Source organism: Eumetopias jubatus, unplaced genomic scaffold, assembly GCF_037043125.1.
Source record: "Eumetopias jubatus isolate StellerSeaLion01/CBP00866 unplaced genomic scaffold, mEumJub1_p1.0 scaffold_6, whole genome shotgun sequence".
Classification (NCBI taxonomy): domain Eukaryota; kingdom Metazoa; phylum Chordata; class Mammalia; order Carnivora; family Otariidae; genus Eumetopias; species Eumetopias jubatus.
The window spans coordinates 37,458,539-37,530,627 of record NW_028274812.1 but is presented as its reverse complement, the minus strand read 5'-3'; the positions used below and the strand labels follow the sequence as shown (position 1 = coordinate 37,530,627).

Genomic DNA, 72,089 nt, shown 5'->3' with positions numbered 1-72,089 from the left:
GTTGAATAAATGATAGCAAAAATGAAAAGAACAAAAATTACTTTCCATTCCAGGATAGCTGCACTAATTGAATATGAGGAAATATACTTTGAGATGATTACTTAAAGTAAAACAATTCAATATACAACAAAACTTTATATAGACATACATATATAGACACAGGAACACAGATACACCCACAAACACAGATACATATATGCATATATATAAAGTAATGGAGAAAAAGCACTTTAGGTAGCAAGAAACGAATATGCTTAATCCATTTATGTATGTGTTACAATTACTTATTCTAATAATTGTATCTGTTTCTATATTAGCACATTCCAGAAGAGTAAGCAATGTTTCTAGCACTGCTTACTCAGAAAACACATCTGCATGTACTTTAAGAATCCACTGGGTTTCTAGGCTCCCTGTAGTATAATGCTGTTGAGTATAACTTAGGCTGGAAATCTTTCAGGGATAGCATCATAACACATCCCGTGACTTCATGCATTATCTGGCTGGCATTGTTCCCAGTGGGGCAAGAGAGACACACACCAACATGGCTGTCAAAACAAGTTAAGATGAATAATCTGAAAATATTTTAAAGAACAGGATTAGTGAGGACAGCCTACTGATTTTCATGTAAGTGTTTTGTAATATCAGTTGATATTAGACCGTCTGTTCAGGAACATACCACCTGCAAATTCTATTTCTTTATTAAATCCAAAAAGTCTAACTTTGGAGTAGATGACAGAGAGCTAAAAGGAAATGGGGAAAAGTAGAAACTTATAAAAAGAAGTTTTAAATGAGATGACTGAAATTATCCAGAGAATCATTTTTTATCATCAGTAAATATGCTTTTCACCCTTTCCTCTTGATTCACATAAATTTAATAAAGAGAGTAAAAAAACTTGTGCTGGCCTGCATTTTATTATGTCATAACTTTTGCATGGTACCGCTTCTCTGTTTCTCACTTCATCAGAGCTGTTTTTCATTTGGTTGGACCTCCTCAGCTGTGACAGTGTCGGAAAAAAGCATCTGTAGTTGTGCAATCATCTACTGAAAACTATTCTGTTTCCATGTAACTATACGTCTCTTTGAGACCAAATGGGAGATGGTTAATGTTAATAAATAAGCAGTTTCTGCATAAATAAAGACCAGGCCCTGAAATCTACAGACTTGATTAATTATTTTTTTTCTGTGCCAAGCCAAATGGACTCATAAAACAAGCGATAAAGCTGTGAATTGTACACTTAGTTACAAATGCATTCAGATAAATATGGTTTCTATTTGTAAATACAAATATTATAGCGCTACGGGATTCAACCTTAATCCATTACAATAGAGAAAAATACAAATATATGACCCTTGTGCATAAAGCGCATTTGTGCCAAAGTACTGCAGCAATGGATAATATGTTTGTCTTTGTTTTGGATGCCAAAAATGTGCCTCAGAGCCCTGGAAGATGTGACCAACTCACCTCCTTTCTGGCCTCTCACTGTTCCTCAAAACCTTTAATATTTAATCTGATTAAATGGGGACATTACATGGTGATTTTCATACTTGCTGTGTATATTTTCATGCATTTAAGAATATGGTCTTAAAAAAGTAGTGGTACTAATTTTTTAAAAAGAGATTGCTTTATACTTCCATAAGTGTAGAAACTGAGGACTCTAATAGAGGAGGAGTATGTTAGCTTTTATTTTTCTATTGCTATGAGGATAATTTTTACTACTGTCTGAATAATTTGTACAAATACTCTCTTTTGCTGCAATTTTTCTCATTTCCTACAGTGAGACCATAAATTCATGGCTGACCACAATAACAATCGGTTGCCCTAGGTTGGATTTTGATGCCACAAATTCACCATTTCACTTTAGGATCCAATAGCTGGAGAACTCAAGTTTGGAGGAAGGAAAACCCTGTTTAAATATAAATAGCTTTGCCAATCATCTGGGATAGTTAAAAGGATTATGAGAAACACATGAAAGGTAATAGATACTTTTTTTCTTGACAATAGAGTTCAAAGTTTCTTCTGTTCTGAATGTTCTACTTTACAAAGAGAAAATATAAATTAAAAAGATAAATTATCATATTTGATTTGTGGCCTTGTTTCCATTTAACAACAGAACTACTTTGTGATGATAAGATCCTGGTAAACTATTGTCTTCTTTTTAAAAATCAACTACTTTTTTTACTAGCAGGATATTTGGAAAAATTGGCCCTTAAGAATACCCATTTATAATTAACGTAAAAATGTAATTAAAAAAATAAATTATGCCTTAAGGAATATGAAGTCCCCGTTAAGAAGCCCCATGCATTTTCTGAAGTCCTGATAGGCTTCAGTTGGCTCCACTGGCAATTGCCTTCTGCCCAGTCTATATTTAATACCTATTACATTCAACTATCCCCCTCCAATCTGAATCCAGTGTCCATGTCCCACTGTGTAAATATTTGTATATTGATTTCTGAAAAGGAGGATGGTGACCAAAACCACTTCTACACCAGTATATATTTTTCATGCTTAAATTTAGAGTTGAGATGGAATTAAGAAATTGAAGAGAACGTCACAGAACAGGTACAATTTGATTTGAAAATTGAATTCAATTTTCAATTTAGGCATGAAAAATATATACTTACTTACTTCTGTTAATTTGGGCCTAGAACATTTTAAGATTCCACACAATATATACACTTTAAGAAATGAACCATCAAGATCTTATCCATGTTTGGCTAAAAGTGATAGAATTAGCTCTCAAACTGGTTTAAGTTAAAAAGGAGAATCATAAAAAAAAATGCCAGGGTGGACCACTAAAGGAAGGTAACAGGGACTAAGATAGCCCTGGATGTCAAAAACTTTCTGCTTCTAATCAGTGCTTCTTTCTGGGTGTTAGGGACATGGCTGCTGGAAATTCTGTTGTCTTTGAATTTCAGCTTCATGATCAGAAGGAAAGAGATTCTTATCATGTCTAGCAGAAAAATCCTGGGGAAGAACTCTGATTGGCTTACCTGAACACATAGACCCTTCCCTGGACCTATCCATGTAGCCAGAACTAAAGCAAATTATGAGTTATCCAGCCTGGATCTCATGATGACCTCTATGGTGGAGAAATAGGATTTTTTTTTTTTTTTAAGGAGGGTGATGGGGATGCCAGGCCAAAAATGGCAATTGCTGCTACAAAGAGAACCCAATCATTTTTATTTCATTAACCTTTTATGCCTCATCGTGTAATGTCTTTGAGATTACAGAAAAATAGATTTATATTAGGTGCCAAATATTTGTAATGGTGCTATTAATTTAAAGGTGAAAATATTTTGTCTGTACAGCATTTAAATATTTTCTCCTGCTAGGGATTATTGTGAAAAAACAAAATAAAACAACAACACTATTGAGGCCAGATGTTAAAGTGAAATTTTAGTTGAAATATTAGAATGTAATGGGCTATGAAATTCTAAAGTGAGATGCCAGACCAAGAAGAACATTTTCAAAGGAAATGTCTGTAAATGGGCTTTTTGATATTAAAAATCTCTTACTCTCATTGGGAAAATAAATAACAAAGAGCAGAGGGGGAGTGGAGATGAGTGAACAGGATTTTTTTTTAACAAAATTAGGATTCTCTCTTCATTTAAAGTCAAGAGAGGATTTCTAATAGGATTACTCAGAGACTGAGCTATGGCTTGGCAGTTAGGGAGTCACAGAAATGTAGAGATAAGGGAGCAGCTGGCTACCGTGGGAGTGGAATGTAGCTCTCTGTTGGGATTGTCCTGCTATACTTGTGTGGGGAAAAGGATGCCTAAGTGTTTTGCACTCATCATATATGGTTGAGAAGCTTTTCATAGATATTTATTAGATAGTATACAAACAGGTCCACAAGAAGGCAAACAAGCCTCAAAAGAAGGCTAGAGGTGAATCACCAAACTCAATATGGCAGAGAAGGAGGAAGCGACCACAGAAATAGAGTGCATTTGCCCTTGTCAAGAGAACTGCAGATCTGAGACCACCTCAAAAGGGAGGAGGATGGGGGGGCATTCCAGACAAATATAAAAGTTCCCCAGAAGAGAAAGTGTTAGCTTTAAACATCTGCCAGCTCTTGAGAGATAGAAAGCAACTTCAAACAATGGCGGTCAAGTAAGAATTTCCTTGCTCCAGCTCATCTCTTGTACTTCCTCTCAGAGTATCTCCAGGGGGAAGCTTTAATAACCACAGTTAGCAAGAGAGTGGTGTAGGATTGAAGGCCTAAGAAGAGGAAGAGAAAAAAAGATCCAACATGAGCACCCCTCACCACTTTATTGGCTTCTTACAACAGGCTTATAAGCTCCACATCAGGGTCTGGGTGTAGCTCTAATTTTCAATGAAGTTGGATACTTTGACTACTACATGAGATTGGACATTCTAAGTACCAAATCTGAGCTTTGAAACCCAGAGTGATCATAACACTTTTTATTATCTGTGAGAAGAACAATTATGGGGCTACTTGTGTTTTATTCCAGAGTCAAAGTGAAGAGCTCATATCACTGAATAAATTTTGAAAGGAGAGTGGATGGGGGAAGAGAAGTGTATAATCCTTATGTTTTTCTTTCTTGCTTGCTTGCTAGATTTTTCTTTTTCTTTTTTAAGCAGATATAGTCCCTTAGCTGAATTATCAGGTTCTTAGGCTATACCTAACCAAACAATTCTTGTGAAGAGGTAGACCTTTTATTTTATCACATTTGATACATAGAAATTCTGTGTACTGCATTATTTTTGTCTGTGTGTATGTACATTTTGTGTTCTTTATCATTTAATTCATCTGATGTCCCAATACAATATTAATTATAGGAATACCTTTGTTGAACTTAAAAATTATTTGAGAGTCAGATTCATATTATAAAAGCAATAGAGAAAAATCAACCACTAATTAGAGCTTGGAAAATATATTTTTACAGATTAAAATGAAAAACAAAATGCCATTTAAATGTTTTAATTGGTTTCAGTTTTACAACTGCAAACCAGATGGTTTCTTTTCAAGTAGTTTACAATGTCTTTGCCGAATAACTGAATTACCAAACCAGCTGTTATTATTAACATTTACCTAAACAGAAAAACATGTCTGCTATTTGTATGCTAAAAAAGTACCTGCTTTACAAAAGTTTGGCAAACAAATCATGACTCTACTCTGGATAGCATAGTATTTTAATAAAATAGAAAGCAGAGATAAATAGAGGTGCACATATTAACTTATATCCCAAAATGAATGCTAATTTAAAATTTAACTTATTTACCAGGTGTCAGAACCAAGCAATCTCTTGTGGATTCTTCCAATTTTATGATTCTACAATTGTAAAATCCATTTACATTTTTAATGTGAAGAGACTGTTTTGAGACTTGTTTTAAAACCCTGTTAATAATTCTCTTTAACTGCTTGTTAAAATATATTTTGGAAACAACTGGTCCTTGTAGAAATTTGTTTCTGATGTAAGCTGAGGCTTTCTAACTCTAAATTATGAGCAAATGTAAACTTGTAGATACCAATTGTAATTGGAGTGTTGAATGCACAATCAGTTCTCTTTAGAGTCCATTAAGAAAAGACATTTAAGGGAAAGTAGTGGTGAAGAATGCTATTTCTGTTCTTTTATCAAAAAGATAAATTATCAGGGAAAATTCTGATTACAAAAATGACATTGTAAACATTCTATTACAGTCATTTTCCAATCAGAATTTTCCTTGTAATTTATTGCTTTGGTGAAAGAACTGAAAACTAATTTTTGTCTCACAACTCTATGATTGGCTGGGCATTTTTATTGATCTGGGTTTAGCTTAACTGATCTCAGCAGAACTCTCTCAGACTATCTCTAGTCAGTTGGAGGCTCTGAGGGGGCCAGTTGGTGCAGGATGATCAACATAGTGATGACTCAGCTCTCCTCCTGGTATTCCTCACATTTCCCCAACAAACTAGTCCTGGCATGTTCTCATGATTCCTGTAAGGAGCAAGAGATCAAGTCACAGTGCACAAGAATTTTTCTCACCTCTACTTGTGTCATGTTTGATAACATTCCTTTGGCCAATGCAAGTGCTGTAGTTGAGCCCAGAGTCAAAGAGTGGGACAGAATGCCCTGACTTTGATGGGAAGCATAAAGAATTGGAGCCATCAATGCAATCAATCAAATACACATTCATATAGGTTTACACTAGCATTCCTGGGCATGATATACTATAATTTACTTACTTATTTCCCTATTTATTGATATTCAATTGATTCTAACCCTTTTTTTTTGCAATTACAATCAGCGCTGCAATAAAAATCTATGTACATATAGCTTTATGCATAGGTACGAATATTTTTAAAATTTTGAGCATACAAAAATATGTCCTCACCACTGAGATAAAGTAGCTTTTCATATTTTCTCATACTTGTTTCAATATTTGTGAGTATCTTGTTTGTTAGTTTGAAGAAACAGCAACAGCTGAAGCCCCATCGTTTATCCATCCCTCCATTTCCAGAGGTAACAACTACCCTGAAGTTGCTATGTGCAATTCCAATATGTGCTATATATATATATGTCAAACTATACTGCTTGCTTTACATTTGAACATTTTTATATCAGTGTTATCATACTATATGTAAGTTTCTACAGCTATTTTTATCCAACATTATGTTTTTGAGATTTAACCATATTAATGCGTACAGATTTACTTCAATAATTTTTTAACAGTTCTTTGCATCATTCCACTGTATGAGTAAGCCAGTTATTGGGAGGTAGTTGTATTTTTCCAAAGTTTTATTGTTGCAGAGTGCTCACTGACCATCCTTGTATATATTTCTTTGCATATGTATGTGAAAGTTGTCAAGGGCAGAAACCCAGAATAATTTTTGGTTAGTAGGGGCACCTGGGTGGCTCAGTCGGTTAAGCGTCTGCCTTTGGCTCAGGTCATGATCTCGGAGTCCTGGGATTGAGCCCCACGTTGGGCCCCCTGCTCAGCTCCCTGCTCCCTTTCCCTCTGTGCTCTCTTGCTCTCACTTTTGCTCTCTTTCAAGTAAATCATTAAAAAAAATTTGTTTAGTAGAGTATGTGCATATTGTTTTGCCTTTTTACAATCTTACCAGAAATGTATAAATGATTTGCATTTCCTCACATCTCACAAAACTTTGATATTTTCTGACATAATAGCTTATGTCAATCTGATGATTGTATTGTATTGAATTGATGCAATTGTATTTCATCATTACTTAAATTTATATTCCCATGATTTTAAGCATATTTTCATATGTTTATTTTGTATTCAGTTTCTGTCCTGTCCCTTTACTTTTTTTTTTTTAAGGGCTTAAGATCTCCTGGTTTCACATATTCAATTTTATTATTATTTTTTTAAATTTTATTTTATTATGTTATATTAGTCACCCTATAGTACATCATTAGTTTTTTTTTTTTTTCTCTCATTAAACTTTTGTTTTAATGGGTCTCAAAATTCTGTGACAGATTTTTGGTCAAGTTGTTTCCATTAAAAAGTACTGATTTTAAAAACTAATAACTTAAAACTGCCACACACACACAAAAAAAACATGGTCCACAAAACATTCTCCTTTCCTTCTGAAGGTTTTACGATGCATTGTTATCATTAACCAGTCTTTTACTATTAAACTTAAATGGCCAATTGACACAAACAGTTCTGAGACCGTTCTTCTACCACTGATTAAGACTGGGGTGGCAGGTATTGGGGATAATATTCATTTAGCCTTCTGAGCTTTCTGGGCAGACTTGGTGACCTTGCCAGCTCCAGCTGCCTTCTTGTCCACTGCTTTGATGACACCCACAGCAACCGTCTGTCTCATGTCACGAACAGCAAAACGGCCCAGAGGAGGATAGTCAGAGAAGCTCTCAACACACATAGGCTTGCCAGGAACCATATCAACAATGGCAGCATCACCAGATTTCAAGAACTTGGGACCATCTTCCAGCTTTTTTCCAGATCGACGATCTATTTTCTCCTTCAGCTCAGCAAACTTGCAAGCAATGTGAGCCGTGTGACAATCCAGCACAGGTGCATATCCAGCACTGATTTGGCCTGGATGGTTCAGGATAATCACCTGAGCTGTGAAGCCAGTTGCTTCCATTGGTGGGTCATTTTTGCTGTCACCAGCCACATTGCCATGACGAACATCTTTGACAGATACGTTCTTGACATTGAAGCCCACATTGTCCCCAGGAAGAGCCTCACTCAAAGCTTCATGGTGCATTTCAACAGACTTTACTTCAGTTGTAACATTGACTGGAGCAAAGGTGACCACCATCCCAGGTTTAAGAACACCAGTCTCAACTCGGCCCACAGGGACAGTACCAATACCACCAATTTTGTAGACGTCCTGGAGAGGCAGACGCAAGGGCTTGTCAGTTGGACGAGTTGGTGGCAGGATGCAATCCAGAGCTTCAAGCAGTGTGGTTCCACTGGCATTCCCATCTTTACGGGTTACTTTCCATCCCTTGAACCAAGGCATGTTAGCACTTGGCTCCAGCATGTTGTCACCATTCCAACCAGAAATTGGCACAAATGCTACTGTGTCGGGGTTGTAGCCAATTTTCTTAATGTAGGTGCTGACTTCCTTAACGATTTCCTCGTATCTCTTCTGGCTATAGGGTGGCTCAGTGGAATCCATCTTGTTAACACCAACAATTAGTTGTTTTACACCCAGTGTGTAAGCCAGAAGGGCATGCTCACGGGTCTGCCCATTCTTGGAGATACCGGCTTCAAATTCACCAACACCAGCAGCAACAATCAGGACAGCACAGTCAGCCTGAGATGTGCCTGTAATCATGTTTTTGATAAAGTCTCTGTGTCCTGGGGCATCAATGATGGTCACGTAATACTTGCTGGTCTCGAATTTCCACAGGGAGATATCAATGGTGATACCACGTTCATGTTCAGCTTTCAGTTTATCCAAGACCCAGGCATACTTGAAGGAGCCCTTTCCCATCTCAGCAGCCTCCTTCTCAAATTTTTCAATAGTTCTTTTGTCGATCCCACCACATTTGTAGATCAGATGACCAGTAGTGGTATACTTGCCCGAATCTACGTGTCCAATGACGACGATGTTGATGTGAGTCTTTTCCTTTCCCATTTTGGTTTAGGTTGAGCGGTGGTTTTCACGACACTGTGTTCTGGCGGCAAACCCGTTGCGAAAAAGCCATCATTAGTTTTTGATGTAGTGTGTCTCTTCATTTTTTCATATAAATTTTTGGATTTACTTGTTAGTTTCCATAAAAAAAATGCTGTGGATTGAAACTGCATTAATTTTATAGATTAATTTTGGGAGAAACTGTCATATTTTTATTATTCATGATTGTTATTCATAAACATTTTATAGCACTTATTTAAGACTTTTACATGCCTTTGAATAATATTTTACTATATTCTCTAAATGTTGTACCTCATTTATTAGGTTTATTCTCAGCAAACTTAAGGGTTTTGTACCTTTGTAGATGTTATCTTTTAAAAAATATATTTTTCTGTTTGTTGCTCAAGTATATTGACCACTATTGATTTTATATACTGAGCTCATGTCAGAAAAACTTGCTAATGTCTTTTATTCACTGAAATTATCTGCAAATTTTCACAATAATTTTTTTTGTTTTTGTTTTTGACAAATAGGGACAGTTTTCTTCTTTTCCAAATGCTTCTTCTACTTCCTATTTTTTTATAACTCTTTTACCTTATTTAACTGGAAAGATCTTTCAATATAATGCTGACTAGCAATGTTTCTGAATTATAAGAGATTGCTTATCATGTTTTGATTGCTTATCATGTTTCAAAATTGAGTTTGTTATCTGCAGTGGATTTTGATAGATAACATTCATCAGGGAGAGAAGTTTCCTTCTAGTCCTAGTTTGCTAGTAGTTTTATTAAGTTTTACGTGTGTGATGAATTTTATCAAAATTGTTTACATCTGTTGAAATATTCATATGATGTTTTCCCCCTCCTTTAAAGTCACTGTGGTGAATTTACATTCGTAGCTGTAGAGAGCAAGATGGAGTCACTCATGTCCAGCAGGGGCTTGTGTCAAGCAATGACGCCAGCAGTTAAGCCCAGACCAGCACCAGCTGACCATACCCCAGAACTGATAACAAGCAGAAGCAGAGGAGGTCTGCAGGGGCCCAAGACTGATTAAGTCCCTTTAAAAAGAGGATTTTTGCAGCAAACTGTGACTTCTCCTCAGACACTGACCCTTCTATGTCTGACCACTTCAAAAAGGCAGCTGCCGCCAGAGGCTCTGCCCGATTGATCTCTGAACAGAACTGAGATCCTTCACTGCTTGATCATAACAAGCGGTGAGTGCCCAGGGCTGACCTGGACCGGACCGAGGCCTTATCTCAACTGTGCGCCCACCAGACTGACTTCGGGTTTGGCTCATTAACTTCCTCTTCCCTGTGTTATCATGTTTGTTGTGTAACTTGTCTTGTGTTCTGCTTTGTGTGCTGTTGCAAGAAGTCAAGTTAATCACGTGGTGAAATGTCACTCAGTTTGGAATCCTGAACCTCTTTTCTAATTATGTTAACCTTGGTTTATGACTGAATAAAGCCGACACTGTGGAAAGACACAACTCATGTCTATGCCTTCATAGGGTGCTCGTGACAGTAGCTGTTACAAAGTTAATCACCTTACATTCCCGGGTTAAATCGATTTCTTAACATGTTGCTATTTTTTTTTTTTTTTGCTAAGATTTTTATTTAGAATTTTCTATTTACTTCATAAGTAAGAGCCTCTTATATTTTTCTTTCTTTTAGTGTCCTTATCTAGTTTTATGTTAAAATTATACTCTCATCATAAAAAAATTTGAAGAACTTTCCCTTTCATCTTGTTCCTTTTAAGATCTTCCCTATTTCTTGGGTTTTCTGCAATTTCCCTACAGTGCATTTGTTGAATATTAATTCTTTTTTTTCCCTGCTTGTATTTTAGGAATCAGATTTTGTATCTTCTGTCAACTCTGGAAAATTCCAAGCCATTCAAAAAAGTATCGCCTCTCCCTTTATCCTCTCTGTTCCCTTGATCTGGAATCATCTTTCTGTTGGACATTCTCATTCTATCCTCAACACCTCTTAACTTCTCTTTAGGAATTTCTATAATTTTATATCCCTGTTCACATTGTAGATAATTTGTTAGATTGATTTTCCAGCTTAGTAATCCTCTCTTTAGTTTTTATGCATTTAATCACTTTAAGAATACGGATTTTCCTGCAAAGTTTTGTTCTATTATCTCATATACTTGTGGGTAATAATGCTGTTGTTTATACCTTCTGCCTTTGACTAATTCTGTTTTCTTTTGGATTGTTTTTTGGTGGAAGTTATATCTCTATTCTTTTTTTAATCCTTTCATATTTTAATATACATACTTAATAAAATATAAAATTATCCAATATTTCTACTTTCCTTCCCCCAAACAGAAGAGTATCACATTATTTTCATTCTGATTATTCTTCCTCCTACCTCAAATGTTATTGTTGTCTAGGATTTAACTTCCACCAAATTCTCCCAAATTGAATATTATTATTACTCTTTATGATCAATGTTTGTTTAGATTTACTCACTTGTATATTCATTTTTCTTTCTGGTTTTAATTTCCTTCTTCCTGAAAGACATCCTTTAGACATTGTCTCTGTAAAAGCTATTGATGGTAATGATCATTTTTTTATTTGTCTGAAAATGTCTTTTATATTGCCTTCAACTTGGATAGTTTAGTTAGAAAATTCTATGTTGAATCTTATTAGCTGCAGTAGTTTGAAATTATTCCCCTATCTTTTGCCTTCTATCAATACTACAGCAAATTGTATTCTCAGCTTATTTTTCTTCTTTTGAAGGCTGTGGTTAATCTCTAGATGCATTTACCATATTTCCTTTGTTAGTGGTATCCAAAAGTTTTCCTAACATGTTTCTAGGTGTGGATTTTGTTTTATTCGTCCTGCTTGAGATGTATAAGGTTGCTTGAAAGTAGAAATTCAGTTCTGGAAACTCCTAGCCATTATGTTTTGAATATTTCTTTTCTTCCATTCTGTCTACTCTCTCCTCCTGAACTCCCATTTTTTTCTTCCATATTTAAAAAATTCTCTTTCATATTTTCCATCACTTTGTAATTTCCTCAGTTTACAAGTCACTACTTTCCTATTTTGCTGCTCCTAATGCCTTAATTATTTAATTTTAAATAATACTCTTTTAAAATTTATTAATATTCCATTTCATTTTTGAAAAAATATAGCTGGCTTCATTTTTATAATGAGTTACTTTCTAATTTTTTTAAAAAAATGTAAGCGTTTATTTTATATTCTATAGTTCATCATGTTTTTATCTGATGTTTTTGAGGATCTACTTCAGATGCCTATTACTTCTCTTGTGCTTGCTGCTGGTTAGTTTTTTCATATGTTCCCTAATTTTGCATTAGAAATTTATGTACAGAAGTAGATTGGTAGAGAGAATAGAAGCTTGGATTTTGGAGGATATTACAAGGATACCGTTTTCATCACCTGTTCTGTAGTCAAATGCAAAATTTTTCTTTTAAAACACATCTTTATAGGGGTGTCTGGCTGGCTCAGTCAGTAGAGCATGCAACTCTTGATCTCAGGGTCATGAGTTCAAGCCCTTGATTGAGTGTGGAGCCTGCTTAAAAAACAAAAAAACCCCATATCTTTATGTTTGGCGTATGATTATGATAATTGAACTAATCATATAATTTGATGATTAATTTTTGGTTGGAAAATATCTTACAGAACATAATAGCAAATTATAATAGGAACATTAATGTAAAGAGAAAATTGTTCATATCTCACGTACTGTGATGACAGCTTTACAAGACTCACACATAATTATTTCCTGCCAAAATAGGAAGGCAGCCAAAACTATACTGTATAGTTATATACTATATAGGCAAATGTATACTATAGTCATAATATTAGGTATTTCCCCCTTTTCAGATCATATAATTCATGGATAAAGAGATCAGCCATTTTTTTAAGGTCTCAAAGCTCTCAAAATCCATTCTAATCTTTATTTATATTGACTCTCAGTAAAACCTCATGTGTCAAAAGCTGCCAGTTATTATACACCCTTTGGTTTTTAGCTGGGCACATTGTAGCCCAAATACAAATAGCATTTTCTACCCTGATTTACGTTTTGGTGTCATGATGTATCAGAATTCTTTTCAAGGGGGCACCTGGGAGGCTCAGTCGTTAAGTGTCTGCCTTCAGCTCAGGTCATGATCCTGGGGTCCTGGGATCGAGCCCCACATCAGACTCCCTGCTCCACGGGAAGCCTGCTTCTCCCTCTCCTGCTCCCCCTGCTTGTGTTCCTTCTCTCACTGTGTCTCTCTGTCAGATAAGTAAATAAAATCTTAAAAAAAAAAAGAATTATTTTCGAAGGAACAGAAGTGATGCGGTATGTGTAGTTTTCAGATACTGACCTTAAAGAAAGGGGCATGTACTTCCCTTCTGCTTCCTCTTTTGTTCTTGCTGGAACACAGATGTGCTCACAGAAGATCAAGTTTAAGGATATGGCCATGTTAAAAAATGAATTTTCAATAAGGTGTAAGAAAATTTTGTGATTGTCATTGCTAGTCTGATAATACTAAAAACCTAGCTTAAGTCAATGTTTGAAATATAAACCATTTGACTGGTTTTGATGAAAATTTCAAGTGAATTACTTTTTCCATTTTATTAATTTATTCTTCCAGTAGAGATGCAATGCTACCACATTAAATAAATAGGAAATTACAGAGAAAAAAAATCACCCATAAAATTAACACCCTTTCATCCACATTTTGTGATTTTTCTTCTGGCCATTTTTTATAAACTTTATTTTTAAAAAAGATGTATAAACTAAATCACCAATGATAGAATATCTTGATTTTTTTCATTTACCATTATTAAGCTATATTTTTACATACTTCCACCTGGTGGTTAAAATCATTGCTCTAAGTGAATGCATGACAGTCCAAGGACATGTTTATTTATGTTTATTTAACTGGACATTTATGTTATTATGTTTATTATGTTTATTTCACTAGACATTTTATGTTGTTTCCAGGTTTTGCTGTGATAAATCTCATCTCATCTCTACTAAAGGTGTAGGTTTTGCAAAGTTTCCACTGGGTCTCCCTTTCCTTCTCTGTAAATGAGGATAATAATTGTGCTTAACCTCTGGAGTTCTAGAGAAGATTAGATGTACGCACGTATGCTTGATATCTAGAGCAATCTGGGCACATGGTAAACATTCACAAAAGTATAGTTATTTTTATCATATTTTTTGTAGTGGCTTAAGATTATTGAACAAGCCAGATTTGATGAACTGTAGGCAGAAATTAACTTTATTCCTCCCTCCAAACCTGTTCTTTTTTTCTTGGAGGTAAATCTCAGGATTTTACTGTCTCTCAGTGATAAACTCAGAACCCCTCTATTTTGATGATTAAAAGTTCAGTCTAGTCTCAGACGATTAGAAAAGATGCCCTTAGCTGAGCTAAACTTCCAAAATATGAATATTAACTAAGAGATGCACAAGTAAGCTGAAATTTTCCAAAGCTTCTGGAATAATTTGTCTTACAAACCACCGTGTTGGTGAAAAACTGAAATAGTGCAGGTTCCAAAATTTTGTGAAATTCTGTATTCACAAATGATGAAGGAAGCCATGATGAAGGTATTTTATTTTATTTATTTTAATTTTTAAAATTTTTTATTTATTTGACAGAGAGAGACACAAGAGAGGGAACACAAGCGGGGGAGTGGGAGAGGGAGAAGGAGGCTTCCCACGGAGCATGGAGCCCAATGCAGGGCTCAATTCCAGGACCCTGGGATCATGACCTGAGCCGAAGGCAGATGCTTAACAACTGAGCCACCCAGGTGCCCCATGATGGAGGTATTTTAAAGTTACAAAAATTTTGGCAACTGTGCTGCATCTGGCAGATTAAAATTATTTTATTTTATTATTCAATATTATTTATTATATTATTTATTTATTCATGTTTTTACTTAAATTCTAGTTAGTTAACATATAGTGTAGTATTAGTTTCAGGAGTAGAATTTCGTGATTCATCACTTAATACAACACCCTGTGCCCATCACAAGTGCCCTCCTTAATACCCATCACCCATCGAGCCCATCCCTCACCCAACTCCTTCCATCAACCTTCCGTTTGTTCTCTACACTTAAGAGTCTCTTATGGTTTGCTTCTCTCTTTTTTTCTTCCCATATGTTCATCTGTTTTATTTCTTAAATCCCATGTATTAGGGAAATCATATGGTATTTGTCTTTCTCTGACTTATTTTGCTTAACATAATACAGTCTAGCTCTATCCACATCATTGCAAATAGTGGGATTTCATTCTTTTTGATGGCTGAGTAATATTCCATCTCCTTTTATATAGATATGTAAGGTGGTATCTCATCTTGGTTTTGATTTACATTTCCCTGATGATGAGTGATGTTGAGCATCTTTTCATGTGTCTGTAGTCCATCTGTATGTCTTCTTTGGAAAAATGTCTGTTCATGTCTTCTGCCCATTTCTTAACTGGATTATTTACTTTTTGGGGGTTGAATTTGATGAATTCCTTATAGATTCTAGATACTAGCCCTTTATCTGATATGTCATTTACAAATATTTTTTCCCATTCTGTAGGCTGTCTTTTGGTTTTGTCAACTGTTTCCTTTGCTGTGCAGAAACTTTTTATCTTGATAATGTCCAAATAGTTCATTTTTGCTTTTGTTTTCCTTGCCTCCAGCAATGTGTCTAGTAAGAAGTTGCTACAGCTGCTACAGCCGAGGTCAAAGTGTTCTCTTCTAGAATTTTGATGGTTGCCTGTCTTACATTTAGGTCCTCCATCCATTTTGAGTTTATTTTTGTGTATGGTGTAAGAAAGTGGTCCAATTTCATTCTTCTGCATGCTGTCCAGTTTTCCCAACACCATTTGTGGAAGAGACTGTCCTTTTTCCATTGAATATTCTTTCCTGTTTTGTCAGAGATTAATCATTATTATAATTAACCTAATTTTCTTATGTCCTAATAAAACAAAAGTGTCAAAACTTTTTGCAAACTATAAGATTCTGCCTACACAGTGTTAACTATTATTAACACTTTTGTAATGCTTTGTTAACAAGCACAAAAGCACAAGTCAGGAACAATCTTCTAAATCATTCATTTCATTTAAAATGATCCAAAAATGTTAATTCACATGAATACATTGTCTAGTAACATATTCCATATGTGTGCATTAGTGCAATATATGAAAAACAAAATCAAATTATTTTCCAAGATGTGTCAAATACCAGAAAGTATCATCAATTATTTTTTAAAGTTTTTTTAATGTAGGTTTCTTAGAGAAATATGTTAATGAAATTTATTCAGTAAACGTTTTAAACTATATACAATATCAGTTAGCTGAAATATGAAATATCTCATCATTTCTTTTTTAAAGTATGTTTATTGTAGAAAATTGGGCATTGAAAAGAATAAGAATATCACCCATATTCCCATTATCTAAAAACTAAGTTCATATTTTGCTATATTTCTCTCAGTGTAGTGTGTGTGTACATGCACATACATGTTTTTCAATATTCTTGGGGTTATACTATATTTAACTTGGTATACACATATTTTTCTCCCACTTGACATTAACATCACCTTCTTCTAGACTTAATTCTTTCATAAATGTGATTTTTAATATGGCCACAATCATAGTTAACTGAATGTATGTGTCCAAATTTCTACATTAGATATGTTTTTTTTTTATATTTTTTAAAATCTCTGGGCATAAAATGGATTTTATATTTAGGATAACTTTTGTAGGATAGATTCGGAAAAAAAATGCATCCCTATTAAAAAAAGAATCTTAGCAGACATCAATAGATGTCACCAACAAAAAAGGCAAAAATTCTCAAAATTTATATTTATAATTGTTTCTCATATGTTAGAATAGCATGAGGGGGTGAAAATCTCTCAGTAATTTTCTTTGAACAAATTTTATTTTTGTAAACAGCAAAGTAAACAGCAGTAGCAAAGGGACTTTGTGCTTTTCAAATCAGGGCAAAATTTACATTAGAAGAAGTAGTTGGGATAAAGAAGGGGATGTATTTATCTTCTAGTATAAAAGCAACTCCTGTTCAGACCTTGTTCTTTCTATCTGGATTCCCTTTTTTACTTTCCCTGGATTTGGACTTAGGGCTGTCGTCACTCAAGACATTTTCAGTTTTGGGGGAAGATTCTAGTTTTGTGGGTAGGCCAATAGCTGCCTTGTGATTTTTCACCCTTTGAATCAAAGGAACTTAATTACTGAAAAACGATAAAATAAAAGAAGAATGTTTTGAAAATTTAGGTTGTGATGAAATTTTCCAATGTTTTACTCCGTGAAGGTGAAAGTCTATAAATTTTTAAAGGAAAGAAATTGAGCAGAATTTAAACACTTCTCTTCTATTTAAAGATAGTATAACATATTGGAAAATGAAAATACCAGAGTTAATGCCTTAAATTTTCCACATAAACTTCTTTACTTTGGGCCACTCAAGCTCGCTGATCATTTAATTTCATGTACAATAGAAATAATAACACCTCATACCATCCCTACAAATACCATAGTTTTGTTAAGATCAAATAAGATAATATTTAGGGATGTGCTTCACTACAGGGATAAATACAGTTATTACTGTCATACTCTACTTAACTATTGTTCCAAATGTGTAAAAATTTAAAAACAAAGTGTTTTCATTGTAGAAAGTACGAAAAATGCAGATAAATTGAAAGTCCTTTTTAATCCTGTTCCCTGGCTTCCACACACCTACAAAAGTGTCAGAGAGCATTACTTGTTGGAATTATTTGTTAGTTTGCTCTAACTGCACTGTCCAATATGGTAGCTACTAGTGACACGTGGCTAGTAAATGTAAATGTAAATGACATTTAAATATATTGTTAGTGACACTAGCCATATTTCAAATGCTCAATGGCCACATATTGCTACTGTATTGGACAGAACAGATATAGACCATATCCATCACTGAAGAATGTTCTATTGAACAGTTCTACTCTAGAATCAAGTCCAGTAAGAGATCATGTAGTAAGCAGAATAATGCTTCCTCCCCCTAAAGATAGCCATGTCCTAATCTCTAGAATCTGAAAATGTTACCTTACTTGGCAAGAGTCTTTGCAGATGTGATTAAATTAAGGATCTCGAGAAGATTATCCTGGATTATCTGGGTAGGCCCAATGTGATAACAAGTGTTGTTAGAAGAAGTCTGGCAGATCAAAGTCTGAAAAAGATGTGCTGATCAAAACAGAAGGTAGACTGATGTGCTTTGAAGATGGTGGAAGGGGCCTTGCGTCAAAGAATGGAAATGGCCTCTAGAAATTAGAAAAGTCAAGGAAACAGACACTCCCCTAGAGCCTCCAGAAGAAAGGCAGCACTGTTGACACTGTGATTTTAGGACTTCTGACCTGCAATCTAAAGATGGTAAGTTTGTACTGTTTGAAGCCATTAAATTGATGGCAATTTGTTACGGTAATGCTAGGAAACTAATACATACAACAATAGGTATTTCCATTCTCCTCTTAATGAATATCAACTATCTCCAATTATTTCTATAATAAATAAAGGTACAACATTTTCCTATATTTAGAAGCATATATTATATGATGAAAAGTGCTATAGAGAAAAATAAACCACAGGGAGGGTTAGGATGTTCATCTCAGCAGGGATATGTGCAGTGTTATGTTGGTAAACGTTTAACAATTTTCTTTCCAGAAAACAAAAACAAAGACCCAAATTTGTGTATTTGCCAATTCCAGTGGTGTAAATATTTTTGGCTACCAACCTAATGTCACTGAACACAGTGCTGAGAAGATAAGTCAGCTTTTGCACACTGCTGGACCTGTGTATGTGCACATGCGTGTGTCTAGGTATATGTGTGTGTCTAGGTATATATGTGTATACATGTGTGGAGTTTCTATTTTTTTTAAAGATTTTATTTATTTATTTGAGAGAGAGAGAATGAGAGAGCACATGAGAGGGGGGAGGGTCAGAGGGAGAAGCAGACTCCCCGCTGAGCAGGGAGCCTGATGTGGGACTCAATCCAGGGACTCCAGGATCATGACCTGAGCCGAAGGCAGTCGCTTAACCAACTGAGCCACCCAGGAGCCCCTGGAGTTTCTATTTTAAATAGGAGGGCTTTCTGATACTTGTCAGAGCAGAGACCTGAAGGAAGGGATGGAGATGCTTATGCAAATAAATGAGGAAAAAGTATTCTTGGCAGAGGGAATAGTAAGTGCAAACACCTGATGGGGGAGTGTTTGGTGTATTTAATGGATTTCAGGTGTATCTGAAGGCTATCAAGGATGCTAATACAGCTGGAGGAGAGTGAGTTGCTTAATTGTGGGAGATAAGGTCAAATGGTTCATTGTGCATTTGTAAGTGTGTTTGTACTTGGAGGGCAGGTAAGGCCTCAAAAGTCACTGTAGGAACTTTTATTTTGATAGAAATGGAAGGGGCTTGAGGAGAAGAGTGACATAATCTGAGTTAAACCTGGCTCTTCTCTTCAGGATAAAGAGAAAGCGGCTGAGGCACAGTCAGGAGGGTGTTGCAATAATCCAAGTGAGAAATGATGGTGACTTTGCCAAAAGTGATCAGAGACTGCAAATAGAGATGACAAAATTTGATGAAAGATTGAGTGTGGGGTGAGAGAAAGAGAGGAGCCAAGGATGATTCCAAGATTTTAGTTTGAGTAATTGGAAAAATGGAAGTACCATCAGCTGTAATAGGGAAGTTGGTGTAAGGAGCAGGTTTGGGATATAGGGACTTATCAAGAGCTAATTTTGGATGTGTTAAATTTAAGATGACTTAAAATTCCAGTCCAGTGGAGAATTGGATATGCATGTCTGATTAGGGAAGAGAATTAGCTGGAGATGGCTAGAGAGCTGAGGAGAAATGCAAGAGAATATTCTAATTTCTAATAATGTACAATGGACCACAGGAGGGAGAGTAAGGAGTAGAGAAGGGTTGGTGGCCTGGTAGGGATAGAAAGAAAGAGACTGCTATCCCATCTAAGTGGCATCTAAGAATTATTGGATTTGGAACACTGGAAGGAGTGAGTTGAAAAGATAGATGAGGTTGAAGAGTGAGACAACTGATTGAGAATATGGAAGGGTATGGTATTTGGTAACGATAAGCCCTAGTGTATGACTGCAGGTGTGAGTGGCTGATAGGGTGAAAGATATCATCATTGGCAGAGAGGAGGTCTTGGAAATGGGAGGCCAGATAGTGGAAGGATCCTCTGTGTGGATATTGAAATCACAATAATTACTACAGGTATAGTATAATATAGATAATTACAATGAACATCACAGTGATCTCAGTGTGGTCCTCAGACTAGCAGTGCCAACATAACCTACCTGTTAGAAATGCAAATTCTCAAGTCCCATACATTTCTATTGAATCAGAAACCCCCAGAGTGGTGCTTCATCTGATACATAATGAAGTTTAGGGACTACTTCTACTGATAGCACAGAAGATAGAAAAAGTTAATTGCTTGGAGAAATAGCAAGGGTTTCAAAGAGGTAGCATTTAAACTATATCTGAAGTAATTGCAAGGTTGAGTGCAGGGGCCTTAACATGAAAGGGAGAAGCATTTGTAAAAAAACAGCAAAAAAGCTAGAATCATGAAAAGACTTCAAGTAAGATCAAGTGAAATTACGTAAAAGTGTAAATTGTTAGCTATTAATATTAGAAAATCATGCCTTGCTAGGAAGGCATTGGTTCTTTAGGAAACCTGATAAAACATCACAAACTTCTAGTCATCTACTTCTTAGTCCACCGGTATTAGGCTCAGTATACAGAATAAGTGTAACTGCCTTGGCATGCCAACATTTTCCAGTTTCTCAACACTCCTGTGAAATACAGGAGAAATACTTCCAAAGCGCAGGTGCAATACAAATGGCGATTAAAGGAAGCCTCGGACCTTTAAGGACATCACAGGGTCTCCACCGAGGGTGTTTTCTAAGAACAGCCGGCACTACGGGGGCGGGGCTTGCGCCCGGCTGACGTCACTACCGAGCGCCGGGCGCTTTCTTACCGCGGCGGATTCAAACGTTTGGGCCGGGGTTTTGGGGCCTGAAGAAGCGTCGTAGCGGCTGAGTTGTTCCTGCTGTTGACTCCGGTGTGAATTTCTGTGCAGTCCCGGGAGGATCTCGGAAGCTAAGGAGGCTAGTGCCTGAGGGAGAGAATGGCGTTCTCCACCACAGTCTCGCAGAGAAAGCATATAAAACGGAAGGCTCCCCGGGGCTTTCTTAAGCACGTCTTCAAGCGACAGAAGCCTCACCTTCGTCTAGAGACAAGTGGCGACTTATTGGTGAGATTCTGTCCCTTCTTTGGCTGGGAATGGAGCAAGAGGGAGGTAGAGGAAATAAACCCCAGCTTTTATTTTGCCACCCCTAGCACCGTCAGGGCTACGTTTAAGGCGTTTCCAGCAATGACGAGGCAGGTTTGCCCCCGCCTGACTGGTCAGTTCATATTCCTGACGCTTAGTTGCCTGGGGCCCTCTGAAATGTAGATATACGGACCTTTTTTTTTTTTTTTTTAACGGGAGGCTATTAGCCATATCATCTTAAGGGGGGAAACTAATTTAAGTTTCTGCTTATGGCTTTTAAATATCACTTTTCCAGAGCATAGTCTGGTACTGCGCTTAGTGTACTTGCGAAAGGTGTGAAAGATACAGTTTAAAAAAAAATAAATTTTGGAATTCAGGCAGGGTCATATTTATTGAACTATTGTAAAAGGCATTACTGACATGCCTCTTACGTGCGTGCCTCTTTCTTTGCCTTCCTCCTTTTCTTATGTTGTTAACCAAACATCTTTCCCTATTTCCCGTACTTTAGCTTAGTTATTAAAGAACCCTGATTCAAGTTTACTTGTTAGTATGTTTTCAACTGTGAATTCATTTTCCTAGACAAATAGAGCACCTGTTAGTGAATATTCAAGGCAAACCACGAAAGCTTGTTTATCTGACTCATAATTCCTGCAGCATAATGCTCACTTAATAGCCATAACTAAACCACTGTATATTTCTGTGTTGAAAAAATTTGGAGTTTTTATGTTGAATGCCTGGAACATGTATTTCTCTAGCAGAATAAACACTCTTTCCCTAGGTTTAAACCGTAAGAGACACCTCCTCCCTTTTGTCACAAGAGCTTTTTGAATAAAGGAGCCATTATAAGTGGGCACCTAATTTCCAGGAAATCAAGGTAAAGAATTGTTGGTAGCCAGGGCATAGGGCATGGAGAATGTCTTCAAATGCATCATCCATATGTTCTTAAGCTACATTGGGTTTTTCCAACTCTCTTCTCTACAGCGTCCCCAGGTTCACTACTGCCTTTCCATCTGTTGCCTGCAAGTGCAGCATTTCTCTTTTTGCTACACTACTATAGAATTGTCTTTACTTTTCCATTACTTGGTCTCTGAAGCCAAAACAGCTTTCTTGGAAATGTAGTTGTTCTACTACCTCCTGCCCTTCTTTTCTTAGACCCTGTAGGGAAAGACAGTATAATTGACCCTTGAATGACCCCTCTAACCCCCAACAGTTGAAAATCCATGTATATCTTTTGGCTCCCCCAAGAACTTAACTAATAGCCTATTGTTGACCAGAGCCTCACTGATAACATAAAACAGTTGATTAACACATATTTTGTAAAGGTATACTGTATTCTTACAGTAGTGTAAGATGGAGAAAAGAAAATGTTAGGAAAATCACAAAGAGAAAATGCATTTACAGTACTGTATTTATAAAAGAAGTTTTCAAGGGTCAACCTATGCCTACTGTTTTGAATGCCCCTGCCCAGTGGTGATAAAGGTAACCTAAGTGAACTGGATTAAATGAAATTGATCTGCAGAACGTTTTCAGGAATTTATTCTGGAGTTTTCATTGGAGCTGGGGTTCTAAATGGAGAGGAAATGTACCTGCTCAGGAATATTTAGGAGATTACCAGCTGGTACAGATTGTTTGGCAGAAATTTCTCAAGTAGAGTCCTCCCACATCCACAGCTGTCTGCCTCAAAGTGATCCATGGACACCTGGGCTCTATTGTGGAGTGGGATTGGGATCCAGGTGGTGTGGGAAAGAAAAGGAATTGCACTGGTAGGGGAAAGGAAGTTCTTTCTGTTGGTACCTATTCCTAGGTTGTATGCTCACCTTTGACTTGCATTGGTTCTCTTACTGTCTTGTATATGCCATGCATCACCCTGGTTTCTTTGCTTATGGTTTCCTGCTCACCTTTGACACTTCATAATCTTACCCAGGCAAGTGTCGCACATCATCCATCAACTTCTCTACAATTAAGGCAGTCTGTTTTGATCTCTTTTTTCTGAACTTTGATAGCAGTATAAGAGTTACATCATAGAATTTAGCTATTGAGATTCTGACACTGTTCTGTAAGTTTCATATGTCATTTTGTCTCCCGGTGTGGTACGCAGCTTTTTGAGAGGAAGGAACCATACAGATCTCCTTTTTGTGTCTCTCATTATCTTTAATACAAAACTAATCTACTTTTATGCTGTCTTTTGTTATATTGTCTTTCTTCTGCCTGAAGATGACCTCATTCTACTCCACTTGGCAAACTCCAATTTCAAAATCCAGTTCAAATGCCAGCCACTTCCTTAATCTGAGAACCAGCTTTATCGTCTATTGTCACACATTTGCCTTTAATTTCTTATGGGTTTGGTTCTCTCATCGGATGGGAACTTTGAATTGGGAATTTTTTGTATTTCTAATGTTTGGCATAATACTTTGAACGTTATGAGTGTACAGATAATGCTGGGAATGCATTGTAACTAATGTGGGTTGATATTTCTAACATTTTACTCATAATTTATGTTATTTCATAGTTCTTTTGCACTGGCTTTTTGTTTTGTTTTATGCTTTATTTGATTGTATATCCCCAGGGCCAGTACTGGTGAGTACATCTGTTAATCTGAATAAATTGTTCAGCTTTCTCATGGCTCAGTTGTTTTTCAGATTTCTCACTGAGGAAATAACTGGATGCTTATGGTTTATGTAAAACTCAAAAGTCCTATGATGAAGGGAAGAGGAAATCAGACTGGCCCAGTATTTTGGTCAATTAACACTGTTAAGGAATGGATATTTCTTTGTAAATTATCTTTTGATTTACCTTTCAAGCAAGGTGATTTTTTTTTCAAGTAAATTTTTGATGGAATGGCCTTTTTCAAATTTGAATGTCTAGCTGAATACCTTAAAATTTGTTTTTGTATTGACTATTTTAATTTAAACCTTAGTGCGGGGGTGCCTGGGTGGCTCAGATGGTTGAGCATCCAACTCTTGATTTCGGCTCAGGTTTTTTTTTGTTTGTTTGTTTTTTTAAAGATTTTATTTATTTATTTGACAGAGAGAGACACAGTGAGAGAGGGAACACAAGCAGGGAGTGGGAGAGGGAGAAGCAGGCCCCCCACGGAGCAGGGAGCCCGATGCGGGACTCGATCCCAGGACCCTGGGATCATGACCTGAGCTAAAGGCATATGCTTAATGACTGAGCCACCCAGGCGCCGCTTGGCTCAGGTTGTGATCTCAGGGTCATGAGATTGAGCCACGCTTGGGGCTCTGTGTTCAACAGGGAGTCTGCTTGAGCTTCTCTCCTTCTGCCTCTCTCTGCCCCCATGAGCTCTCTAAAATAAATAAATCATTTATTTATTTATTTGGCAGAGAAAGACACAGCGAGAGAGGGAACACAAGCAGGGGGAGTGGGAGAGGGAGAAGCAGGCTTCCCGCAGAGCAGGGAGCCCGATGCGGGGCTCGATCCCAGGACACTGGGATCATGACCTGAGCCGAAGGCAGCTGCTTAACGACTGAGCCACCCAGGCGCCCCTAAAATAAATAAATCTTAACCCAAAAAACCTTATGCATTTGAGTGGCACCACTCAACAGTTTTATGAGAGAGGATTAGGTTGCTTAAAAAAATTCTATGAGAGTCAAAAAAGTAATAGTAATTTGTCTCAGTACCTATGGCTCATGCTTATGAAGAGGAAAAGACTTTCCATGTAGGTTAATAGGGTGAACTAGGTCTCAAAACAGTGTGGTTTTTTTTGTTTGTTTGTTTTTTCCCTTTTCATTTTTGCTTTTCATTTTTTCAAAATTGAAGTATAGTTGATGCACAACAGTGATCAACAAGTTTGTATGGTATGCTCACCACAAGTGTAGCTATGACTACCATACAAGGCTATTACAATACATTGACTGTATTCCCTAAGCTGTGCCTTTTATTCCCATGACTTATTCATTCCAATGGCTTACATTCTGTAACTGTAGGCCTGTATCTCCTATACCTCTGAACCCATTTTGCCCATCCTTCCCCCACTGCACTCCCCTCCAACACCATCAGTTCTCTAAAACAGTGGGTGTGGTTTATTTGGGATTGACTAAAAAGTTTTTTTTTTTTTTTGCCTAATTTGGGGAGATATGGAGGGATCTTTTGTTCATGCAATGATAATTGTTGACTACCTACTATATATTGTGCTATGGACTAAAGATCACTGAAGATATAATGTTGGGGAAGATAAACATAGTTCTTATCCTTGTATTTGATTGAGGAAGACAGATGAAAAATTGCTGCATGGTGTAGTATGTGCAGTGGTAGGAAGTTCAGGGTGCATAACAGATATTAGGGGGAATTGGACTTTTCAGAGAAGTTTACAAATTAGTAGAATGCCTGTAGGCAAGGTTTTATTTGAATACGGAAAGAAGTTCAAAAGAATCACTATAGAACTGTAAGCTGAGAGATGAAACTGGAAAAGTCTAGTCAAGTGGGGTTTAGTACTGGAATTTATCTTGGGCATATCTGGAAGCTATTTATCTTTAGAAGTAGGAAATCTAGATTAACAGGAAATTGTGCCATGTTACGGAATGTTTTTGCTGCAATAGGAAATGGGATGTCCTTGGAAGTTTAAAAAAGAATTGAATAACATGGTATTACATAATCAGAATTGGGTGGTTTACCCTAGAGTTCTTGTGAGAATTAAAGAAGACCGTGCATCAAAAAAGTACCAAAGGAAGATGTCTTCCATAGGTTCTTTATCTTATTAAATTTAAATTCCCAAAGTCCTTTTTTTTTCCCAGATATCACTAAAACATTCTTCAACATCTATAACCATCCACTAAAGATTTCTGCATAATATTTAAATTTAAAACACCACATTACCTAGTTGATTAATGTTTAGTAAACTGTGGGGGAGTGGTTGTGTGCAGTACACATAGTGAATATTAGATGAGTATTCTAACTGCAAAGAATATGTAATATATAAATCACCAATATATTAAAGATATTATCTAATTGTACCTAAATAATATTTATTATTTATCTGCTTATATTATCCATTTTAATTTCTTAAGAGCCTCAAAGATTAATAGTAGATACGATTATTTTGATATGTTGGATGACATGTAACTTGACCTTTATATATATACTTTTCACTCCAGTAAAGTTAACATTTCAATTATTTAAAAAAAAATTTTTTTTAAAGATTTTATTTATTTATTAGAGAGAGAGAATGAGAGAGAGCACGAGAGGGAAGAGGGTCAGAGGGAGAAGCAAACTCCCCGCCGAGTAGGGAGCCCGATGTGGGACTCGATCCCGGGACTCCAGGACCATGACCTGAGCCGAAGGCAGTCGATTAACCAACTGAGCCACCCAGGCGCCCAACATTTCAATTATTAACATGGTTTTGAATAGATATTTCAAATTAAATATCTAGTTAAAAAATCTTCAACACATGGATTGTAGAATGAGAGATGATTAGCATTAAACAGTTGGTGATATGTTTTGTTTTTAAATTTTTGGGAAATCCCATTATGAATTTAAATTTATTTGGAGTTGGAAGCAAGAATATTTGCTACTTTAGAGTCCTACATAAGCTTAGTAATTATGCTTTACAATAATGTTATTATCTATGGCCTTTGGTCAGCCTTATATATAGCCTTGGTTTATGTTTGCAGTAACTAAGTCTCTTTTGTATGGAATTTAAGTTGGACTTATAGTAAATTGAATTCTGTGTTACTTTAAATAAAAGTGAATTGACTTAAGCACACTAGTAAATATTACAACAAATTTTGGAATCTTTTTAAAAATCATTTCAAAGCATCAGTGTTTGAGTTTAAAAATCCTTTTGAATTTGCTCTTTTAAAGGTGCATCTGAATTGTTTACTGTTTGTTCATCGGTTAGCAGAAGAGTCCAGAATGAATGCTTTTGAGAGTAAGTGTGGAGTCATTAAAAAGGAGCATGTACAGGCTGCAGCAAAGGTAAAATCTGACTTTCTTTTCTTGAGCAAGAATTAGCTTAAAAAAAATCTGACTTTCTTTTCTTGAGCAAGAATTAGCTTAAAAAAATATCTAGTATATCATTTCTCTCTGCTTTGGATTCCTTATTCAGCTTTGTTGACTAATGTTTTGCTCCCCCTCCCCCACAGTTATGCTGGCATCTGGTATAGTTAACAACAGAGTTGGCACGGATGCTAAACAGTTATCAGCTGTTGTTTCCCTAGCAGTGTAACTCTTGCCTAGGTACATGGCAACCTAGGCAGCTGCCTACAGCTGGGGGATGTTTGGCTTTTTATGTTATTGGGTTTAATTATGGAGATTTTCTATATATATATATTTTATGACTTTCTGATGGAAAGATTCGTGGCCACTGCTTTATCATTACTAAAGGGAAATGAATGTTTGGCTGCTAACCTGTATGATTTATAGTAGGCTGTATATAGTTGAGAAGGTTTATCACCTTGAAATTTATGAAAACTTCTTGATCATTTTAAGTTTTCCTAATTACTTGTTTTGAGATTTGAGTGACTTATGAATCAAATCACTTATATAAGCAGAGAAAGTTGCTTCTTACTGGTATTTCTATGTAATGTAAGAATATGATGCCTAGGATGGTTTTTTCTAAATATGTCTCCAAGATTATTATTTTCATTTGATTTTAATAGATGGCCCACCATAAGAAGTTTTGGGGGTCAGATAAATTTAGATGACCTACTGTATCTCTTTGACTAGTCACAATGTTATATAGAGAGCTTGTTTCTAAAATAATATGCAAGAAATTGGCAACCATGGTTGACTGGGGGATGATGTGGGAGAGAGATTTATTTTTGACAGTCTACCTCTTTGTAGACTTTTGTTTATTTTTTTTTATTTTGAAATAATTATAGACTCACAGAAAATGCAAAAATAATAATGGAGTTCCCATGTACCTCTTATCCAGCCTTCTGCAGTGCTTTCATCTTTAAATAATATAGTTATGTAAGGTTTATGAAAGTTTATGAGAAACGGAGGTAAATAAACTTGTCGAACTCTGTTTAACTTAGCATCTTAAAGATTTGGGTGCATAATATACTCAGCAAATTTGAGTATGTCGTACTTTCTTTTGTAATGCTCATGCTAACATGTAGAACCAGAGAATACAAGTACTGGCCTGGGATGTAGACCTATTTGATGGTCTTTGTGGAAGCTTAGAAATGTGCATGCCCTGGTACTTTTTTAGGGGCTTCAACTTTGCTTATATTCCAATATGTTTCTAGACTATTAAAGGCAATATAAGTTTTTTTTGTTTTTTGTTTTTTTTACGTAGAAGTAAGACTTAAGAGCTTGTAGAGTGTATGTGCGTATTATAAATTTAGGGTTTTTATTATAGGTGTAGTTACCTATAAGTAGGTAAGTTCTTTAAAAAAATGTCTGGATATATTCTGGTCTACTGCTTCCGGTCTTTTATAGCTAAAGATCTGATTTTATTTTATTTTCTCATGGGCTATATGTTTTGAAAGTTGTCTACCTAATGAGTTTTTTAAGAATATAATGACTAGTCTTTGTCTCTAAATTGATATAATTCTAGCTCAACTATAAGAAATTTGGTGTTGCAGTGGATTTGTATTGCCTTATAGTTGTTAATGCCTGATTTATAATAGGATTTTTGACTTTTGGAAAATTCTTTAACTCCCTAGATTACTAAATTGTCTACAAACCTCAAGTTGGGAACCGCTAATCTGGATACTTTTGGCTTACATTTGAAGAAATTGACATTCAGAAGTGACTATAAAACCATATTTTGAGAATTGCTTTTTTCACATTTTTTGATAAAGGTGGACTATTTTAGGGGAAGTCTAGGACCATTTATAAGGCAAAAGATTCCATAATCACCTTCCAAATTGGGTTTTATAAACTCAGAGTCTTGCATATTATGCACATAAGATGATCTAACTTTTTGTCAAGGAATTCTGTTTTATTTGCCTTGGGTATAATATGAATCTTCATTTTTCCCCCCCCACAGGTAATTCTAAAGAAGAGCAGAGGTTAGAAGTCAAAGAACACATTTTTGAAAATTATATGATGTATTATTTTAGGTGGTAACAGACCGTGAAAGTACTTTTTACATATCTATTAAGATTGTGTATTATTAAAATATTGACTAGTTGAGGGATGTGTGTATTTGTGTGTATATATATATATATTTACTGATTCTGGAATATCAAACACATATAACTTTTTTTTGAGGAATTGTTTCATTCACTTTTAGTGGCTTCATTTTACTTCCATTTTGTTGGTGTTACAAATGTCTTACATAACAAAATGACATTTTACATATGTAGTAGTTTGAAGAGATCTTTTAGAATTGTTTATAAGGATTTAGATTTAGTTACAGTTAACTATGGAATCAATTTAATTTCTGAAGAAAGACAATGTGCAGTCAATCTAGGTACATTTTAATACTGATTTTAACTATTTAATGCTGTCACATAATGCAATTTTTACTTTATACTATTATTGACATTTCTCAACTAGAAACATCAGCAAGGTGTTTTCAAAACCTGTTTCTCTTTACGAGCCAAAAAAAATAGTAGAGCAGACTGACTTATTTTAAGTAGGTTTAATAGATGGGTGTTTCATTTCCCCTAAGGAGTCCTTTAGAAGTTTATTATGTATTATCTGATAGTTATTTTTATTTTTATTCCCCAGTGGTTACATCTTAAATAGTTATAGTATAACCCAAACCAGGAATTTGATATTAGCACCATGTGGGTGTAATACTGTACCATTTTATCATGTGTAACCACCACTATAGTCAAGATATAGAACTATTTCATCACCAGAAAGTTCTCCATCATGCTGTCCTTTTATAGTTAACATTTAGCCTTCTATGGACACCCCTCCCCTCCAATCCCTAAGCCCTGGCAATCACTAATCTCTTCTCCAGCTCTATAATTTTATCATTTTAAATGGAATCATACAGGTAATGACTTTTGGGGATTCCCCCGCACTCAGCATAACTTCCTTGAGATCCATCCAAGTTGTTGTATGTAGCAGTTCCTTTTTATTACTGAATTGTATTCCCTGGTATTTATGTACCACAGTTTCTGCAGCTATCCACCCATTGTAGGGCATTTTGATTATTTCCAGTTTTTGGCTATTATGAATAAAGCTTCTATGAACCAATGTGTACAAGTTTTTATACAGATAAAAGTTTTCATTTCTCTAGGATAAATGCCTGTGAGTGTGATTGCTGGGTTGAATGGTAAGTTTATCTTTAGTTTTTTAAAAAGAAATGACCAAACTGTTTTCCTGAATGGCTGTACCATTTATATTCTCATGAGCAATTTATGAGAGATCCAGTTTCTTCACATTCTCATAAACATTTGGTATTGTTATTTTTTATTTTAAGCTGCTCTGATGGGAGTGTGTCTCATGTTTTTTTCCATTTCCCTAATGGCTAATGATGTACATATTTTCATGCTTATTGCTCATCCATTTTTCCTCTTTGGTAAAATGTTTCTTCATTTCTTTTGACTGTTTTCTATTTGGATTGTTTGTTTTTCCAATGTTGAATTCTAAGAGTTCTTTATTCTAGGTATGGTCATTTGTCAGATATGTGGTTTGCAATATTTTTTTTTTCTGTTGCCTTTTACCCTCTTAACAGGGTCTTGTGAAGATCAACAGTTTTTAATTTGGTGAAGCCCATCTTAATTGGGTCTCCCCCCTCATGGTATTGGTGTAATGTTTAAGGACTCTTAACCAAGCCCTTGGTCCTGAAGATTTTCTCCTATATTATTATTTTTTTTTTACAAGTTTTATAATGCATAATAGATTAAGTTGGCATAATAGATTAAGTCTGATCTATTTTGAGCTAATTTTTTTTTTAAAGAATTTATTTATTTGACAGAGAGACACAGCGAGAGAGGGATCACCAGCAGGGAGAGTGGCAGAGGGAGAAGCAGGCTTCCCTCGGAGCAGGGACCCCGATGTGGGGTGATCCCAGGACCCTGGGATCATGACCTGAGCTGAAGGCAAACGCTTAACAACTGAGCCACCCAGGTGCCCCTATTTTGAGCTAATTTTTATATGAGGTATGAGATTTAGGTCAAGATTTATTTTGTTGTCTGTAAATATTATTTCAGCACCATTAGTTTGAAAAGACTGTATCTCCTTCACTGAGGATCTTTTGCACTTTTGTCACAAATCTGTTAGTCATATTGTGTGGGCTGGGCTGTTCCTGAGTTCTCTTTCCATTACTTTGTCTGAGTCCCTTCACCAATAACATAGTTTTTATTACTGTGGCTATATAATCAGTCTTGAAATCAGAGTGATTCTTCTCACATGATTCTTGTTCAGAATTGTTTTAGCTCATGCTGGCTTCCACAGCACATACACTAAAATCGGAATGTTACAGAGATTAGCATAGCCCCTGCGCAAGGATAACTTGCAGATTCTTGAAGCGTTCCATGTTTTTAAAAAGTTATCAGGGATAAAGACTTAAATGCTTGTTGAAAACTGGTAAGAAAAAGAAATTGTTTTGGATCTTCTAGTTCCTTTGCCTTTCCATATAAATTTTAGAATGATTTTGTTTGTATCTACAAAAAAAAATCTTGCCAGAATTTTGATAGGAATAGCATCAAACCTGTGTGTCAATTTGGGGAGAATTGGCATCATTACTATGTTAAGGGTTCTAGTCCATGGGTATGGAATGTCTCTGTTTATTTACATCTTTGATTTCTTCATCATTGTCTTGTAGATTTCACTTTTTATCATTTCCTTTCTGTTTAGAGAACTTCCTTTTGTTATTCTTTTAGGGTAGGGCTGCTGGTGACAAATTTTCTTCATTTCCTTCATCTGAGAATGTCTTGATTTCCCCATCATTCCTGAAGTATATTTTCACTGGATAGAGAATTCTGGTTTGACTGTTCTTTTGTATTTGAAAAATGTTGTATCATTTCCTTTTGGCTTCCATGCTCCTTGATGAAAAAAAGTGTAATTAATACATTCTCTGGCTACATTCAAGATTTTTGTTTTATGTCTTTGTTTAGAAGTTTGATATGATGTGCTGTGGCATGGATGTCTTTGCATATATCCTATTTGGAGGTCACACTGTGAATCTGTGTGTGTGGTTTGTTTTTTTTTTGTGCCAAAGTTGGGAAATTTTCAGTCATTGCTTTTTTGAATACTTTTTAGCCCCATCCATCTTCTTTTCTGGGTCTCTAATGACATAAATGTCAGTTTTTTTTTTTTTTAAGTTCCATAAATTCCTGAGGCCTTTTTTTGGGAAGGGGGGTTGTGTATTTTCTCATAGATTGGGTAATTTCTATGTTCTGTCTTCTAGTTCACTGGTTATTTCTTCTGTTTCCCTATTCTGTTGTCCCATTTTTTTTCAGTTTAATAATAAAGTTTAATAACTTTTTCGTTCTCAAAGTTCCATTTGTTTTTTTCCTTTATATCTTATATATATTTGCTGAGACTTCCTATTTTTTTTCATTAAGTGTGTTTGTAATTACTCAAGAATTTTTATGATGGCTGCTTTGAAATCCTTGTTTGATAATTCTAACATCTGTGCCATCTTGGTGTTGAAATTTTATCATTCAGTTTGCAATCTTGATACTTGGTATTATGTGTGATATTTTTTATTGAAACTTGGACGTTACAAGACTGGATTTTATTTAAATCTTGTGCTATCACAGGACTTTTCTGGCACCATTCTAGTGGATAAAACATGGTACTGCCTTGTTACTGCTGGTGAGGATAGAAGTCCAAGTTCTCTACTTAGCCTCTGTTGATGGCCAGTGATGGTGAAGGAAGGAGCTGTCTCATTATTGCTTGGTAAAGTGTGGGAGTTTAGGCTCCCCCCTAGGTCTTTGCTGATACCATCCTGGTTGGGAGAGGGAGGAGGCACCTTATTACTGCTATTCACCTGTACTCCACTGATGTGGGAAGGTAGTCATGTTACCCTTGAGCAATGGTGGAAAGTCCCAACTTGACTAGTCTCCAGTACTACCCGAGGGGGAAGGGATAGAGTTTTTTGTTACCACAGCATGAGTGTGAAATACCAGACTTCTTATGAGGTCTTCATTGACTGTGAGGGTATACTATCATTATTACTGAGTGGTAAGGGTCCTGCCTCTCCAGTAGGTTCTGATACCTCCCCAACAATGAGAGGATGGGATTCCTTCTTACAGCTAGTTGTGGATGAAATTCTGGGCTCAGGATGGTCTTCTCCGACACCACCCTGACAGCTGGATTTAGAATGCTACATTATGTCCCTGCAAGAGTAAAAGTCTAGGCTGCCTACTTGATAGTTGCTGAGGGGGGGTGGGGAACAGAGGCTGCAGTTTTTATCTGTGCTCTTTGGCTTGGAACAGATTGGTTATTGTCTAAAATTTTCTTTTTTGCTAGGATACCACTTTTGGTTAGAGAAAGTAGGTTTTTTTGGAGGATTTTTGGTTTTCCCTCTCTTGTCTGTGCTTATTGGTGTTTCTGAGTTGCCGCCTTCTCTAGTATCTAGTCTAGGATAGAAATGGAAAAGAGAAAACCCAGGGTACTCATCACTGTTTTTTTTTTTTTTTTTTTTGGTCTCAAGTTTCTAGCTAGTCTGCTATTTTCTCTGTACTTTTCAGAGTCTCATGTATGGATATATGTTTATATCCATATATCTGGACTTTATCATATGCTGTGTACATCCATTCTAGTGACCTAATCCCCTGTGTAATTTATTTAATTTCTTCAGACAAAAATCTCTAGTCCCACACTTCTTTTTTCTGGGATAAAGTTTTGGGGAATGGACTGTCCCACACATAGATCACCTGTTAATCATTTTGTTATTGCCCTATCTTACTCTCTTCTTCCATTGTACATGGCTGTCTGGACTCAGGAGAAACCCCAGAGTTCTGCCTGGGCAGGTTAGCTGAAGCATCTTCTCTTGTTACCTGTGTCTTCTTTGGCTCTACCTCAGCACTCTGCATCTAGAAGTTTCCTGAACTCTCTTAAATATCTGTTATCTTTTCAATTTTGGCTTATATCCTTTTTTACTTTATTATTTTAATGGAGTCTAAGGAGGGAAATTGTGTGTGTGTGTGTGGTGTCAGTCTTGAACAGAAAGCTTCATGAATTATGTTTAATGTAATACTTATAAAGCATTAATGTGCCAAGATTTCAACATCTTATTTGCAATATAAATACACATTTTAATATAAAATTGTTTAATATAAAGATAAATTATAGATAAATATTAAGATTTTCCATGAGAAGTGTAAGTTTGAAAAACATGCAACTAGAATATGTAATTCATGCTGAAGAATTCTATAAATACATGTGATATAAAAAATATTTTTCACTTGACTTCACTTTAAGAGCTAGATTAGGGAATTTTGGATCCAGGACAACTAGAACTAATATATTCCAAGTTAATATTTAAGTTATTTTAAAAATGAGGTTTCCCCTTGTGCTTGCTTTGGGAGTACATACACTAAAATTGGAAGAATACAGAGAAGATTAGCATGGCCCCACTCAAGGGTGACATGCAAATTCATGAGTCATCCCATTTTTTAAAAAATGAGATTTTCCCATCTTTTCTATTTCTTATATTGTGACAGATGATCATTATAGTGCAGGTAGGCCCACTACCACTTCCTGAAAAGACTTTCAAATAATAGACTTATTACATTCTATTAGGCTTCTATATGCAACTTTTCTGCCTCACCTTAACCTTTAAGTATGAAAACTAGGAGAGTGGGCTGATTAAGCTTCTCCAATTGAAGGGCAAAATAGGATTCTAATTGGGTGTTTGGAAAAGCCTGGTGGTTTTTGCCCCCGTCATTGCAGACCATGATATTGCTAACCAGCAGGAAAATACAAGACCAAAAGAGGTGTGTGTAGTCTGGGGAGTGGGGTGGGAAGGGGGGAGTTGGTAGAGGTACGGGTCAGTAGAGGCAGTAATAGCATCTATGTGGCTTTAGCATCTCTTCTGGGAAGTTTTTTGTTATAGGTAGGAATTTTACTGTGTTGGTAAACAATTATAACTCGAACATGTTCATGAGAGAGATTGAAGAAAGCCAGAATCAAGACATAATGAAGATAGAGGAATAGTAGGAGAAATTTATTGACTTGTCTTCTGTATCTTGAAGTAGTTATATGCCACCCATCCCTCACACCTGCATTAGAAAAGATGAAGAGAATCTAGGATATGAGTTCCAGCAGAGGTGGGAAAAAACTAATTTTAGACTAAGTGAATTGTGTTCTGCATGTTGAGGAGGGCCTGTGAGACCTTGAACAAGTAATTTAAATGTTGGCTCAATTTCCTCATCTGTAATGTAGTAACTGGTTTTTGGCTATGTACTCTCCTTCCCAATCTATCCCTTAAACACTTTTAGGTCTTGATTGCCGAACGTGAAGGTGGGTTATAGTACCTAAGGAGGGGTGTTTAGTTGTCCTTCTCTTTGGTATTTGAATCTTGACATTCAGTACAGAGGTGGCTGGAGATGAGTTTCATGATGCCATACTCCCTGCTGTAGGCAGACGCTTAACCGACTGAGCCACCCAGGTGCCCCTTTCTATCTGGCTCTTCACAGAAAGTTTGACCCCTGTTTTAGATCATTTCCTAATCTGGCTATATTGCTTAAACTCAAGTTGCCAAATGACAGATTACTACTCCAGAGGCTGCTTTTCTTGCAAGTTGTGCTCTATGGTTGCCCAAATACATTAGGTTCAAACCTACCCACCTTGTTCATTTAACAAACACATGGCAATATGCTGGCTTCTGGGTATTTAAGCAAAATCCAGACAGTAAGAAATGGTTGGTTCATTAAGTAGATAAATGAATTGTCCTGCTCTGGGGATAGATATTTATTAATTTGTCATTTAAATCATTCCTCTTACTTGAGGTATGTAGTCAAAATCTTGTATCCAACTAATATTTCTAAATATTACCAATAAAACTTGATGGGCCCATTGACATGCTGTAGTTAGTTTCCTCCTTATATCGGCTACATTGAAGTGTAATACTTTCTTGATTGGATATAGTGAGGGATAGAGTTTTGAGATTTTGCTTTTATTATATTTAAAACCATTTGCTTTATTTTCTTATACTGTCATCTATGTGCGATTTTCTTTTTTGAGTCTTGGAATTCTCTGTGACTAGCTATGAGTTTTCTTCAGTTAGTATTTGTACGATATGTATTTTTCCATCATACTTTTCAAACATTCTGTATTCTTTAAAGTGTGTCTCTTGTAATTAGCTTATATTTGGGTTTTGTTCTTTTATCCAATATGATAATATTAGTAAATAAAGTTTGTAGTCCACTTATATTTAATGTAACACTACTACATTTGGGTTCATATTTACTCTTTTACTAATTGTTTTCTGTGTGATCAAGCAATTTTAAGTGCCTTTTCTTTTTTGTTTTCTTTTGAATTTTATGGTTCATTTTATTTTCTATTACCCTAGTTATACATTGTTATACTAGATATTATAATATGTATCATTGACTTGTTATACTATTTATTAATCTATTTATGCAGTCTTTTACTAGAGATTACAACATGTACCTGTGACTAATTCTAGAACCTCAGAACATTGTAATTCCATTTACCTACTTCTGTCTTCTGCTTATTTTAATTTTATGTTTGTTAAGCCACACTAGAATTATTACTTGATACTGCCAGTATTCAGTGTATGTTTATATCTACCTTCATATTTACCCTTTGATCATTCCTACAATTCCATTTTTTTTCTTTGGAATTTTTTTTGAAATTACCTGAAGAACTCCCTTCAATATTTTCTTTAGTGTCTATTTCTTGGTAATACTGTTTGTGTCTGTGAAAAAATTTTGTCTTTTTTTTTTAATATTTATCTGTCCATTTGACAGAGCATAAGCAGGGGGAGTGGCAGGCAGAGGGAGAAGGAGAAGCAGGCTCCCCACTGAGCAGAGAGCCCCATATGGGGCTCTATCCCAGGACCCTGGGATCATGACCTGAGCTGAAGGCAGATGCTCAACTGACTAAGCCACCCAGGTGCCCCAAAAATTTCATGTTTAAATTTGAAAGATATTTTTGTGTAGAATTTTAGATGGACTGTTACAGCACTTTAAAAATGTTATTCCATATCTTTAGGCTTCCATCATTTTTTGAGAAGTTCATAAGACAGCAATAGGTCTTTTTTTTTTTTTTCCTATTAGCAAAGGTTTTCCTTTCTGGTTTTTAGCAGTGTTAGTATGATTAATTTCCCTAGATTTATTTGTTTTCATTTTTATTTTGCTTGAGGTTCCTGAATTTTCTAAAAATAGGGTGGTACCTTTCATCAGTTTTGGAAGATTCTTAGTTGTTATCTTTTTTTTTAAAGATTATTTATTTATTAGAGAGCGAGAGAGAGAGAGAACACAAGCAGGGGAAGTGGGAAAGGGAGAAGCAGGCTTTCTGCTGAGCGGGGAGCCTGCTCTGGGGCTTGATCCCAGGACCCTGGAATCATGACCTGAGCTGAAGGCAGACACTTAATGACTGAGCCACCCAGGCGCCCCAGTTGTTATCTTTTCAAATATCGATTCTGCCCATTTTCTTTTTCCTCTTCTGGGATTCCAATTATGTATTATCATTAGACTTCTGTAGGTATTTCTTACACTCTTTTATTTATTTATTTATTTATTTATTTATTTATTTATTTATTTATTTATTTGAGAGAGCAAGAGAGCATTAGCAGGGGGAGGGGCAGAGGTACAGGCAGACTCCCTGCCAAGTGCAGAGCCCCCTCGGGCTGGATCCCAGGACCCTGAGATCATGACCTGAGCTTGTCAGATGTTTAACTGACTGAGACACCCAGGCGCCCCATCTTTTACACTCTTATTATTAGACTTCTGAAGGTATCTCTTATACTCTTAATGCTTTTTACACTAAATATTTTCTCTGTAGTTTGGATATTTCTGTTCACTTGTCTTTGAGTTCACTAATTTTGTCTTCTGCTCTGTTTCATCTGCTCTCAAACACATCTGATAAGTTCTAAATTACAGATCTTTTTTTCCCCTTGAATGCCTGCATCTGATTCATCTGTTGAAATTCTTAATTTTACCCACCCTTTCCTCTCTTGTCTTGGACATATTAATTGTATTTTAAGGTAATTGTCAGTGAATTCCAATATTTGGGTTATCTGAGGTGGTTTTTCTTCCTCTTCTTTTTGTTTTTTCTTTTGGTTTTTGTTCATGTGGTTATGTCTTATGGCATGCCTAATAAATTTTTCTCAAATCTGGATATTTTGTTAAAAAAATTCTCTCCTGCACTAGGCAGACAGTGATGGCTGATCACCTTAATCTAATCAGTGACTGTGCTAACTCATGCCTGAGTTGTAGTTTGGAAGAGATTCAGTTCATCTCTTGTTTGCCCTTGGCCTTCCATGTGTTTTAACTGGGAGCTTGATTATGTTTTTTAGTGGCTCTTCTTCTGGCATTGTACTGAACGCTAATTTTTGACACATGAGAATTCCAGAAACTCTGCTTCACTTTTCAGTCTTTCCCACATAGGCCTAAGAATTCCGTAAATACCCCGAAGGAAAAGACTGACCTTGTAATCCAACATTCTACGTCTCCGTTAAAAGCTCTGCTATAGCAGCCTGGAGTCTCAACCTTCTTCCTTTGTTAGAATTGGCAGATGCCTCCAAGGTAAAATTTGCTGCAAATATTAGCTTACTTTTTTTGTTGTTCTCTCTGGAGTCTTAGTCTTTCCATTTCTTGTTGCCTTAGCAGATCTCTTTTGTCTTCATATAAATGGTTTCTGTATGTTACTTAATTTTGTTCTCAGAGGGAACACTGGTTGGCCATAAGTTTACTTCAGTGAGGGTGACCACCTGTCCCAGTTTGCCCAGCTGTTCCAGTTTAGCACTGTAGATCCTCCATCCCAGGAAACTCTTCATTTGCAGGCAAACTGAGACAGTTAGTTGGTCATCCTAATTCCAAGCCATCCAGAAACAGAAGTTAGTAAATTTAACTTAGCATGAAGTAATATGTAGGAAGGTACTTTTAATAAAACTCATGTGAGAAAGACTACTTTTCACACGGAGGTTTTATGTTAAATTATTTACTTTAAAATTGTTACAGCCAATATTTTCATGAATAAGTGTTTCAGGAAAATGCAAATAGTTATTGTTTAGAAATTATACCTATTAGAAATTTTTAAAAGATCATCCAATCATTATTTTGTTAATTGTTCTAAGCAGAAAGTTGGTAAAAATATTGGTTTGTCTTTGAAATAGTTTTAAATGTCTCTTCCTTAGAGTTGGAGTTGTTTTATACAAACTCTAACTTTCATTTATCTCTTTTTAAAGTATATTTTATGACTCTAAAATGTTTTTGATCAGAAACTTTTGTGTCTAAATAAAAATTCATGCTGGCCAGTATATTCTGTGTTAAGGCAGTGGACTCAGTGCTCTTAGGGCTTCAAAGCTAATAAGCACCATAGAAAAGTGAGGCAGGGGAACACTGTGCTCTTGGAGACAGAGAAGTTGTATTCACTAACTTCAAGAAATCATTTGTTTCATTTATAGCTGCTGTATCTTGTTTTACTGATATTTAAAGTTTGAAAAAAATAAAGTTTGTCCACTAAATAATGCTACAAAGGCAGATGCTTTTATTAATAGAGGTAAGTTTTAAAAGGCTAGATTGAATATCCTGTATGTGATACAGTTTTGGGCAATTAATTACCTGCCTTGTGATAGTTCTCATGCTGTCTTAAATTATATTTCAGTTTATATTTTTAATTGTCATTTTATATTCATTTCTGATTTTGCCCGTGGAATATAAGCTCTTCTAGGGGAAGAGCTTCTAATTATTTAATCCCTCAAAGCCCATATACAGATTTTTATTTAATTTCTAAAAGGACTGCTTTTTCAAAGGGCAGGGCTTGATGGAGATGTAGTTTCAATTCTTTCAGTTACATATGGCCAGATATGCATCTTTATATATATATATCATGACCTTACCAAACTCCAAAAATAATCCAAAGGATAAAACTTTGTTGCTTGTTTTAAGAAATCTAGATGACCATCTCGATTCTTCCATTAACTACACTTAAGCAAAGTAGCTTCAGTTTCTCCCTCTATAAAATTAAGGACTTGAAGGCAGTAGTTTTTAACATTCCTTCTAACTCTTAAAAAATAAAAATAAAAAACAGTGGGGTGCCTGGGTGGCTCAGTTGTTCAGCGTCTGCTTTCAGCTTAGGTCTTGATCCCACAGTCCTGGGATCAAGCCCCACATCGGGCTCCCTGCTCAGCGGGAAGCCTGCTTCTCCCTCTCCTACTCCCCCGCTTGTGTTCCTGCTCTCACTCTCTCTCTCTGTGAAATAAATAAAATCTTTATTTTTATAAAATAGACTGGTTTCTGAGAAAGCTAATATGGAGAACATTCTATTTGGACGTATCAGAGCCTTAACCCATGTTGTCTGAAGTCCATGAATCACCATGATTATAACAGTTCTGAGCTCCCTACTCTCTTTAATTTCATTTGAATAAAAGCCCAACAGAGAGAAACTTTTTTATTGGTAACTTTTCTTCAGTCTGTTGCATTTAGTTGTTTTTCCTATGTTCTCTTCATTTCTAATTTTTCCCGTTTTTTTTTTTTTTTTTTTTTTTAGTAATTGTACTGAAAACAAGCTTTTCAGAGTTAAGATTCATACTCTTCTTGATTTATCATAAAGCTACATATAATGAAAGGAAAACTGTTAGAAGATGTTTCAAAGGTATATCTTGGTTAGGTTGGGATGGTATTGGCCTGTATACTTAAATTTTATTATAAAAACCTTTGAAGTTAACATAGAAATGTATTTTAATAGAAAAATGGCTTATGTCTGTTAAGTCTCAAGTCAGGTATTCTTTGTGGACTCACAGGAACTGAAATCTCTTTCTTTCATGATAGCACTACCTGAAGACAGTATACTGCTAAATAAAGAGTATTTGGGATTTGTATGTTGACTTCATAACAACTAGATCAGCTGGGGGTAGTGTTTATGTTCATATTGGAGGGATTTCATCAGCTGTCCATCTATAATGGGGTATAATAACCACCATGAACTAGGTGGTTCGAGTGCTATATTTGGGCTGCAGAATTTTGTTTGACACACATAGTTTTGATGTTTTTAATTGAATTAATTACATTTTAAAATTAAATTTCACCTGCAAATTTAACTTCTGGCTTTTTTTTTAATTGGACAATATGGCAATAATACATCCATAATCAGTTGGGCCTAAATAGTAGCTTCTTTCAGATGACAACATTCTTTTGTTCACTCCACTTAATCAGGCCTGCTTTACTTATGTATGTTAACCCTGAACCTCTTTAAGTATTTGAGTTCACAACCTATTGGAAAACTTAAAAAATTGGCATTTTTCTTGACATGCCCTAGCCATGACTCAGTTATGTTCTCTTTCTCAGCATGGTATTTTCCAAAATTTTCTCGTTTCTGGTAGTAATTAGCTTGTACCATTGGCTCCAAAGCTTGTTCTAAGTCCAATAGTAGCAGCCAGGTCCTTAAAGAATCTGGTCTCTGGCAACAGATAGGGGCAAAAGTGTTTGAACTCATCTAAGCATATCTCCCCCATCAATCTTATCTCACCCATCTTGTATCTATGTAAGTTGGATTAAAATTCATGTCCCATTTGCAATTTCCTAAGGAAGTTTCTTAGACTTTCTGTATATGTTGCACAGGTAATAAATAATGCAATACAGGATTTACTTCTTTGTATATTCAGCACGGAAAGGAAACTTCTCAAATTGTACTCAATAATGTCTCTTTCCTTTATGATGCTGTACCAGGAACCATAATAGCACACAGTTATTTGTTTTGTACTCAATCCATTGCATCCTGACTCCCATGAATTTGACAGGCATGGTGAAAATGCACTCTAGACTTAGTTCTATAGTATCTTAGAGTCATCTGGTACTAAATCTGTGATCTAGAATTCTAGAGGGTAGCCCTGCAAAATGTGCTACTGGGACTGCATCAGTTGCACACTCAGTTATATATCTGGTGAATGGGTGAGTAATGGAAGGCACTTAAAATTGACCACTTAGCCTGGTCTTTGCTGTGTCACATTCAAGAAAACAGAAACCTGTTTTCAGAGGTTTTAAAGAATAATGCAGATAATACATCTTCCATTACTCATCCATTAAAGGCACACTATAGGGTTTTCTCTAGCATTTTACCCAGAAAGCATCTAAAATTTTTCTTGAGATAGATTTTCCTTTCCCTATTTATGAAATCTCAAAATTTCTGCTGCTTTCACTCTCCAGAGTAGTGTCACCACCATTTTTTGCCCTCAGTGTTTACTAGCTCTAATTTTCCTAGGTGGAACTTTCAGACATCCTAATTCTTGTGACAATGTGACCCTCTGTGTTTGGTGCTGTCCCCACCCCCATTCCATTCTAAATGTAATTTTCCAATCAAGGTTGCTTTTCTCTCCAAAATCTGCTGTTGTGAATGGGTGAATAAAATGATCACTTTATTATATGTCAAAGAAAACTTGAATGAAGGAAATTTGTTTCTTGTTTCTCTCCAGCTATTTTTTTCACCCACCCAACCAGAATTGAGAGGCATGAAGGAGAATTGCTGAAATGGTATGGGACATATAAAGTAAATTTAATACACAGGCAAATCATGACTGAATAAAACCAGGTCAGAAGACACCCCATCTGCATGATGGTAAAGGTATTTAGTTCTTACTAGAATCCTATAAAATAGATGTTATTTACAATTACTCACTTAAATCATAAATCAGGAAACTAAGATTCAGAGAGAAGTAACTGGATAGCTCATAATCACGCTCAAAATTGCCTGTGGTTGGCAATTTTCATGTAGATAAAAAGGCTTTAGGAAAAGGTCCTGGTAAGTCTTGAGACCTGGTTGTGAAAATGACTGGAATTTTTATATTTCTTAATTTTCAAGTAGAACCAAACACCACTGGGGATGGTAGCATTATAATGAACTCAGATCAGCTGGCCTAATCCTACTTTAAATACTATAAACTTAGGGGTCAAAGAATACTAAAATGGAATTGTTACCTAATTAAATATTTTCAGAAATTTATATGAGTTGGGATTAAACCACAACTAGGATATCACAGTGTAAAGAAAAATAATGTTATCTGTGTATAAAAATATGTGCTTATGATGAAGATCTAAAACTACCATATAGGGATTTCAGTAACTGGTAAAGCAAGAAAAAAATCCCTGTTTTTGTTCTCCCTCGCTCTGATCCACAAAGCATTAAATGAAAATGAGCATTTTTATGTTTTGTGGCCATAGGAGTTCCTCCCCCCCATATTTTGTGGGTGATGATATTCCTTAATTGTGAAGTCCAGATTTCTGATTAAGCAGTTGTTCTTAGTGGGCTTTTAAATCAAATTTTATCTCTGGGCTTTGAGAGTTAAGGCTGCCAAGATTTAAATAAAGAAAACATTCATTTTGATCCCTACTGACTTTAATTTTAAGGCTTTGCAGTTGTAAGACAAATACTAAAAATTCAAATTTGAAAATAAAGTTGGGATTGTGCTATTATTTTTATATTTACAATGAAGGGAAGAACCGGTGCAGTCTAATTAATGTAGAGTTACATTTGATTTGTATTGTAAGATGAAGTTAGAGCCTTGAAAATAATTTTTTCTTTTATAAAACTTTTATTCTATAGTTATTTTCAAAAAATTATTTTACTCTTTATATTATGAAGCCCATGATATAAAAAGAATACATATCTTTCAGTAATTTCCTTGCATAAACAGTTTGGTTAATGAAATTTTTAAGACTATGCAAGATTTTCAGTTATTTTAGAAAACTTGTTGAAGTTTTAATTATAACTTAAATCATTAAAGTTTCTATTTTTAAAATTGTCATATAGTATTTAAGTATACTCTACCTATAATATCATGTACTTATAAATACAATATACCTAGCTACAAATCCCAGTATGGAGCACTTGGGGGATGAGAGGGGGTGGGTTGGTGAGACAATCAGATCAGTAAATTGATTAAATTCTCCTAACCCTGTAATTTTGTGCATAGAGCACCCTGTGCTATGAAAATTAGATGTTCTTAGATTTTCATTGTAACTAGGCTGTTTAGTGCTCGGAGGGAAAGAACATATCTAATTCTAATAAAATAAATACCTATTTATTGTCAGTGATATATGTACATTTTTGATCAATTTAGATTTTAAGTAGATTAAGTATTAATGAACCATACCTGCACATGTATCTTTGAGATCTAATAAGATCTTTTGAGTGTCATCTTAGGAATAGTTTCTAAATTTGTAAGTGTATACTGTACACTCAAATAATCATGTAGGACATACTCATTTATTTTAGTACTTGCTATGTGCTAAGCACTCAAGTAGAGTGAAAGAGGAACAATATCCCTACGTTCAAGAATACCATCTAACTATATGAGGGTTTTTACTATAGAGTTTGCTTAAATATTTGTACATATATATATATATTTTTTTGTAAATCAAGGTCATAGTAATCAGTAAAGGATTTGAATCAGAAAAACTTCCTCAAGGTGTTTTGTTTTGTCTTTTTTTTTTTTTTTTTTGGTAGCGGACACCAAATTCAAACATGGTGGGAAAGGATAATGGAGGGTTGAAAGTTGGCAGAAAACACATAGGAAATGGTACAGACAAGGAGGAAGGAACAAACCATAAGATGAGCTCAAGATTAGAGTGCAGGGGCATATATGCTGAGATTGAAGAGATTGTATGGAAGACTTCCAAATTCTGGGAAAAGTGAACCATCAGGAATTTAGAGTCAGTGCAGGAGACAGGAGGTAGTCAGTGAGATTCTTTGAGTGGGGTTATAAGTAAAGAAAATGTTTATTTTTTGTTTAAGATTATTCTAATAACCATGAGTGGGTTAAGAGATAATAGAGACAGTGAAACTACTTTGAAAGCTTTTGCAGTGTTCAAATATGAAGTAATTGCATAAAAGGTTCAAAGTTTTGAAATAAATAGAAGATACTAGAGCTGGGAGAACTCACAAAAAGAATTTATATAAAATCTTTTGTTTAGTGTCAAAGTCACTTCAACTTATAATTTTAACCAGTGAGGAGTAGATACTGATAAATTATAATTGTGGTTTAAACCATGATATAAAGGACTTTGGGAGAAGTAAAGATTGGTTATGGAAATCCCAAATATAGCAACCTCAGCAGAAATGGGGGAGTGGCAGTTTAGGACTACTGCAATGGCTTAAATGTTTCATCAGGGTCTTGAACTCCATCTTTCCTCTCAGTCTTTGGGGTGAAGGCCTTTTTTTATATCCCCATTGTTTCAATAGCAGCTGCATTTCCACATAATCACTTTTGTGTTCTGTACGAGAGGACAAAAGAACAAACAGAAAGGGTGGTACCTGTATCTGAAGAGAAGGAGCTTTTCATCCTATTGACTTGAACTTGTCATACAACTGCTACTAGTTGCAGGGGAGTCTGGAGGAAATGATATTTTAACTTTATTGACAAACAATTGACAAAAATAATTGTATATACTTACAGTGTACAATGTCATTTGATGCATATATATGTTGGAATGACTACCAATATCAAGATAATATATCCATCGCATCACATCTACTTTTAGCAACTTTCAAGTATACAATACTGTATTATTAACCATAACAACCATGTTGTGCATTAGATCTTCAGAACTTGTACCTTTGATCTACATCACCCTATTTCCCCTTGTCCTCCTCCCTTTCCGGGTGACCACCCTTATATTTTCTGTTTCTATGAATTGGCTTGGCATTTTTTTGTTTTTTTTTTTAAGATTCCACATATAAATGGTACCATACAATATTTGTGGTGTATACATACACATTTTCTTTATCCATTCAACCATTCAAGGACTTTTAAGTTGATTGCATATTTTGGGTGTTGTGAATGAGCATACATCTACAGATGCATGTAGATATCTGAGATACTGATATCTGAGATACTGATTTTAATTCCTTTAGATATATACCTAAGCATGGGAATTCTGGATCATATGGCAGTTCAATTTTCAATTTTTGGAGGGTCTACCATACTGTTTCTTTAATGGCTGCACCAATTTATGTTTCCATCAACAGTGTATAAAATTTTCGTTTTTTTTTTCACATCTTCTCCAACATTTGTTATCTCTTGTCTTGTTGACAATAGACTTCCTAACAGGTGTGAGATGCTATCTCATTGTGGTTTTGTTTTGTGTTTTCTTGATGACTAGTGATGTTAAGCACCTTTTCATATACCTTTTGGTCTTTTGTATGTCTTCTTTGGAAAAATGTCTATTCAAGTCCTTCACCCATTTTTTAATTGGTTTATTTGCTATTTTGCTCTTGAGTTGTGTGAGTTTTTTTAAATACATTTTGGATATCAGATACATGATTTGCATGTGTTTTCTCCCATGCTGTAGGTTGCTTTTTCAATTTATTGATGATTTTTATTGCTGTGCAATAGCCCTTTAGTTTGGTGTAGTTCTACCTGTTTATTTTAGGTTTTTGTTGTGTGTACTTTTGGTGTCTTATCTAAGAAATAATTGCCAAGACTACCAATGCCAAGGATCTTTTTCCCTATGTTTTCTTCTAGGAGTTTTATGGTTTTAGGTCTTACATTTATGTCTTTGATCCATTTTGAGTTAATTTTTGTATGATGTAAGAGGTCCAGTTTCATTCTTTTGCATGTGGATATCCAGTTTTCCCAGCACCATTTATTGAAGAGACTGTTCTTTCCTTATTGTGTGTTCTTAACAGTCTTGTCAAAAATTAGTTGGCTATATGTCTGGGCTCTCTCTTCTGTTTCACTGGTCTGTGTGACTGATTTTATGACAGTACCATACTGTTTTGATTAATATAGCTTAAAATCAGGAAGCATGATGCCTACAGCTTTGTTCTTTCTTAGGATTGCTTTGGATATTTGGGATCTCTTGTGGTTCCATACAAATTTTAGGATAGTTTTTTTGTATTTCTGTGAAAAATGCCATTGGGATTTTGATAGGAATTGCATTGAATCTATAGATCACATTGGATAGTATGGACATTTTGACAGTATTCTTCCAATCCAAGAACATGGGATACCTTTTTGTGTCTTTCAGTGTTTTGTAGTTTTCAATGTTCAAGTCTTTCACTTCCTTGGTTCATTTTATTCCTAAGTATTTTATTGCTTTTGGCACTTTGTCTCTCTGAGCACAGAGTTCTGTCATTAAAGAAAGGAGAAGCATATATTAAGTAGATGTCTGGCAGAAGAGTTGTTTTGTATAACCCACTGATTCTACAAAAAAATAAACCATAAAGTTGAAAACCTTAACATATTGGACTGGAGTTCTTTAAGTTGTCTGAATACTGACTCAGGACATTTGTTACTGTTTTTGATCCTATTGCTTTTTCAAACTATGTGGCCAGAGGAAACCCAGATTATACCCAGGAGAAAATGTAGAAAATTCATGTATCCTGAGGACCAATTTATAAATATGAAGAATATTAAGTAAATATGTGGTTTCAAACATCTTTAAATTTAATTTTAATTTATATTCTGTTTATAGTATTAAAACTCAGTATCTTAAATTACATTTTCAAAATTGTGTATTTTATGCTCTTTCTAATACCTGTGATCCCAGATGAAGGTAAGCCTTTTAAATTAAGTGACCAGTATACTCGTAACAGTTTCATAATACAAAATAAATGTAGCCAGATTATCGGGTATACATAGTACTTGTTTCTCAATTGATATGTGACTTAGGTGCAAAATTGTGTAGCTAAAGATATTTAGCCAATGAGATCATTGAATTGGCCAAATATTCTTGAATGTTTTAAGAATGAAGCTCTGAAGCTACGTGGTTATTTAAAATATATTTTGGGGGGCACCTGGGTGGCTCAGTCATTAAGTGTCTGCCTTCAGCTCAGGTCATGATTCCAGGATCCTGGGATCGAGTCCTGCATCAGGGTCCCTGCTCAGAGGGAAGCCTGCGTCTTCCTGTCCCATTCCCCCTGCTTGTGTTCCCTCTCTCGCTGTGTCTTTCTCTGTCAAATAAATAAAATCTTAAAAAAAAATATATACATATATTTTGGACAAGCCTCCAATGATGCAAAGGAAGTTAAAACATACAGCTAAAAGATTGACTCACTGAAGTGCAGAAAGAACCAGCAATAAGCTTGCAACATGTCTTTTCTGGAAATGCAATCATTTCATTGTTACTCACATAAGTCTTCTAAAGTGCTTTGGGATATCACGGGTAATATAGATTCTATGCCCTTGGGTAATAAAATAAAATGTTACTCTTAAGTCATTTGGAATTTTAAATGTTACTCTTTTTCTAGATGCAGCTGAGTAATTTTTTTTGGTTTCTAAGGGAGGCCTCAGAATAATTTTCTTATTATAGTTGAATAATTATATAACAATGCTTCTTCGCATATGAAAAATAATAAAAGTACAAGATACAAATAATATCAAAATAATGTTTTAGTTTCTGAAAACTTGTTAATATAGTCCTCAAATGTTTTTTATATATAAGGAAATTATTTTAAAATGAAGTTAACTTTATTCTACAACTTCCAAGAGCCAAAATAAATTAGATGGGCCTCTAAAGTACTTAGTCTGTGGACAAGATAATAATCAGTACCTATAATTTTGGGGACACTGTGCTAGAGAGTAAGGGACATAAAAACCATTAAAACACATTCCTTGCCCCTAAGACAAGACAGTTTATTAATATTTAAAGCCATTCCAGTCATAAAAATCTATGCTGCTAACATGACTGCCTGTTTTGGTTATTGCTGCATAACAAATCACCCTAACTTAATGGCTTAAGACAATAGCCATTAATTTGATTATTTTTCATGATTCTGTGGATTGGCTGGGGCTCAGCTGGGCAGTCTGGTTTCACTTGAAGTCTCTCATACCATTGCAGTCAGATGATAGCTGGGCTGGGATGTTCCCATAATGTCTCATCTTCATGTGGTCTCTTTTTCCAGTGTGGTTTCCTTATGTCACACATTAGGTCTCCAACAGTCAGGAAGTAGACATTTTTAGTACTCTTACATCCTGTGATTGGAAGTACTAGAATATCCATTTTCACCCCATTCTGTTGGTCAAGGCAGTCACAAGACCAGCCTGTGCTGGTGGGATGTAGTCAGGAGAATAAGCTCCCCCTCTTGATGTGAGGAAGAGCAGCTAGGTAGTGGAGGCATTTGTTGGAGGTCATCTTTAGGGATAAGCTACCTCAATGGCTGATTAGCGGTCTAGGCCTTAATTGCTGTGGGGGTTATAAGAAATAGAGGATTCTCTGGATTTGGGTGGCTGAAGAATTTTCAAAGATTAGCTAAAGCTTTCCCCTGAGTCGAAAAGGCTGAGCACAGAGGAGATGGTTAAGGTAGAGTGGCAGGCAGGGGGGTGCCATTATGGGATCCTCTAGGAAGAATAGCCTATGCAAAAGTACACAGGTAGGAAAGCAAGGTGATTAGATTAATAATAACAATAAAAAATATGATCCAAGGTAATAGTCATCAGAGCTAGCCATTGCTTCTTTCAATTAATGTAGAAAGGACTAGTAAAAATGCATGGAAAGTAGATGTTTTTAAAAGGCTGATGCAATTCTAAATAGGGAGCATATCATTTAACAATAGCAAAGCCAGTGACTCTAAAATTGAACCAATGATGGGCTTAGAAATAAGATGGTAAAATTTGATTTGGAAGAATTTTCTGTTGGTTTTCATCATACGTGAAATTTTATTCAGGTAGGTGGACAACGCCAGATTAATGAAGCGTGTTACTTGAATATAGGACAAGTAAGAAAAGACAGGTATGGACATGGCTTGGGAGTTTTGCTTCCTAGATGATCCGGTTTGATAGAGTGCAGGTTCATAGCAACTGAGCTTATCATATTCATCAGCATTGAGGTGAAAGCTGGTAGCTCAGAGAGCAAACAGTATGAATCTCCTGAGAACAAATAAATCTTGACCTTAGGATAGTTATGTATGTTATGAAATAAGAGTCTAGTGTAAATCTTTAATAAAGCAAATCATTACAACTGACCCCACTTGGAAATTTAAGTAAAAACATCAACTCCATGTATATAATAAATAATTCAGTTCATTCCTTTTATACTTCTGTGGATTAGCTGCTGTGTGAATAGCTCAATACAATGATGTATAAACTGTCCTAATTTTTAGGAAGTTTTTTATTAGTCTGGAACTTAAATTCCTGTTATTTCCATGCATTGGCACTATTTCTGTGCTCTAAATGAATATAAATTAATGTCTTCTACAAGATATTCCTACATCATCTGGAAAAACAAGCATTCCCATGACCAACTCTTTTTTGCGCCCCAGATTCTTCAATTATTAATGTTATGCTGAAGTTTTCATTATCCTCATTCATTCATTCAGCAGACATTTATTGGGTTTTATCTATGAGTTAGACACAGCCAAAATGACTTTTGAACTATAACCTACAACATGAAAAGGATGGTCAGCCTAGAGAAGATCTTCTAAGAGAGAGTTCCAACACAAAGCACAAAGCCCCCCAAAAGGAAATTAACCTAATATATTCAAGGAACAGAAAGAAAGTCAGCCTTAGAGTATGCTGAAGAAGATGTGAGTTAGGTCACATAATGTGTAGCCTTGGAAGCTATAGTAAGGACTTGAAGTTCATTCTGACTGGGAAAGGAGGACATTGGAATGTTCTGAGTAGGGAAGTGATGTGACCATAATTTACCTTTTAAAAGGATCATTTCTGATTCTGGGTAGAGGAGAAACAGGAATAAGGGTCAGGAAGATATCAGGAAGCTATTACAATAGTCCACGATGATGATGGCGATCTGGATCAGGTCCAAGTGGTGTAATTGCGGAGAAGTTGGATGCTCTCTGTCCCTCACTGTTTTGTCCATCCCATCTTTGCTCTCCACATATTGCCCCTCTCTTTTCATTTCAGGGCAACAGTTGGTGAGTGCCTCTCTGGGGCCTCACAGCTCTTCTTTTGCCTCAAGCCCTCTTTTCTTTCCTATTTTGCTTCCTCATCTTTTGTTTCTTGTCCATTTTCCTCTAATTTTTTTTTCTATCCCATTCCTTCTGATTTTTACCTTTTCCCTCTCACTCTTCATTACTTTTGCTTTATACCTTCTTAGTGGCTTTCACATCTTGAATCAATGCTTGGGACCTAGGTGGATAAGTGTGCTAGGCAGCCCTCCTTGCTCCTGAGACAAAATGAGCATCTTTCAAGGTCAACATATTCCAGACTTAGGATTCTAGCCATCTGTATGTTTGTATTTATTGCTACATTAGTAACAGTAGGCCACTCTTGTCGTTCCTATCATTGATATTCAGAGGTAGTGACTCAGGAGCCAGTCAGATATTCCACTGATAGTAATAGAGTTGACCGCAGGGGTTGGGGACAGCTAAGAGAGGAGACCAGAGTAGATTATTGCAGCTGAGGTCCTAGAACTGGGCATTTCTTGGGAATGTCCACTATCAGAATTTTTATGGCTAATTCTATCATATAAATCGTGTTTTTAGCTTTATTAAAATACTTAAATATTCTTTTAAGGCAAACTGAAGGACACATAATACTTTTTCTTAATCATAGAAATTGGCAGCAGGGAAATATTTACATGGTGAGTAAAGTGCCACTGATTGATAAAAGGAGAAAAGAGTACAGAGTGCCTTGTGCTGATGGGAGCACCCTGGTGCTTCTTTGTGCCTAGGCTATCATTTGGTGCACTTGTTCTTATTTCGACAAAGCCCTCATGATATATTGAAGGAACTCAGCAGTGTATCAGTTAAATGAATTAAATTTTATCTTTAGATTCTAGGATTTAAAGACAGAACTAAGATAAAAGATTCAGGGTTTTTTTCCCCAGGGATGTGCAGAAAGGGGGATATGTGAATTGGGGAGAGCAGGAGAGCCTTTGACCCAGACTTCTATTCATAAAGAGTCACACATTTATATTGCTATTTTTCAACTAAAGTTATATAGATGATTACAGAGATACAATTTAAGGAAAAGAAGGTATCCTCTTATGGAAACATGTATCCCCGATGAATTGCTCACTACCTTACATATTCATCAGTTTATCTTCTCCCCAGCCTCCTATGGTAAAGGAAAAATTTCAGAGTTAGTTCCTACAGAATTGAGCGAATTATGAGTTGCTGCTTTTAAAAGACCTTATTTTAAACCTTGGTAAAACATAGTAGCAGGCAAGTGGTATCACTGTCTACTTAACTTTTAAGATGTGGCTCTTAATAAACTATTCTTTTGTAATATATGGAGATGGGGAAAGAGGAAGAAACAGACCAATAATAGCTTCTGCAGCATTGCTAAACTCAGGTTGAAGAAGGTGACAGTTAAGGACCTTGCCAGATTTTTTAGCCAGTGTGAGCCTTGTACCACAAAATTGGGATTGTTAGGAACTTTTTTCAAAAACACTTATACTTTTAAGAGATGTACTTTAAGGTTTAATTTGTTTTGCATAAGTAAACCACATGCTAACACACCACTCACTTTAAGAGCACTATCCAAACGTCACAAAGTCAGTTCCAAAGTCCAGACAATTTCCAGTCCCTCTGTCAGAAAGCAAATAACAACAAAAGACTTATTCCAAATGTAAGTCAACCTGAACTTTGGAGAACCTTCATAGTAACTTGCTTTGTACAATAATGTCAGGAAATTTTGTGAACCCACAGGGGGGAGCATATAACCTCAAAATACTCAGAACATATTGCCCAAGTTATACATGATGACAAGGTAAACATTTGCTGAAGAACTCCTTCAAGGGGGGAAGTGGTATGAAAACCAGGGGATACTCTCCCATCTTTGAAACCCCAAATTAGCTATAGTGTTGGCTGTACCCAACACCCTTAGGGTTCTGAGCACCACAAATTATATCATCTTTTGGTTCAAAGAAAACAGAAATTTACCTTTTCCACCAAAATGCATCTAATTGTTAACCTATTGGAATGAAGGTAGGAGTAGGTATGCATAGACGAAAGGTGCTGTTATTTCCGCTTCTTTTGTAGTTGGTGTGTAAGCATTTGTCCGCTGGCTGCTAGTGACTCCATACCTAGATACTATTATTTATATATTCCTTTAGTACTTTCCTGCTGAAAAGCACATGGTGATCGATCACTTGTGGAGTTTTTCAGCATGGATGCAATTCACAGTAATTGTTACAGTGCTATAAAACCATGGTACACTGACTTCATTTTAGTAGTTTTATACTTAGCTATAATCCCACATACAGGGGCCATTAAAGTTAAAATGTCCCTTGAGTTTCTTTCTAACATTAAGTTTATTTCAGTCACTACAGATGGAAACAAAACAAAACAAAACAAAAATGTACTGGTTTTAAACACCATCCCTGAATAAAGTAAAGCTATAATGATAAGATATTTTATCATAGTGTTTAAGGACTCCTTGCTGTGATATATTGCCCAGTGCACATTGGGTGCATGAAACAGGGAATAGTAATTGATCTTAATGTTGGAAATATGAGCCTAAAGTCCAGAAGAAGGTCAGAGCTGTGTCTACACAAGATCCATAGAATGTGGAATGTCAGGCATATCTATGTGACAGTTTGAAAATATTCCTGATTCTCATAGTTACACTCAGAGGAAAAGGAAATCCATCTCATATTCTTTATGGAAAAAGGTCATGTATAAGTCTGAATAAAGAAGAAGCAGGAGAAGTTAGCTGCTAGCATTGTAAGTGGAAATACATTGTATATAGAAACTTAAAGAATTTGATTTTGTATTAAATACAGAAAAACATTTTGTATTAAATACAGAAAGAAACATCCAATTATTTTGTTATATCAGTGAATTTTTTTTTTGATAAATAATTGGCACTGTAGTGTTTGACCTTTTACGCTGATTACATCCTGTTTTAACTCTGAGTTCGAAAAGTAAAGTTAATGCTGAAAAATGAATCGGTTATTGTAACTAATACATCCACTCAATAAGCATAGACAGAGCACCAGCTTTGTACCAACTTCTCTCTGTCTGGAACATGGATTATACAAGTAAGAGACAGTCTCTGTCTCCAAAGAGCTCCAAGTGCATGAAACAGTGCAGGTTCCCATAATCCCAGGAAACAGTTTTTTGTTGGAAATTTTTAAGATTAAATCTTAAACTATGAGGTGGAGACCTTACCTTTCTCTTATAAGGTGGTCCTTCATGGAAAATGGGTAAGTTTATTGGAAGAACACTAGAGGAGATTTTACTAATACTTGAGCCTGAGGTCTCCATAATACATGCCTTGGAAATAAAAGAAAGATACAGGCCTCCAGTGCTGTCAGGTTAGCTTTTTAGATGAATTTAATGCTCTTGATTTTTATTATGCTGCTCTGCTTCCCCTAAAACCTACACTGGTTTATTCCAACCAATGTGGTCTGAATTCCATCCAACGTTTTGCTAATATTTATCAGTGCTAAACTCAGTATTGCTTGATAAGTCAAATTTGTTGCAAATCACTTCCAGTTGTACAAATACATTATTTACTCATAACTGGTAAAAACTCCATGCTCTCATTAAATGAGTCGACATATTCATGTAATTACCTAGGCTGGGAATCTGGTTAATCGTGATTATTCTGGAGAAAGAAAAATCAAAAGAATTAAAGTATAATTCCATGAAAACTATAATCTTTGACAGTTATAAAAGTAGACATTTTTCAAAAATGTGTTTCATTTTATTTTAACTTTAAAATTTTTTGTTTCTTTTTATAAAGTCCCTATAAATTGTCCAAAGTTTGGATGAATGTATTTAAATATTTCAGTCAAAGCTTGGCAGCTGATGAACTGAACCTAGTTTTATTAACAGTTCCAAATGACCCACCCTTTAGATTTGAGTTCATGGGTTATGCCACCAACCCCTAAGTCATGGGTGTAGTGACTCATTGCCGGGGGAAATGCTTGTGGCACAACTCCAATTTGGAACAGAGACTGGCAGTTGATTTAAGCTTGGGAGCAGAGGCAGGGAAGGAGCCAAAGTCTAAGCTGAAGCTGCAATAAGGCTGTGATAGTACTGAAACACATCCTCCCAGATTCACTGGGCTGTTCTCAAATTTCGTATTGAATTAAAAGTCATGAGACCTCAGATCTGGTACTGATTTAATCCTGAAACATACCTATGAGCTTGGTGATGAGCAATGGCCCTGCTGTTGTCTCTAATGCTGGTGGTCTTGGCAGAAGGGGCTCCCTCTGCTTTAGGTTGAACTGTCACAAAAGTCATGGCAAAAACTGATGAAAACGTTGGTAAATTCTACTCTGGCGTGTGCCTCTTGTCTCAGGTATCTCCTTGAGGACATGGGCAGGGGGGAACCCACTGTCTAAAATCTACCTGATCATATAGTAGGCACAAAATATTTTGTTAATAAATAAGGATTTAGTAAGCTCCTATTATGCACCAAGTATGGTGTACCTAGTATACAGGGTATATAGTAGTGGCTTCCACAGATGTGATACCTGTATCATGAATTTGAAGTATGGGTTTGTTGGATTTATTAACTTCCTAAATTTAATTTTGCTTTTTTAGTTTGTTCTCATATAATGATAACAATAACTTGAAACCTTTAGGAGTCACTGTTTGTAGAGATATTAACTCTCTATATGTTATCTTAGAACCTTTTAGTAGCATCTGAGTCACTTCTGTTGCTAGCAATACCACCCTTGGGCAGAGGGGCCTCACACTTCTTTAGAGATCTAGTTGATGACTGGATATCCCAAACACACACATACAATTTATTAAAGTACATGTGAGCACCTCTGTTACTCATGATCCAGTGTCCAGCCCTGATAGGGCTTAAACTTCCTGAACCTGAAACCTTAGGAACCTTAAACATCCTGAACATCCACTGTCAAGACTAACATCTTTCAGGCCCCAGGGAAATGCTTTTCCACATTCCACACCCCCCCCCCCCCCGTATTCTTGAAACAAAAGGCGACTGTATGTAAATGTGGTGAGTTTGTAGATTATACTGCTGTTCTTTGAAGATGGATATGGCTTCAGTGTGTGAGAAAGATTTTTTTCCCTAGCTTTATAGAATTATAATTGACATATAACATTGTATAAGGTATACAGCATGTTGATTTGATGAACTTACATATTGCATTATGATTATTACTGTAGCATTAGGTAACACCTCTATCACACATTCAAGTGGAAGGAACACTTAGGTAATTAGATACATTGTTAAATCTTTCTTAGATAGCGTGAATGAAATAAATTCTTGTTAACCAGTAGTATATAACATATATGTATTTACCAATAGTATATAACATATATGTTTTTTGTGCTTTTATGTTTCAATTTGATTCTGGGGATACTCACAGATTAGCATAGTATTTACAACATTTGCATGAGGCAGCTGAAAAGTGTTAGGCAATATTTTACAATTTATAGTTCACTTAAATTTCTGTATATGTATACATGTAGTATGCCTAAAGCATATCAGATATAATTAGATTGATGCTGAGTTTTAGAATTGCTAATAGTTTCATTTTTATTAAGATATTTAATAAAATATTGAATACATTTAATTACATTTTCAAAAAATTAGCATTATTTAAATATATTTTAAATTTTGATATGAATTATAATTTGTACCTTGCCCTCACTTTCAGTAGATGTTGAATACTTTAGAAGAATATTTTTTGAAAATATGCATGCAAGATGATATTTTCACTTTTAAAATTATCTTCATTAACATTTTTGTAAAAATATTCATATTTTGTACACATTTATGATTGCATTTAATTTTTAATTCTTAAGTGACCCCTTTCAAAATAGCACAGACTGTAAAAATCTTGAGTAATGTATTTTGCTGAAATGAAGGTAAGAAAAATGATTTTTAAAGAAGTTTATGAGTTATATAGTTTTATTACTCAGTCCACTCACAGACCAGTTTTACAACATTTTTTTAAATGATTTTATTTATTTGCCAGAGAGAGAGAGAGAGGGAGAGCACAAACGGGGAGCAGCAGACAGAGGGAGAAGCAGGTTCCCCGCTGAGCAAGGAGCCCGATGCAGGGCTCGATCCCAGAACCCTGAGATCATGACCTGAGCAGAAGGCAGACACTTAACCGACTGAGCCACCCAGTCATCCCAACAATAATACTTCTTAAATTTAATTCTGTTATTTTGCTGAATTTAAGTCATATATGAAAAAGCATAGCTTTATACATTTATCTTTCTGTTATGAAGTTGTATTTGTCAGAGTAGTAAGAGAGAATCTATTTTTATTTAAAAGTTGTCTTGATTTATAACTTTTGAATATATAGAATATAGTATGTTGGCCTCTATTTGTATTCTTGCCCCCGGGCTCTCAAATGTTAGGGTTCACCAAGATGGCTTGTTAATTGGTATAGACTTCACTATATAATTTCAATGTGCCAACATTTTCTTTTTTATGAATTATTGCAAAATTGAAATGATTTAAACAAATATCTTTCAAGGGCTTTAGTTTTTTAGCTGGTTTTGTAATTCCCACTTCTGATGGCCACCACTCAGGGGACAGTCTCTGCAGGCTTCTTGTGCGAAGGAGCTTTGTAAAAGTGGCCAGGGGGTTATTGTGGCTGTAGAAACTGTCCTCCTCTGCCCCTCCTCCACCACTGCATCTAAACTTTTCTCTTGACTGGCTCTCTTCTGTTGATTTTGCTGCAAGATCTTTTCTTCTGATTTGCCCTTTTTATTGGTGATGTCTCTGGGCAGTTGGCCAAGTTTTTAATTTGGCATCACCTCAAAATGTTGCATTTGGTACCATTTTCCTCATACTTCTCCACTCATGGACCTTCCCAGCCCATCCTTCCTAGTTCTCCAATGACCATTCCCCCCATTTCCCATATTGGGAATGAGGAGAAGAGATAGTTTTGTAAATAAGCTGACCTTTCATATAACCAAATTCATTTGATAATGCCTAAAATCCATAAATCAAGAAATTACATTATAAATGCATTTTTTTGAAATATAGGGTTTTATTAGATATAGAAGTTGTTGTACTTGGGGAGTGAGATTCAGTGTTAGAAGGCATGTTTTATCATTTTATTTTATTTTTTAAAGATTTTATTCATGAGAGAGAGAGAACAGGAAATGGGGGGTGCTGGCAAGAGGCAGAGGGAGAAGCAGACTTCCCACTGAGCAGGGAGCTGGATGTGCGGCTTGATCCTACGACCCTGGATCATGACCTGAGCCAAAGGCAGAGGCTTAACCGACCAACTGAGCCACCAAGGCGCCCCTAATTTATAATTTTAAACCGTTCTTTTTTTTTTTTTTTACTACATACATGATCTACATTAAGTTCAATTAATTTTTGTTTGGTTTTACACCCCCCCCTTTTTAAAAAAATATTTATTGGAGAGAGAGAGAGCATGAGAGGGGGGGAGGGTCAGAGGGAGAAACAGACTCCCTGCTGAGTGGGGAGCCTGATGTGGGTGGGCCTGGATCCTGGGACTCCAGGATCATGACCTGAGCCAAAGTCAGTCTCTTAACCAACTGAGCCACCCAGGCTTACACCCTTTAATAATAAGAGCTCAAATCCACTCTGTGTGATCAGATATGAAACAAAGGTTTTCTTCTACCCTACTTGTGATATCTGCTTTAATCAGATTGTTTCACTGTCTCCCAGTTATAAAATAAACATCCAGTGTATATCAATGGAGGGAGAAAATTCCCGTGAAGTGAATGATGTGAGTTGTCAATCTACTGCAATGCCCCATCCTCTCAAATTAGCAGTGGCTGTTTGAGTTAAAGCAGCATAGGTCTTGTACTAGTTGACCATTTTAGATTCTGTTCTTAGAACATAAAGTCAACAGTTCCTTTAGTCAATTTCCACAGTTCTTTGGATCCATTCCTGTACACTGTACACTATGTCAGTGTATGCACATTCCTGGGCCATGCTTCGCAGATAGGCAAGATCTTTAAACAGATTACTGCTTATATTTTTAAATCGATTGAATAGTGTACATTAGAGAAAAGTCTCCAAATTGGCTTTACCTTTTGTTTTAAAACAATTTGTTTTTTTATTCAACACCTTTTCTTTTTCTTTTTTTTCCCCACTTAGCTTCTTCTAGGTAGATACTAGGGGTACAAAGATGAATAAAACATGGCCTTGATACTAGAAGAACTCATAGTCCAGAAATAATTGTATTTCATCTTGATAAGTATTACGGTTGTATATAAATAAAAGGAGCACAAAAGTGGGACAAAAAGATTAAAAATGACATTCTCCACTTGAATGGAGCATACTTTTTGGAATGTAGTCTATTTTGTAGTAATTAAATATCATTATTTTAAAAATAATTATTTAGTACAGATAAATTATATCTTTTTAAATGACTAAGTGATTTATTTAGAGATAAACTGAGTTAAGGAATTTAGTATCTAGTGAAAGAGTAAGTCCAGACTATGAATTCTTAATTTTAGTTATGAATTAGATAACTAAGAAAGTGATTTTTCTAGTTTTTCTTCTTTATAAATATATTCTAAGTCTTTCTACTTTCCACTGAGAACCTATCTAATTTTTTTTTTCTTCTTTTTTTGGTACTAGCTCCCAGTGAACTGTACCAGTCTTTTTTAGACATGAAATCTATGTATCTCCAGACCAGACCACATCCTGGCTACTCTCCCAAATAAATCACAGTGAAAAAAGTGAACTTTGAAAAAGTTGTTGGAGGAATCAAATAAATACAAATTTGGTGTTTTATATCCAGTGTGCCTTGATTTTGGAAATTATATACAAATTCTACAAGGGAGAGTTGCTATTTATTTTTTTACTTTGGTTTTCTAACTAAACCTATCATAACTTTTCTATCTTCACATAAAATAAGTATTTTCAAAGAAAATTAATATACTTCTCTAAATTAGCATCAAAAAACAAACATGTCCCTACTTGAGAATTTTAAGGCTAACCGCATTATTTTATGGACAGCTGCAAAGATGTGAATTGGTATCATTAACTTATTTTAGCAAGGGGTTGAGTCTTCCTAAACCAATAATTAAGAGATTTCTAACTACTCTGAGGTGTACATAAACTGCTTTGGGGCTATCAGTTATTAATAGGTATATTTGTCAAAATGCCTAGATGAGTAGATTTGATCTGGAATGATAGTTCATATATAATTCAGAAGGGCCAGCAAAACTCCCTGTGTCCATTTTCCTAAGTGCCAACCACATGTGTTTTTCCTTTACTACTCCCATATAAGCCTTAATTCTAGACATTATGAAACATGTTAGCCAGACCCCTACTGACTTTTAGTAAACAGAATTGAGTGTAAATAATATTTATGACTGTAGACTACTTGGCTGAATCCACCTGAAAAGAGTTTCATTCTGCTTATACAGCAATGTTTCACTATCTACAGTAGCACACACGCACATATACAAATTACACTCAGACCAAGCCAAAAGGAGAGACGAAAATGTAATTCACCAAGGAAAGAAGTGTATAAAGGAAGGTGACTAAACTGAGACTTCATACAACTGTTTATTTGTCATAAAACCATCCATGAGCTAAGATATAAGCATAAGCATTAAGTGAATGACAGTTGTTTTATTGTATTTTCAACGTTTTTAGTTGTATCTTAAAAAATACCAGATGCTGTTCACATGATGCCAAACATATGGCTTTTGGCTGTGCTCTTGTGATCTGTAGTAGATTGCTATAATGTATAGGGCAGGAAAAAAACCGATTTACAGATAGCCCTGGCCTGAGTGGCTCACAGCTGCATCTAATTTCACTGAACTGATGGCCTCTTCCCTCCAGCACCTTCTATTTTATCAAATGCCACATATTGTTTTTTTGAAGTGGTTCTTGTTGTCCTAGTGAATACCACAGATGGATAGCACACAAGACATTTGGTTGTCTGTTTTCTGACTAAGGTCAGGACCTACTGTTGTTCATGTTTGGGTGGAGGACGTATTTCATGGGACTGCTCAAGAAATTTAATTGGTTTCAGCTGTCTAAGAGATAATGTATAAGACATTGCTCACTTGGTTGACATACATAAGGCCATTATAGTCATTTAGGTTCTTAGGCACTAATATGGTTCTTCCCAAGTGTGTCTTTGTATCAGTTACTAAGCTGACATATCACCTGGAAAGATGAAAAAGGGTAAGAAGGAGAATGAATAAATGCTAATAATTACTCAATTTAATTATGGTTGCCTATGTATTTCCCTGTCTCTCCTACTAGATTTTAAGCTTCTTGAGGGTATAAAATATGTCTTGTTCAACACTTAATAGCCTGCACATAGCCCAGGGGCTGATACACAATAGGGACTTAAATATTTGTTCAATGAATAGTTGGAAGAATAAGCATTCAAAGAGTTTCTGTAGATTTGGTAATTATGGAGGGAGAGGATAACTAGAATATGAATGGTAAGGTTGTAGATCTCATTCTGTTTCCTAATTTTTCTCTAAGCCCTATTGTTTTAAGATCCATCTTTGTTGTTCTTTGTTCATAATGATCTGTTTCTTTTTGTGTGCATTTGCCACATTTTACCTATCACTCCCTAACTGATGGATGCCAAGACTGACTCCAACTCCGTTCCAACACAGGATAATTTCCAGGCATCTCTACTGCTGCCATGCTATTGTGATGTGGGACCATATGGGAGATGATTGCTATCCACACTAGCAGGTGGGGCTGGTTACTTTTTTTTTTTTTAAGATTTTATTTATTTGAGAGAGAGAATGAGAGACAGAGAGCACGAGAGGGAAGAGGGTTAGAGGGTCAGAGGGAGAAGCAGACCGCTTGCTGAGCAGGGAGCCCAATGTGGGACTTCATCCCAGGACTCCAGGATCATGACCTGAGCCGAAGGCAGTCGCTTAACCAACTGAGCCACCCAGGCGCCCTGGGGCTGGTTAAGCTTTAAAAGGTTACTGAAGCCAGTTTCTTTCTTCTTCTTTGTTTTTTCTTTTTTTTAAATGAGAGACTTTTCCATGAGGTTTCTACCTCCTTAGGCTTCATTTAGGAAACTAGGCACAAATTTCCCAAAACCACTTTTAGGGATTCTTTTGTCCATCACTACCCTCTCCAATTAAGTCCCCAAGAGGGTACATTTCTTTTTCTTCTCTGAAACCCAGCCTCATCCAACATACTAAAACTAGTTTACATCGTCAGGGCAATGAAAATGATATCTATATGCTTATGCCAGACATCTTCATGGCTTAGCTTTTCAAGTTTCTTAACACCCCACTCTAACAAATAAAAACTAGTTTTCCACAGCTGTTCTTGCCTTATGATCCATTATCTACAATGCAGGTAGTTGGTCTTTAAAAGAATTTTTAAGCACTTATTTTTTTTTCAATTTATCTTTATTGTAAAATACACAACACAATTTACCATCTTAACAATTTTTAAGTGTCTAGTTCAGTGGTATTAAATACATTCATAATGTTCTACAACCATCACCACAATCCATCTTCATAACTACTTCATCTTGTAAAACTGAAACTCTATGCTATTAAATAATGTCTCCATTCCGCCTCTCCCCAGCTCTAGGAAACACCGTTCTACTTTCTGTCTTTGTGATTTTGACTATTGTAAGTACTCATATAAGTGGAATCATACTCCATAAGTGGAGGATATATCTTACCCCTCACACACACATATAAGTAATTTATACAGTATTTGTCTTTTTCTGTCTTACCTTATTTCATTTAGCAGAGTGTCCTTGAGTTTCATCCATGTTGTAGCATATGTCACAATTTCCTTATTTTTTAAGGTTGAATAGTATTCCAGTATTTATACACACACACACACACACACACACACACCACATTTTGCTTATCTATTCATCTGTTGATAGATACGTGGGTTGCTGAATGATGCTGCTGTGCTGTCTCATTGAGACCCTGCTTTCAATTCTTTTGAGTATATACCCCAAAGTGGAATATGGGAATATAGCCCAAAGCTTGATCATATGGTTATTTTATTTTTAATTTTTGAGGACTGCCACATGTTTTTGATACACAAATTAAAAAAAAATTTATAAAGTCTGATTTTTTTTTTCTCTTACTGACTGTGCCTGTGGTGTCATATCCAAGAAATTATTGCCAAATTCAGTGTTGTGAAGTTTTGTCCTATGTTTTCCTCTAAGAGTTTTATAGTTTAGGTCTTACATTCAGGTCTTTGATCCATTTTAAACTATTTTTTATATATGGTGTTAGCTAAGGGTTCAAGTTCATTCATGTAGATATCCAGTTTTCTCAGCACAATTGGTTGAAAAGACTCTTTTTTTTCCCATTGAATGCTCTTGGCACCATTGTAAAAAAATCATTTAACCAGGAGAAGATAGCAGAGTAGGAGGATCCCAAAGTCATCGTGTCCCATGGGTACAACTAGGTAACACTCACATCAGTTAACCCAGAAAGTGACCCAAAGACGAGCAGAACAGATTCTCCACAGCTAAATGTAGAGAAGAGGCCACATTGAAGAAGGTAGGAAAGGCAGAGTTGTAGTCGGGAACCAAATGGACCCATGAGCTTGTCCATAGTAGGGAGAGACATGGCAGGTGCAGAGAGGGGAGAGGACCAGACCCCCACACCAGGTACCCTAGGCATAGAGGATCCACACAGGGAAGACAAATCCCTATAACATTTGGCTTTGAAAACCAGAGAGGCCTAACAATCAGTGGGGCTTAACACCTGGAACTTTAAATTCAAGTTTGGTTCTGGGAGAGCCGGGAAGGTGGAGTCCTTGTCCTTAAAGAGACAGTACAACAGCCCCACTAAGATATAGCATAGACTCAGCGGTTTGAAAAATGCCTGGAGTATATAGGAAGATTTATTTTACTAATCTTGGAGCTTGTCCTGGAGGGGCAGGAAGTCTTGGGAGACTTCTCCAAGAACAAAAGAACTGGCAGGGGACATTTCCCTCCCCAGCCTCCTCCCCACCCCTTGCCCAGCCTAGTTATCTGGGTACCTGCAGGAACCGGGTGGGAACACTCTCCACCTAGCTTGCTAATGGCATGCACTGCCCCCACATTGCTTCTGCAGATCCAGCCCTCCAACCCAGCCACCTTGACAGTTCTACCAGGCACCTGCGGGTTCCCCCCAACAGAGGGTCAGCTCTGACCTTGCTGGTTCTGTGCGCCCTACCTCCACCTCCCCGACAGACCTACTCCTTCCAGTCCCCTCGTGGCTGGAGCCCATCCAAAGTGCCACAAGCCTGGCAGTGTATGAGCACATCAGTAGGGGCCAGCACCAATCCAAAGTGACTCCTGCCTCAGGAAGAGAGGAAAATAACCACACACAACTATGGCTCCAGCAGTGGGCTGGGGGCAGTCATCTGATCTGACTGCTGCCCCCCACCCCCACCACCACCACCATAAGCTTCTCAGGGGACAATACGGAGAAAGTGCCATGTAGTTTAGTGCTACTGCATCTCTGTCAAATGCCTGGTCTGACTCAACTCAAGCCCAAGGTGGCCCCAGACTGGCCTAGTAACAACACAGGGACCAAACCCTGCCCACAATAGGCAAAGAGAGCCACTGCAGATGATTGGACTGAAGGCAAACGTGCTCCAGCCGCAACAGTAGGGTGCATGCAACACACATAAGGGACACCCATGAAGTGACAATTTCTGGTGAACAGGGGACATTGTGCTTCAGGGCACTACAGGACCTTTTCTTTGTAAAGCCACTACTTTCAAGAGTAGGAGACATAACTGACTTTCCTAATACATGGAGACAGACACAGAAAGTTAGACAAAATGAGGAGACACAGAAATATGTCCCAAATGAAAGAACAGGACAAACAGAAGAGATCTGAGCAAAACAAAGATAAGTAATATGCTTCATAGAGAATTTAAAATAATATAAAGATACTGGACCTGACAAAAGAGTGTAGGATCTCAGTGAGACCCTTAGCAAAGAGAAACCATAAAAAAGAACCAATCAGACATGAAGAACTCAACTAGTGTATTAAAAATACACTAGAGGGAATAAATAGTAGACTAGAGGAAGAAGAAGAATGGCTCAGTGACTTGGAGGACAGAGTAATAGCAATCAAGCTGAACAGGAGAAAAGAAAAAATAAGAAATGAACACAGGGAACTTAGTAACATCATAAAAAGTAAAAACATTTGCATTATATGGATCCCAGAAAGAGAATAGAGAGAAAGGGAAGCAGAAATTTTATTTAAAGAAATAGTATCTGAAAACTTCCTGAATCTGGGAAAGGGAACAAATCCAGATCCAGGAGGCACATAGGGCTCCCAACAAAATCAACCCAAGGGGGGGGGGTCCACATCAAGGCACATAGTAATTAAAACGGCAAAAAGTAGTGATAAAGAGAATTTTAAAAGCGGAAAGAGAAAAGAGAACAGTTACATACAAGGGAAACCCCATAAGATTATCATCTGATTTTTCAGCAGAAATTTTTCAGGGCAGAAGGGAGTCACATGATGTATTCAAGTGCTGAAAGAAAAAAAAAAACTGCAGCCAAGAATATGCTATTCCGCAAGGCAATCATTTAGAATAGAAGGAGAGAGAAAGAATTTCCCAGAAAAACAAAAGGTAAAGGAATTCAAGACCACTAAAACCAGCTCTACAAGAAATGTGAAAGGGGACACTTTGAGTGGAAAGGAAGGATCATAAGTAGGAGTAAGAAAAGCAGGAAGCACAAAAGCAGTAAAATGAAGTATATTATAAAGATCAGTCAAGGGATTCACAAAATAAAATGATGTAAAGTATGATAACATATGCCTAAAAGTGGTATATGTTGTAAGTGGTGGGGGAAAGGAGAAAAGAATGAGTTCAAACTTAAGTGCCCATCAATTTAATATAGATTGCTATAGACATAATATGTTATACATAAACCTAATGGTAACCACAAGTCAAAAACCGGTAATAAATATGCAAAAAATAAAGGAATCCAAGTATACTACTAAAGAAAGTCAGCAAAACGTGAAAGAAGAGAGCAAAAGAAGAAAGAGAGAACTATGAAAACAACCACAAAACAAGTAACAATTACAAGTAACAAAATGGCAATAAGTACATAACAAAAACAAGTAACAAAATGGCAATAAGTACATACCTATCAATAATTACTTTGAATTTAATGGGACTAAATACTCCAAAGAGTAATACCTCAAAAGAGGTAAGGTGACGGAATGGATAGAAAAGCAAGACCCATCTATATGCTTCCTACAAGAGACACATTTCCCACCTAGACATATGCAGATTGAAATTGAAGGGATGGAAAAGCATTTGTCATGCAAATGGCAGTGAAAAGAAAGCCAAGACAGTGATACTTATATTGGACAACATAGACTTTAAAGCAAAGACTGTAAAAAGAAACAAAGAAGGACACTACATAATCATAAAAAGAATAAGCCAACAAGAAGGTATAACAATTGGTGAATATTTATGCACCCAACATGGGAACACCCAAATACATAAAACAGTTAATAAACATAAAAGAAGTAATTGATAGTAATACAATAATAGTAGGGGACTTTAATACTCCACTTACATCAATGGATAGATCATCCAAAAAGAAAATCAACAAAGAAACAGTGGCTTTGCATGACACATTGGACCAGAAGGATCTAACAGATATATTCTGAACATTCCATCCTAAAACAGCAAAATACACATTCTTTTTAAGTGCAAATGAAACATTCTCCAGAATAGATCATATGTTATGCCACAAAACAAGTCTCAAAAAATTTAAAAAATTGAAGTCTTATACCATGCATCTTTTCCAACCACAATGCTATAAAACTAGAAATCAACCAAAGAAAAAATCTGGAAAGAACACAAATACATGGAAGTTAAAAAAACATGTTACTAAACAATGAATAATACATGGAGACAAATGAAAATGAAAACACAACAGTCCATAATCTTTGGGATGCAACAAAAGCTGTTCTAAGAGGAAAGTTTACAGTAATGCAGATCTGCTTCAAGAAGCAAGAAAAATCTCAAATAAACAACCTTATACATAAAGGAGATAGAAAAAGAAAAACAAAACCCAAACTAGTAGAAGGAAGGAAATAACAATTAGAGCAGAAATAAATGAAATAGAAACTAAAAAACAACAACAATGACATCAAAAACTCCACAATGGAATCCATCAATGAAACCAGGAGCTGGTTTTTTGTAAAGATCAATAAAATTGATAAACTTTTAGACTCAGAGAGAGAGAGAGAGAGAGAGAGAAAGAGAGAGAGAGAGGGGGGGGGAGAACTCAAAATCTGAAATGAAAGAGGAGAAATAACAACTGACACCATAGAAATACAAAGGATTATAAAACAGTGCTAAATGCCAATAAATTGGACAACCTAGAAGAAATGGATAAAATCCTAGAAACATAATCTCCCAAAACTGAAACAGGAATAGGTCATTTGAACAGATTGTTTACCAGCAATAAAATTGAATCTGTAATCAAAAAAATTCCCAACAACAGAAGTCCAGGACCAGACAAATTGACAGGTGAATTCTACCAAATATTTAAAGAAGAATTAATTTCTATTCTTTTCAAACTATTCCAAAAAATAGAAGAGGAAGAAAAGCTTCCAAATTCATTTTATGAGGCCAGCATTACCCTGATAGCAAAACCAGATAAAGACACTACAAAAAAAGAACTACAGGCCAATATGTCTGATGAACATAGATGCTAGAATCCTCAAGAAAATATTAACAAATCAAATACAAAAATATTTTTAAAAAGTCACTTACCATGATCAAGTGGAATTTATTCCTGGGATGCAAGTGTGGTTCAAGATTTGCAAATCAATCCAATGATACATCGCATCAATAAGACATTATAAGCCATATGATCTTTCAATAGATGCAGGAAAAGCATTTGACAAAGTGCAACATCCATTCATGAGGGGAACTCTTAACAAAGTGGGTTTAGAGGGAACATACCTCAACATAATAAAGCCCATATATGAGTTTTTTCTCAAGATGGCAGAGGAGTAGGAGATCTGGATTTCGTCTGGTCTCAGGAATTCGGCTGAATAGGGATCAAACCATTCTGAACACCTACGAACTCAACAGGAGATCGAAGAAAAGAATAGCAACAACTCTATGAACAGAAAAGCGACCACTTTCTGGAAGGTAGGACGTGCGGAGAAGTGAATCCGAGGCGATATTTGGGAGGATAGACGGCGGGGGAGGGGGACTCCATTGGCCGCTTCTGGCAAGTGATAGAGCCGCGGAGCACAAAATCGGAACTTTTACAAGTCGGCTCTGCTGAGGAATGTCGCTCCAGTGGCTAAGCTGGGGGTGGAACCCTCGTGGGACAGTGTGGTCTCAGGACCCTCGGGGTCACAGAAAGACTGGAGGTGCCTGAATGCGGTAGAGCTCCCAGGTATTGGAGCGGGGAAGCCGGCTGCAGAGACGGAGCGGAGGCGCAGGCTCTCAGCTTGGGGTTGCCATAAACCATGATCTGCGGCACAGTTGGGCCACTGCTCCTCCAGCAGGGACCCAACAGGCAGCAGATCCAGAGACTCCCCTTTCTCCCCGGGGAGGAGTGGCGCGGGAGCGCACCACAGGGATCTGCTGGGTTTGGAGACTCCACACAGGGTTGGGTGCCAGAGATAGAAACACTTGGTCACAGGCTGGGTGAGCGCGGAGTGCGGCGGGAGATTGGGGAGATGGGAGTGACTGACTGCTTTTCTCTGGGGGCGTGCTGGGGAGTGGGGCCCCGAGTTCTCGGCTCCTCTGGGCGGAGATTGGGAGGCCGCCATTTTCACTCTCGTCCTCCAAAGCTGAACCGAGAGCTTGCAGGGAACAAAAGCTCCCGAGAGCAAACCCGAGCAGATTGCTTAGCCCGGACCGACAAGGGCGGGGCAATTCCAGCTCCGGCGGAGACGTTTGGAACCACAGCAACAGGCCTCTCCCCCAGAAGATCAGCACGAACCGCCAGCCAAGACCAAGTTTACCGATCAAGGAGAACGGGAGAACTCCAGCGCTAGGGGAATGCTGCACATAGAATTCATGGCTTTTTTTTTTTTTTTTTACCATGATTCATTAGTTTTTCAAAGTTAATTTTTAAAAATTTTTTTTTAAATTTTTCTTTTTCCCTTTTTCAACCAACATCTTGTCAATCCCTTTTTAAAAAAAAAAAAAACTTTTTTTTCAGTTTCAGAGTCATATTCTTTTTTTTTTTAACGATTTTTATTTATTTCAGAGAGAGAGAATGAGAGAGAGAGAGTGCACATGAGATGGGGGGAGGGTCAGAGGGAGAAGCAGACTCCTCGCCGAGCAGGGAGCCCGATGCAGGACTCAATCCAGGGACTCCAGGATCATGACCTGAGCCGAAGGCAGTCGTTTAACCAACTGAGCCACCCAGGCGCCCTAGTCATATTCTATCTCTTCATAGTAGTTACCCTTATTTTTGGCATATATATATAAGTTGTTCTCTCTTTAAAATTTTGAGATACAGTTTCTTCTAACAGATCAAAATATACCCTAAATCACTAGTGTATGGCTTTGTTCTCGTCTCCTGCCTGATCACATTCTCTCCCTTTTTCCTTTCCTTTTTTTTTAACTTCTTTCTTTTTTCAAACAACTTCTTATCAATTCCTTTTATAAAATCTTTTATAATTTTCATCTTTACAGTCATCTTCCATCCCGTCATTGTATCAACCCTTATTTTGTACATATATGTCTGTCTTTAAAATTTTAGGAGGCACTTTCTTCTAACAGACCAAAATACACCCAAAATCTAGTGTGTGGCACTGATCTATGCACTAGCCTGATCATATTTGGTCATATTCTGTTTTTTTTGTTTTGTTCTGTTTTTCTTTGTTTTTATCTTGTTCTTTTTCTTTTTTTTTTCTCTCTTTTTTCTTTCTTTCCCTTTCTTTTCTCCTGGTTTCAGGTCTTTTCTGATTTGTTTAGAGTATATTTGCTGGGGACGTTGTTAACCTGTTAGCATTTTGTTCTCTCATTCATCTATTCTCCTCTGGAAAAAATGACAAGAGGAAAAAAATCACTTCAGCAAAAAGAACAAGAGGTAGTACCGTCTGCCAGGGCCCTACTCCATACGGACATTAGTACGATGTTGGACCTAGAGTTCAGAATCATGATTTTAAAGATACTAGCTGGGCTTGAAAAAAGCATGGAAGTTATTAGAGAAACCCTTCCTGGAGAAATAAAAGAACTAAAATCTAACCAAATCGAAATCAAAAAGGCTATTAATGAGGTGCAATAAGAAATGGGGGCACTAACTGCTAGGATAAATGAGGCAGAAGAGAGAATCAGCGATATAGAATACCAACTGATGGAAAATAAAGAGGCTGAGAAAAAGAGATAAACAACTACAGGATCACGAGGGCAGAATTCGAGAGATAAGCGATACGATAAGATGAAACAACATTAGAATAACTGGGCTCCCAGAAGAAGAAGAAAGAGAGAAAGGGGCAGAAGGTATATTGAAGCAAATTATAGCAGAGAACTTCCCTAATGTGGGGAAGGAAACAGGCATCAAAATCGAGGAGGCACAGAGAACCCCTCTCAAAATCAATAAAAATGGGTCAACACCCCGACATCTAATAGTAACTTACAAGTCTCAGAGACAAAGAGAAAATCTTGAAAACAGCTCAGGAGAAGAGATATGTAACCTATAAGGGTAGAAACATTAGATTGGCAACAGACCTATCCACAGAGACCTGGCAGGCCAGAAAGGACTGGCATGATATCTTCAGAGCACTAAATGAGAAAAACATGCAGCCAAGAATACTATATCCAGCTAGGCTGTCATTGAAAATAGAAGGAGAGATAAAAAAAACTTCCAGGACAAACAAAAACTAAAGGAATTTTCAAACACGAAACCAGCCCTACAAGAAATATTGAAAGGGGTCCTCTAAGCAAAGAGAGAGCCTAAAAGCAGCATAGACCAGAAAGGAACACAGACAATATACAGTAACAGTCACCTTACAGGCAATACAATGGCACTAAATTCATATCTTTCAGTAGTTACCGTGAATGTAAATGGGCTAAATGCCCCAATCAAAAGACATAGACTATCAGATTGGATTAAAAAACAAGACCCATCAATATGCTGTCTGCAAGAGACTCATTTTAGACCCAAAGACACCCCCACATTGAAGTGAGGGGGTGGAAAACGATTTACCATGCTAATGGACACCAAAAAAAGCTGGGGTGGCATTGCTTATATCAGACAAATTAGATTTTAAAACAAAGACTATAATAAGAGATGAGGAAGGACACTATATCCTACTTAAAGGGTCTATCCAACAAGAAGATCTAACAATTGTAAATATCTATGCCCCGAACATGGGAGCAGCCAATTATATAAGGCAATTAATAACAAAAGCAAAGAAACACATTGACAACAATACAATAATAGTGTGGGACTTTAACACAACCCTGACTGAAATGGACAGATCATCTAAGCAAAAGATCAACAAGGAAATAAAGACTTTAAAAGACACACTGGACCAAATGGACTTCACAGACATATTCAGAACATTCCATCCCAAAGCAACGGAATACACATTCTTCTCTAGTGCCCATGGAACATTCTCCAGAATAGATCACATCCTAGGTCACAAATCAGGTCTCAACTGGTACCAAAAGATTGGGATCATTCCCTGCATATTTTCAGACCACAATGCTTTGAAACTAGAACTCAATCACAAGAGGAAAGTCGGAAAGAACTCAAATACATGGAGGCTAAAGAGCATCCTACTAAAGAATGAATGGGTCAACCAGGAAATTAAGGAAGAATTAAAAAAATTCATGGAAACAAATGAAAATGAAAACACAACTATTCAAAATCTTTGGGATACAGCAAAGGCAGTCCTAAGGGGAAGTATATAGCAATACAAGCCTTTCTCAAGAAACAAGAAAGGTCTCAAA

The 72,089-nt window shown here is 36.3% G+C and overlaps 1 protein-coding gene and 2 non-coding genes across 3 annotated transcripts; all 3 read left to right on the top strand.

Annotated features, from left to right (window-relative positions):
- Positions 1-21,053: 21,053 nt before the first annotated feature.
- On the top strand, positions 21,054-30,442 carry CENPW (centromere protein W). The gene is made up of 3 exons (XM_028117064.2): positions 21,054-21,319; positions 27,155-27,268; positions 29,289-30,442. Exons 1-3 carry the CDS (start codon positions 21,194-21,196, stop codon positions 29,313-29,315), a joined length of 267 nt encoding a protein of 88 aa, XP_027972865.1. The 5' UTR covers positions 21,054-21,193; the 3' UTR covers positions 29,316-30,442.
- A 1,196-nt stretch (positions 30,443-31,638) lies between these two features.
- Positions 31,639-31,742, top strand: LOC114219566 (U6 spliceosomal RNA). The gene has a single exon (XR_003611412.1). It is a non-coding gene; the product is annotated as a U6 spliceosomal RNA (small nuclear RNA).
- A 2,979-nt stretch (positions 31,743-34,721) lies between these two features.
- LOC114219562 (U6 spliceosomal RNA) lies at positions 34,722-34,827 on the top strand. Its single transcript, XR_003611409.1, has one exon. It is a non-coding gene; the product is annotated as a U6 spliceosomal RNA (small nuclear RNA).
- The last annotated feature ends 37,262 nt before the right edge of the window (positions 34,828-72,089 follow it).

Coding starts and splice junctions, on each gene's coding strand:
- CENPW (XM_028117064.2), top strand. CDS start 21,194: ATGGCGTTCTCCACCACAGTCTCGCAGAGAAAGCATATAAAACGGAAG. Junction 21,320..27,154: donor AGACAAGTGGCGACTTATTG/GTGAGATTCTGT, acceptor GCTCTTTTAAAG/GTGCATCTGAATTGTTTACT. Junction 27,269..29,288: donor ATGTACAGGCTGCAGCAAAG/GTAAAATCTGAC, acceptor CCCCCCCCACAG/GTAATTCTAAAGAAGAGCAG.